The 72,089-nt window shown below is 38.8% G+C and overlaps 1 long non-coding RNA gene across 2 annotated transcripts; it reads right to left on the bottom strand.

The window, feature by feature from the left end:
• Window positions 1-11,766: 11,766 nt before the first annotated feature.
• Window positions 11,767-71,187, bottom strand: LOC132402497 (uncharacterized). 2 transcript variants are annotated; one of them, XR_009514930.1, is made up of 3 exons: window positions 71,104-71,187; window positions 19,307-19,378; window positions 11,767-11,866 (listed from the first exon to the last, which is right to left on the bottom strand). It is a non-coding gene; the product is annotated as an uncharacterized LOC132402497 (long non-coding RNA). The 2 variants fall into 2 exon arrangements; XR_009514931.1 differs by lacking the exon at window positions 71,104-71,187 and adding an exon at window positions 33,547-33,673.
• Window positions 71,188-72,089: the final 902 nt, after the last annotated feature.

Genomic DNA, 72,089 nt, shown 5'->3' with positions numbered 1-72,089 from the left:
AGTTAGAATGAGTTGGGGAATATTTATTTATAGAAAATTACCAACCATATTGAAGTATCTGTCAACAGAGTTAGAGTTACCTTATTTGCTTTTCAAGCCAGTACCTGTCATTAAGATAGCTCACACTAATGGGTTAAAGAGAGACTTTCAAGCTCTTTTTTCTTGGAGAGAACAGGGTTATAAATGAGCTGGCTGACAATTGACTAAACCTGTCCTGTTTGCGGCAGACAGGTACGAGTGCTGGTCTCTGCAGGAATCGTGTTCAGGTTTAGCTGTGCAGACTAACTGCAGGCAAGCTGTGTGGCTCCATGCCAAGACTTTCTACAGATGTAACTGGCATACTACAAATATGAATATTGTCAGGTTTACAAAGGTATTTGCTAGTGAGGTACCCTGATGTGCTGGGGTTGCAATGACCTGAGGTTTTCTGATCTTTTGAATTTCTACTTAATGGCAAAGAAATTATTTCTGATTTTTTTTCTTCATGTTTAGAAGGGCCTTACCCATGAAAGAATGCCTTTTTAGATAGTTCAGTACTGCTGAATAGGGAAGTAGAACATCCTTCAACAAATCCAATACCAAACCTAAGACTGAGCAGAAATGCATGCTGAGAAATACATCTTTCAACCTCTATCAGCAAGCAAACCATACTTTTTGGCGATACAGCACGGTAACAGGCTCCTGCAGCCCAAAGAGCCCAAGGTGCCCAATTGCTCCCACATGATCAATTACCTTACTGACCCGTAGGTCTTCTGCAATGTGGGAAGAAACATGCCCTTGGAAAAAATCTTGCTCTCAGGCAAAAGTTGCAATACATATTGTATTATAACAAAGGAAATATCTTGAGTTATCACTTGACCAAGTCAGCAGATACAAAACCTCTTCTGAAAATTTCTCTACTTCCCTTCAAGAATCTAATCCAAGGCAGTACAAAGACAATACATTCATAAATTTATGGATCAAAGGCAGGTGGAAACTTGGATCCTCGTACTTTCAGCGATAGTTTGTCACTTGCTATTTCAATAAGACCTGAATTTCTATAACATAGCAGATATTCCAAGCCATTTCGCAGGAACATTATCAAGAAAAAAGATAACCCCAATTCTCCAGCCATATGAGATGATTTTAGGATGATAACTGAATCGGGTATGTTTTGTTAAGAGGGACATGGAAGGAGGAAGCACAAAGGAGATGAAAAGGTCTAGATAGAAAATTCTGGAGAGATTTGGCATTGACCAATAAGAGCATGGTTATTAATGGCACAATTGCATTTTGGAATGATTACAAGGCCAGCATTGGAGATCTTTTGAAGGATTAAAGAATAAACTCTTCTCTGGATTCCAGCCGAGTACAGGTATCGATATTAATCGACGTTTCAATGACAAACTGCCATCATCATCAGGAATGACGCCTGGCCTTGCCCAGTCTGGTGGGATATATACTCTTGCCATACGTCCCTCCTGATTGGTTAGTCCTCATCCAATCAGGTTTCCGCTATCCTAACTTGTTTACAATCGAATTCCAGTTCTTAATTAGAGTGAGACCTAGGTCTTTGTTAATATTCTTTTCCTCTAGTTTTATGTCAAGAGGGCTGGTGTTCACAGGATTCCCTGTGAAAGTGGAGCAGCATACATCAACCAGATGGGACACATGGTGTAAACCTGCATCAAGAAGCACAGAAGGTGTATCCGTTTGGGTTACCAGGTGAAATTTGTGGTAGCAGAAAACTGCATTCACAATGGCCATAGGATTGACTTTGACAGCACAAAAATACTGTGCTGTGCCAATGGCTTTTGGGATCACCTGGAAGAGAAACCATTGAAAAAGAACTAGAGGAAAAGAATTTTTTTTTTATCAAGGATAAAGGTCACACTCTAAGAACTGGAATTCGATTGGAAAAAAGATGGGACAATGGGATCCTGATTGGATGAGGACTTACCAATCAGGAGGGATGGACGATGTTGGTATGTATACCACTGCACTAGACATACTCAGGCATTATCCCTGATGCAAATAGCAGCGTTGTCTTTGAAATGTTGGTTAAAATCGACACCTGTACCCTGCCGGAAGCCCGAGAAGAGTTTATTCATCATATTCACTGGGAAAGTACTAGATCCTTTTGAGGGTAACAGTATAAAATGTGAAATTACACAACTTGAGCAAAGAGAACTTTTAGGAGTATCAGCCAACAAGGGAATTAGGAAGGGAGACTGCATGGTTAACAGTTTGGGATAGATTCAGGAGTGCTGTTCAGGTGTTCAAAAGTCCAATGAGTTAGGAGGGTACTTGAAGGAAGATTTGAGAAATTGGAGAAGATATGGAATTGGGATTTGGATTTGGGTTTATTTGAGATATTTAACTATTGTAGGAAAGGAAGGAAGCAGCAGAGAAGAAGTCTTTTTTTTTAATCATAGACATGGCTAAAGGTTGGGCAGGACTGGCAAATCAATATCCCTGGATATAGAACTTTCAAGCAAGACAGAGGAGAATAAATTGGGAGGACGTATTTCAATGTTAGTCAAGAATCTATTACTTTTGTAATGAGGGAGGATACTGTAGAAGGACCCTTAAATGAGGGGCCATATGGATAGAGATTAGAAAGACAGAGGGTGTGGTTACTTTGCTGGGAGAGTATTACAGGCCTGCCACCAGTTGACAGGAGAAGATATGTAAGCAGATGTCAAAGAGATGCAATAAAAATAGGATTTTAATTTCCCAAATATTCACTGGCATTGAGTTCATGTTTAAAGCTCAGGCAGGGTAGAATTTTTGAGCTGTATCTGGGAGAGCTTGTTGATGCACTATATAGATAAGGCAAAAAGGGAAGAAGCATAACCAGAACCTACCTTGGAATGTACCTTGTGAAATGGAGGGAGGGTCACTGGAGGAATATTTAGGAGCTAGTGACCATAACTCTATATTTATTTAGGCTGTTATGGAAAAGAATAGAGATGCCCAAGTGATAAAGATCTTAAATAAGTGTAAGGCCAATTCCGTTAAGTTAAGGAACCAGATAAAGTTAGATTGCAGCATCTATTTGCAGATAAGCCTACATTTGATTTGTGCCATGGTTCCTAACATTTTCTTCTGCTAGGAGTCTTACCATTAACCGAGGGGTCCGTGGACCCTAGATTGGGAACCTCTAGTGTAGTGTGAAGTACTCAAAGGAGAAGAGTTCAAAGTCATTATTTTTCTGTAAGAATGAAAAGTGATGGTCAAGGATTATTTTTGGAAATAGAGACCTCTGATTAGTGGTGTCCCACGGTGCTGGGATCCTTCTTTGTAACTTGGATGTTGGAGGCAAGATCAGTCCTTTGATGGACGGCATGAAGACTGGTGGAGTTGTTGAGTCTTGGACTGCAGAGAGATCTCAATCTGAAGAGATTCTGCCGATGCTGGAAATCTAGAGCAACACACAGATGACGTTTCATGTCAACTGTGTATTCATCTCAATAGGTGCTTCCTGATCAGCTGAGTTCTTACAGCATTTTGTGTATGATGCAAAGATCTCGGTGTTTTGGTGAAAGGAGTTGAAAAATGACAGATGGAGTTTAATTATCTATTCAGAGATACCGTAAGGAACAGGCCCTTCCAGCTCAATAAGCCACACTGCACTACAACCCATCTACTAGCCTAATCACTAGTCAAAGCATAGAATACAGAAGTAGAGAGGTTACGCTCCCAATTTATGAAATCTTGATCAAGCTCATGTATGTAGCTCTGCTCACCAAGATATGGGAAGGATGTGCTAGCAGTGGAGAGGATGCAGTGCAGTTATGACGAGAAGCCATGACTTTGCTCCCTGAAGCAGAAGAGGTTAAGGGGAAATCTGAGATATATAAACTAGAGGTCATAGGTTTGGGGTAAAGGGGAAGAGATTCAGAGGGGAAGTGGTGGGTACCTTCTTTACCCAAAGAGTGACAAGCACCTGCTTGAGGTGTTAATTTAATCTGGGTAGATGACAACACTTAGAAAGTCTAGATTCTAGAGCAGAGGTTCCCAGCCTTCTTTTTATGGCATAGACCCCTACCATTAACTGAGGGGTCCATGGGGACCCCTGTTTGAGAGGGACACTTGAACTACTTAGGCATAGAAGCCTAAGAACCAAGTGCTGGCTGATGGGTTAACATGGAAGAATGCATGGACAAGCTGGTCAGATGCCCTTATCAAAACTATATGATTCTATGATCTTGTGATTATATAAAATTAGTCAGAAAGGCAGAATCTCATCTTTTTTGTTGAATGGGAGGAAAATGAAGGGAGTTTAAGAAGATACTTAGCATTAAAATGAATAAGCAGGGGAGTATATATGCGATCTAACAATAACTGTCTGTGTATTTGATTTGTTATTTTAATATTTACCAGTAATACTCTGTTTCATCACATAGTCATATTGAGATATACATATGATTATGTTGAAAGATCTTTTTATTGTTGTAAATTACTTGAAAAATGTACAGGGCAATAAGCTCCAGGTGACCAATGAATTCTGAAGTGCTTATGAATAGGTGATCACTGAGTTAAACCAGATCTGGGACAAAAATTAGACCTTAATTTACTTAGTCACAAGGAATGATTAACTGATATTTTAAAAAATGTTCTTAGTCATCCTTTTAGTTTGCCATTCATTTTAAAGAAAGAATACATTATCTTGTGCGTACGTTCACAGCCACATCCCAACATGATGGTTTTGTTACGTTAGCACAAATTCCAAGGCTGAAAATATGCAAGGATTAAATAACAATTATAACAATTGGCTGATTTTAGTTATAACACACAAACAATATCAAAGTACATCTATGTCACCATATACTACCTTGAAATTCATTTTCTTGCAGACACTCACAGCTGAACAAAGAAATACTATAGAATCAATGAAAAACTGCACATGAGAGCTAACAAACATCCAATGTGCAAAAGAAGACAAACTGTGCAAATATAAAAACAAATAAATAAATAACTAAATAACACTGCGAACACGAGTTGTAGAGATCTTGAAAGTGAATCCATAGGTTGTGAAATCAGTTCAGTGTTGAGGTGAGTGAAGTTATTCACACTGCTTCAGGAGCCTGTTGGCAAAAGGCAATAACCATTGCACAGAGTAGCAATGAAGTCACATATGCTGATAACAATGTCTGTGTTTATAAAAAAATGAAGACAACCGGAAATGTCCACTATTAATTATATATCTCTTACCATGTCATATTTTGTTAACATACTGGAATACTAGTGGCTATCAAAGGGGAGTGTAGAATCCCATGCAGGGAAGAGTTCAGTTATAATTGATTAAAGGCAGTCACAACTAATATTAAAAATAAAATCATTGGCACAGTGCACTGAAAATGTTCTGACTGTCACGGCTGTACAAATGAAGAGAGCTGGAGTGATGTAACAGAGGTGATTGCTGCAGCCCAAGCTTGGTGCCGACTGAGCTGCTCCTTGGCGAAGAGCCCTTAAGTCATGGATTTGATCTTTGCAAAGGCTAGCATCTGTCTGCTGCCGCTTTAGTTAGATTGATGGCAACCAGGGATGGGATGAAGGGGATTGTGCTCAAAGCAGCCCCAGTGGCAGCAGTCAGGCAGGCTGGGTCAGTCACATTGGCTCACTGGTTGTCTCAGCGATGGCAGGAAGCAGCCCTTGCACCATGTTGGCAGTAATTGCATTGGCTACAACTGCTGTAGACAATTGTGTTGTTTGTGTATCTGTGAATGGATCTCTAAGATGAAAATCATACACCATGCTTTGTACACTGACCTAAGTTCTTCTCATTCTGGTTCATAGTAGGAGAATCTTGTGCTTTCTTTTCTCATTGCTGCTTCATTGCCTCCCCTATTCTCTAGGACTCTTGGCAACATCATCTTAAAGTACAGTGTCAGTTTCCAGCCATATTCATGACGGATAGCTTCATCTCATCACCATATCTCTTTGAATGCCTCCATTACCTGGTACTAACTGGACAAATACTTCTTACAAATAACATTCGGCAGTTCAAAGCTGGGAAACCCTTCTCTTGTCACTGACTTCTTCCCCATTTGACCTAGTCTCTTGCAATCTTGGTACCATATTTGACTCTACAGTGAGATTCTGTTCACGAATGCATGCTAAATTACTAAGATAAGCTGTTATCACCTCTGTGACTCCACCCCACATCTCAGTTGGTCTGCTACTGAAACCCTCAAACATACCTTTGTCATCTCTGAGCTGGAAAGCAGCTATTGTTTTATTTCTCATAAATATGGGTCATCCAAATATCTTTTGCCCATCTACTCACCCTGCACAGTGTCCATTCTCCCAGCATCCCTGTGTTTGCTAGTCTGAATGGGTTCTTGATTTAGCGACATTCTGATTTTAACAATACCTTTCAAATAACCAGCTCTGGAACCTCTTCTAGTCCCTCAGCCTTAGATGTATTGGCATTCTACCTATTTTGGTATTTTCTACAATGCTTATTTTATTTGCTTCTGCCCTTAGGGGATACAAGTGCAATTGCTAGTGTTATTTTTCGTGTTCTTTTTATTAAAGCACATGACAAAACTAAGTAATCGATGTGTTCTGATGAAGGGGCTTTGACCTGAAAAATTAACACTGTTCCTCCTTCCAAAGGTGTGACTCGATTGGCTGAGTGGTCTGTTTTTATTTCAGATTTCTAGTATCTGCAGTTTAATTAACACAACCTTCCTGTACGTCTTCGCTTGTATGAAGAACAGCCAAATTTTTGGCATAAATATTTCTCTTCATCATGGAACCACTTGTAATTTAAAGAATATGTTTCCATTATTTTACTTCTGTTTCTGTTCTATATTTAAATTGATGCCAATTTAAAGGCACTGCATTTGCTGTGAACGATACTTATATACTAGAAATGAGACCTTATCAAATATCAGGAAGGATTTTGAAACAGTCAACATAGTAAAGCTGTTTCCACTTGTGGATGAGTTTAATCTGGTGCTCATGTATACTGTAGAATAATTACTAATAAATGCATATTATTCTACAGCACAGAAATATGCCTTGCAGTCTACTTCATCTATGCCAACTATGATGCCTATCCACATGGATCCCATTTACCCGTGTTTGCCTATATCCCTCTAATCCTTTCCTATCCAAGTACCGGTTCAAATGCTTTTTAAGCATTATAATAGTAGATGTGTGTACTTCCTCTGACAGTTTGTCCCAAATGTTCACTGTCTCCTGTATTCTGAATTCCACTACCCTGGGAAAAAGATTCTGACCACTTATCCTCTGTGTGCTCCTAAAAGTGCTACCATATCTTTCCAATGCTGTGGCAACTGGAAGGATAGATGTTGTACATACTATTTATTACTAATTACAATAAATTGCACATAAATTCAATTAAAAAATACTCTTAAATGTGGTGTTTTGCACAGCTGCCTCATGACGTCCCACCTCCTGTAATGTCTCATTCCAATGAAGGCAAGCATACCAAATACTAATTTCACAAACCTATCCATCTTTCAGGGAGTTTACACTCTATAGTCCCTCTGAAAATCAATGCTCCTAAGGCCCCTACCATTTACTTTATATATCCTAACAGACTTTGACCTCCTGAAATACTTTACCTTACACTTGTCTGGATTAAATTTCATCTGCCACTGTTGCCCCCAACTTTGCAGCTGATCTATGTCCCACTGCATCTTTAAATGCTTTCCTTGCTATCTACAACTCAAATAATTTTATGTTGACAGGGAATTCAGAATAAACTTCATTACTCAAAGGGTTAAGAGAATCTGGAATCTGCTGTCACAAAGAATGGCGGAGGTGAAAAGGATAGGCAGTTAAAGGAGAAGGCAGATAATTATCTGGGACAGAAAAAAAACTTAAACACTATATGCAAATACTCAGATGAAATAGAAACCTTATGTGGGGAATAAACATGCAGGCTGATTGGACCAAATTGCCAGTACTACAGATTTTATTTAATATTCTTTATTGCCTCATGGTCTGTAAATTAAGAGCTGAGATCTTTTTCTTTTAATTCAAACAAATTTAAACAACTCCATATTTCATGCTATATTAAAAGCAGAGTGCTGTAAACAAACCGTATGATAATGCATAGTGATGGTCTGTAAGTGAACAGACTTTGACAGAATAGACTGAGATCCTTGCTTTAGTAAATTCAAGATGAAGGCAGCACATGGATAATATTACATCATCAATGGCAAGATGAGGTTTTGCCTGATACTTCATTCCTTTCGGAACTTGATTCTGGATGCTTCTCTTTTCACAAAAAAAAATAGGTTCCATTATTTTACAAATCCTATCATTCAATTGAATCCTACAATAGCGGCAGTCTTTTTGATAATTTCCTTGAAAAGCTGCATACAATCTCTTGTTCCATCACAATAACACTGACATCCCTTGACATTATTAGACTATTAGGGGAATTATTAGGTGAATACTTATAACACACGTTTAATGATGGTACTCAAGGAAAATACATATTCTTGTTATCTAAGCAATAAACAGAAAGAATAAGATTCATTTTTCTCAAACTATCACAGGTTAAAAAATTTAGAAAAGTATTTTATTTGTTAACCCTACAAATCCTGCAGTAGTAACTATGCACCTGGACACTTTATTCTATATTTTCTGAAAATGTATGTATGTATTTATTTAATTATATTTTTCAAAAACAAGTTTATATAATGTCGGTATGGAATACATACAGGAATTCATTTTGAAGATGCCATCTGACTAAAAATGTATTTTGTGCCCTACAAAAGTAATTTACTACTCAGAAGGTTAATTTTTCTTTGGGGCATGTTATATTACTTCCCATTTACAAATATGAATTATATTTTCCTTTATATTTTATGGTAGATTGTTGCTCATTTTTGTTCATTAAAATTCATGTATTTCAAAACAGTATGAATTGGTTTTCACCTCACTGTTATTTTCCCCCATACAAACAATAAATTGTTAGATAATGTCCAAGGGAAATGTGAAGAATTTACTTTCCCAGTTTAAATGAACAAACAGCATTGTGATTCAACGATATTCATGTATGAATATATATACATGGAAATTCTTCTCTATAAAAATACACAGATTTAAATATTTACTGTATATAATTTAAATCTTTGAGCATATGTTTATATATGTATAGATTGTGAGTCAATTGATTTTTCTTCTTACCTATTGTACTAATTATATTATATAAAATATAGTACATATTATACAAAAGATATTTTTGGGGATCCGTACATTTTAGATAGATATATGTCATTTTCATAAGATTGAAAGTATTTGTAGGTGTATGAATTGTACATGATCAGTATTCTCTGATTGTATATATCAATTCATTCTACTGCATTGAGTATAGATAATATATTTTTTTGCAAATGGAATATGGTAAAATTTCTATTTCAGTTTACAACAGTGGTATTTCACCTGTTTGAAGAAAAAGCCAATGTTCAATTTAGAAGTTCAATTTTCATACAAGAGTAGTGTGAAAGTGATTTTTCATTCCTAACATTAAGCAGCTCAAAATAAATTTCAAATAAAATAATTAGATCTGAACTCTTTAATAAATATTTCTCCCTTGTTTACAACCCATTATGGATTTTCTGACTACCTACAAAAATTTGTTCCATACTGATTTGCTATTGGTCTGGCATCTAACAACTTGAAAATGTAAGTTTTCTTACATATCTCAACATCAGGAAAGATTTTAATGATTAGGAGCCTGGGATAATATATTTGGCATCTTTAACGAAACTGCCAGTTTTATTGCAGTATAGAGAATAATTGGATATAAAATACCAGGAGCAAAATCCAAAATGTCTTGCTCAACGACATTTAAAACTCCATGAAAAAATTAATGATTCCAGGTGCACTGATTTGTAGAAATCACATAAGTGGCAGGTATCCATTCTTTCAGCGTTGTCATTTTCAGAGGGGTGGAGGGTCATATTTTATAACTACTTAAACCAGTGCAATTGGAGGCTGCCCATGTCTTTTCCAGACATTAGTGTCAGCACTATCTTATGAATCTAGGTCATAGCAGCTTCAGCAAGATGAAAAAGAAAACTTAGCTCTGCAGTCATTCATCAACATAACAACTAGAAAATAAAGATAAAAATCTGCCACTTACCTGCAGGTACTTGCAGAATTTAATCATAAATATTTTAGCAACATATCTGAAATATTTTACTCCTTGGCTACACTTTTAACTTCAATCTAATGGGCATAAGAAGAGTTAGCTTTTTTGGGGTTTTGTATGCAAAATGGGTAAGAGAACACAGGTACTAATGAGAAGCCGGGGATAGGGGGAGGGGAGACACAATACAGTTTACATGCTGCCTCTTTTTAATTTAGATTGGCTCTATAGGCATGAATCATGAATAGATTTGCTTCTGTTGTTCAGAGTAACGGCGAGCCACAGCAGCCATCAGAAAGTTTACAAAGAACAGAGACTAGATCACAATGGGCCCTGCAGATTTGGCAGCATTCATCTTTTAACAAAGTCAAGCATATGCTGCCTTGAGTGCAGCATCTTTGCATGCTCAATGACGTGTTTAATGTCACCTTTCCCATTGTAAATCATCCCAGAGTAAAACCGCAAGGGACAAGTACACTCAGAATAAAGTAAGTAGAGGACTAAAATTCATCAACAAAACTGCTTTATTTTCCATGAGGCTAGGTAATTATTCTTTCCTTCCTCTCTCTCTGAAAAAGAATAAAGATTTATACTGAGATACCGGCATCTAATTGTTTTAATTCCACGTAATAAGAGAGTAAGCATTACATTGTAAAAAATATTGCACATCATTAATGACATGCAGAAACATCTGATTAATTCACACAGACAATCTGTTTTCTGGGCTGCTAGTGGAACTGCTGGTGTGAAGAGAGCTTCTGGAGGCATGTCAGTTAACATCAAACAGCTCAGCGTTGCCAGCTGTGATTAATCGAAGACTTTACAAGATTGTTTGTTATCAGCAACGTTTTAAATGGAATGTCCATGCAGTATATAATAAACAGGGAAGATCTCTCCATCACCTGAGGTAATGTATGTTCTCACTTTCAGGAAGGAGGACAAAACAAAGCAGAGCTGTCAGCTTCGAGCTGCAGAAGAGCAGGGTCTGGATTTAGATGATGAAGTAAAGGAGTTATTCGTTTAATTTGGGGCTGTTACAATGCAAATGTATGGAATAAACAGTTCTCTGCACAATATATTATTTTCTCTTTGTTGACATCATTAGAAACAAGAAGAAATATTGTAACAGCTACCATAAAGTCATTAAAATCTTGATTGAACGATTACCTGTAATCATCACAGACACTGTTGCAATACTTGTTAAAAAATACACTTCAAATCTTTCAAAATCATAAAAGTTTTGAATTTTGTGTTTTTTATGCATATTAATTGAATTTATTTTACTCTTTTTTCTGGTTCATGTTTACAACAGTACTTTGAACAAGTCAAATTTAATGCTTTGTCAGCAAACAAATTGTTGGAAATCTGAATCTTCTCCCTGCAAAATGAAAAAAAAAGGGATGATAGGAAGCTTAAATCAAATTTTGTCCTTTAAAGTAAGCCGCGGTTTGTTGTTTGGTTTGTGTTTGTGACTTTTTAAAGCATTTATAAAAATCGTAACTTCAGAATGGGCAAGGTATTTGGCAGTCTGTGCCAGTATTAACATATTGTCAAGCTGGACACAAGGGAATGCAGAAGGTTTGGTTCAGTAATGATTGTGGTAATGCTACCTGCTTGTTGGACACTAGCCTTTGCTCTGCATGGGGAGGGAAGTAGTTGAATCAGGGTCATTCAGCATTCGTCCTATGCATTGGCTCCTTGTTTTCTATCCTCTCCACTTTAATATTGCCCTTTTGTGTAACCGATCTGTAAATACACAAAGAAAAAAATACATTTTGTAAATAATGCCAATATTTAAATTGGTGGTGTCTGTGTTGAATTCATCAGAAATCAGATAGGCAAAAATTAAAATGAATTTTAAACATGTCGTGCATCCCTAGCATTCAGATTTCAATTACTGACATTCCCAGCATGGTCATCAATACAGAGTAAGGGCTTAGTTTCCTATACTACATTGTTATTAGGCTGAATTTAAAGGAGTGGATAATACAAGATTTGGGGATTGCCTTTTCTTTTGCCTCACAATGCAAGTACAAAGCGTTGACATTGCATTCAAACTGGCGACTGCACCAGCATCATTAAATTGGAAAATACAGCCCATAGGGATATTCAAATGTTATGGAATGATATATCATGACATGCTAAACCCACAGCACTGTCTATTTTTCCTTTATCATAATGATAAACTATGAATCATATTACAACTCTGGGCAAGCAACAGAAATGAGATTCACGGAAAAAGAAACTTCTATCATTTTTGAATATGGGGAGCTACAAAATCAATGATATTCTGCAATATTGTCTGACGGTTGTAAAGATGTAACAAAGCCTTCTGCAGTGGCTTTTGAAGAAATCTGCACATATTCTGAAAAATGTAGCAGAACTTCAGCCCACAAAGGGTAAAGCACCTCTCAGGTTTCCTAAAACAACAACACCTCCAGAGCTGAGATATTAATGTCTCTTTAGGAAAAGGGGCTCTGAAAGAATTCCTTGGTATTCTTCTCTTTATTAACAGTGTTTTGATCCTGAAGAGCCCTTTAAAAATGAGAACAAAGGTGATGACTTTTATTAGGTTAAGATTTATTGAAACAGTCTGTTTCCACGACGACTGAGGTCCCTTCTTCAGGTGTAAAAGTAATGTAAAGATGTAAAATCCATGATCCATTTTATTTAATCAAACAAATCATCATCTCAGTAAAACTGGCCACAACATCAAACGTTGCTACATGAAAACAATCTGCTAAACAGAGGCTCTTTTTAAATGATTGAAAGAAGCTTCCTGTCAATAGAATCATGGCTGTTGATACGTGTCACACACCCAGGGACGTGTATGAATTCCTTGCACTCCCCCCTCACCAACATTCAATTAAAAAAAGAACTTTTTATAAATGTCACTTTGAAACTTCGAACTTTAAATTGTGCTATTATAAAAAATTCATGCCCAGAATGATCTGATAATTCACTGTTCTGATACCAGCAGATGTTTTGTCTAACATGTTCCCCGAAGCAGTACTTTGCCTTCCTATCTTTCATTTCCAGTTGCTATCTGCAGACTGTGGGATGTCATGTACATACCCTATAGCAATACGCAGCTATTCGCATCTAACACCATGGCGGGTAATGAGCTTCACAAGATGCTTGTCGCAATAACTTTGCACTTCCCTAACCATATGGAACACAACACTCTGAAGCCCACAGACACTTTTTTTTATTATTACAGTTCAGCTCCTTAAAACATAATCTGTGTGATGTCTACTGATGGTATGCCAGGAGCCGCTGAAAACAAAGTTAACACTTGTACACATCATCTGTTACAAACATCTAATTTGGGAAGATAAAATTCCATAGAATCAAGGCTTTTGCTGACTCGTAGCTTTATCTCTTTTTTTTTGTAGCCCCGTCTTTTTTATGAACTATGCATATGTATTGAAAAGGATTTGTTTTCCCTGGATACCAATTTGCATAAAGTGCAAGCCATCATTGGTTAGAGAGAAGCAAATTACTTCTCCAGCAAGATCTCACAATTTTTTTTCTACAAACCGCAGACCGAGGTTGTTAATAGCACTTAGCTAGATATGCAAAGTATCACTTTTCTCAAACCAGCTTGATCAATGAGAGAAAAGAAAGAAATTATTGAATTAAGTGCTAGGCCAATCATTTAACAATTCCCTCAGCTGCCTTTGCAAGAACCCTTCTCTTAAGTCTCTGGTCTAAGAATTTAGAGTAATCATGTAAAAATGATACCCTGGTGCTCTATGATCTGCTGAATCTCTCTAATGCCTGATCCCAGAAGAGAGCTTATTAATGGAAAGATGCAGTGCTTCTTTCTGCTCCTGTTTCACCAGAATATCTCTCATGGATTCACCAATAAACCCACTGCTGATAAAGTAACTATAATGAACTTCTCTTTTATAACAGCACAATCCCTGCGTAGAGCTGCTGTATTATTTACCCGCTATGTTATGCTGCATAATGGCTGGCTGAGTGCATTGACTGGCCTGCGATAGGCTTCTGTGGATATTAAGAGGATATAAATAAGAAAGGGAAAGTGTGTGGGTCTTAGGTTATATTAGCTACATCTGTTTATTGGGTAATTTTGTTCCTTCTTCAGATAACTCTCCAAGGGAAAAAAAGCTTTAATAGACCAATCAAGCAACAATCCTGGTTTTACAGCTGACTACCTGTGCAAAAATGATGGGTGTAAATTAGGGTCCAAAATCCAGGTATTTTTCACATTTAGTAGGTACTTCAAATCTGCACAAAAATCAGACTTACTGGGTTCATTACTGGACTTTACTTTCAATTCCTCTAGCAAACATTGAAATGTTCGCTGTTCCATGGAACTGAAGGGGGCAATACTGTTTCAGATTTAGCTCCCTCAGTGGAAAGTAGTTTCCCCAAATTTAGCGTTGGTTGGATGAATTCTTTGGTAGGTGTTTGTGACACTAGTACTGAATTAAATTACAAATAAAGATAAGTTATTGTTTGTGTTTCAGGACTATTAAATGCATTAGCTTGAAGAAGATGGACATAGTCTGGAATGATCTTTTGACCAACATGGAGACAATACATTCTACCAATTTACAATTCGTTCTCATGCGTCTTATGCTTTATTATTCAATGGACTGGTCTGTTTAGAAAATGTTGTCCTCATCAAGTTAGAGGTGACAGCACTGTGACAGCACATATTTCATTTCTTTGTACTATTTCAGCAGTAAAGAATTCAGCTGGGAGACAACATTTAGGGTGGAGTTTTGGGCCAATTTCATTCCAGATGTTAAATCACATTTTTCAGTGCAAATTCTTTTACAAGTTATGTTTCACTTGTAATTTCTGCTTTTGACTCAAAGTAAAATTGATTTTCAAGCAAGTGCCTGATTACCAGAGATGAATTGTTTATCAGCTCCACTTGCACAGGAACTTGGAATCTCACTTTGTCCTGAACTTATGCAAAATTGTTCTCTCACTTGATTTTTGACTCACAACACACACATCACTTGTTCTCATGAATAGCTCCTGATTTTTCTTCCCATGATCTGTTAACATCATGCCACAGTTGAGGAATCTTTCATTCAGGTGGAGTATATTCAGCCCATCAAACATCTTCTGGGAAAAACATTGTTTCTCTTTTTCATAGCTGAGATCATGTGGTTATTGAAATCTCCAAACTGCCACTGTCAGGAACACTTGACAATTGATCTGCTGTTTTGCAGCAGTCAGGAAGAAGACATTTACCATACACCCTGGATGCATCTTCATAAAATTCTGCCCCAGTGAGACTCTGAATAAAGAATTGGGTCCACAGGCCTTTGTTACAATTCATGTTTTATTGGATAGAAATTTCATGAAGTATCAAGGTAGTAAGACCTTTACACAGACTGCTTTTACAAGGCTGTTAACCCACAGTTGTAAAGACTGTAAGGTGAGAATAATGTTATAAATTGATATAATTATGTATTGTAAGATATTGCAAAATGGGTTATAAAGAAAAATTTGCAATTATATATGGATTTTCACTGCTCGTAATGCAATTGGTTTTACTGTATTAGTAACAGCAATTAGCACACAATAAAATCCTGCAAATAACAATGACAATCTGCTTTTTGGTAATATTACTAAGGTAGGCATGTTCTCTTTCAAGTGGTCAACCTGAAATCATATTGAAACATTTTCAGCATTTGTAACATTTCTAACTGAATTAAACACCATTTTATCAAAGTTTACTCAAAAATTTGTTGTAGGGTTCAATGTGACTTCCTAGTGTTTCCTGCTGTCTACTTGTAGCATTGATTTAATGAATGTTTTATATCAAGGTTGGTCAATCCTGAACATAGAAATTTATTTTATGAATATAATAAATAAATGAGTGAATTTACCACTCCAGAATTTACCACTCTTCCCCTCTATCATCCAATTCTTAAATGGACATTGAACCCATGAACACTACGTCACTTATTTATAAATTTCTGTTTTTGCACTATTTTTAATTTAACTATTTAGTATATATTTATGTACTTACTGTAATTGATTTATTTATTTATTCTTTTTTTCTATATTTAATGTATTGCATTGTCCTGATGCCAGAGATATTAAACTTGATTCTAATTCAGTAGAGAAGTAGAAATCCTTCAGCACTAATAAGGACATTGACTCAAAATTTATTAGAGCTAAACATATTGGTCATGTACTGCATAGGGAATTCAAGAAGGGTTTTATTTCTTCAGATATTTATTTCTGCTCTTTTTAAGATTTTAAATTCCTTTAATGTGTCCCATTTGCTATGAGCATATTGCTTACTCCATTAAACAGGGTATCACATGATAATAGTGAGAATATTATCTTCATTACTGAGTTTATTTTGTTTACTTCATGTTCACACATATCTAATCTTTCTTATGAAAGCTGTGAAGCTTGAAGTGAATTATTATTTCGCCAATAGATACTTGTAAACTTAGACGCGAGTTATTACACTAATATATTTTTTCCTCTTCTTGCCTCTCATTCCCTGAGAGTTTGTTGAGGACATTATCTTTGTGGGTACTGCCAGTCCTCACCTTTCTCATCCAGGTGATTACTTCTCCTTGCTTTTGAAGATTCAGGAATGATGAACATTGTAAATGAGCTCAGCTAATTTTGAATCTCTATATTCCATAACTGTCCAATGGTGGATAGAGTTATAGAGACAAAAACAGGCTCTTCAGCCCTCCACATCCTTGCTGATCTTTTTCTCCATCTGTACTCATCCCAGTTGCCCTCATTAGGCCTATTTCCATTCAAGCCTTACCTCTTTAAGGTCTTATCTAAATGCCTCTTAAAGGTAATGAACCAGATAACAACCACTCTCTGTGTGAATAGTTGCCCCCTTTAAAACATCTTCTCATCTTAAAACAATGCCTGCTTGATTTTGTTATTCCTACTCTGGGAAAGATATTCTGATGATCTATCCTGTCTATGCTTCAAATGCTGAAGCTCTCGGTCTGTGATATTACTGAAGGCATTAGTGTGTTCACAGTAATGTGAACATGTTAATTCTTTTTTAAAATACCTGATAAAAGAACTTAGTGTAAGTGGATTAAGCATAATGCCATTTCAAGACATTGGAGTAGATTTTGAATTAGTTGCCTATTAACTGTGGTGGATCAGCTCTTTAATAAGGTACAAGTGACCATATTTCTGCTTCCTTTTTTTGAAAATATTGTATCATCTGTTGAATGACTGACACATCCTCCACTTACCTTTCTCTGAAATGCATTTTTGTCCTTAATCATTTCAAGTTTATTTCTCCAGTTAAAGCAAACATCATTCCACTGAGACTTGCATGTTAGCTCGGTAATTTAAATGTCAATGGAGTCTAAATTCTGGTGTATGGTTTAAAAAGATACACATTCACAGATTCAATTGCAGTAAGATCATGGGCTAGAACTTGTATTTGTCTTGTGCAGATAGTAAACTAATTTTGTCTCTGTTCCTCGTGCAAGGGCATGCATGCCAGTCTTGATCATTTCCTATTAGTGCATTACTTCTCCCTGGAGAGTGGGTTAACAGACTCAAGTCCCACCTCAATAGTGTGGTGAGTATCAGCAGAAAAAGCAACAAATCCCATCCTTCAACTAATACTTTATTATGCCCTTAAATTCACAGTCTGTTCAGCATTCATACACACACATCTCACAGTTTACACACATTTCCAGCTACAAAGGCTTATCATGTAACCGCACACTGCACCACACTCACAAACAGTCTTCTAGTTCTCTTACAGGACAAGGCTGGTCCCAGCAGGGAGGGGTCTTATGTGTATAGTTCCATCATTTGAAAGGGATGATGATTTGTGATCATGGGATTGCCCATACCACAGTCAGTCATTCAAAGTCATTTGAAGAAGACAGTCTGACATTTCTAATCCTTTTGTTCCCCTCCTACTGACTCCTCGGATAACAACCTCTGCTGCCTTCTGACAACTAGCAGATTCAAAGATGCCCCTTACTCCTGTCTCTCCAATCACTATGATCTAACCCTTGTGCCTTTCTCATTTCAGACGCGCAAGACAGACATATTGCTTGTCCAGACCCCAGCCATGGAGGTACACTACTAGAAGACATATATATCAGGTAGAACTGGGAGACTGATACATTATGTGTCATAAGCTCTCAGGTGCACAAAAGTCAAAGTTGATCACACAGGCAGTTATTTCCAAGTGAAGTTATGCCCATCATGAACTTGGACTAGTTGCTTCCAAATGATATTCAAGTCATTGCACCTTAAGTTTTTGTGACATCAGTTGTGGTTTAATGGCATCACTGTTTGGGTGACACCTTTTCCCACTCTGCTCCTCTCCAGCACCTAGATCATTCCATCCAACTTACTCAATGCTACATACTCACACTGCATGAATCTGAAAGTTCTCACCCTCTCTCCTGCAGTCTCCATGGCAAATACTGTCTTTGTTGCTGATGTTGAGGTGTCCTTAAGGTCTGGTGTCCTTCTGTCTTTGTTGCACAACAAAATATTGGTAACTAAAATGAACGTGGTCCTATCAAGAATTTCACAAATGTCAGAACTGACTTGACACCGGTGGAAAATGCAAAGATGTTTTAACCCACCAGAAGAGGTAATACACATTTCCTAGGTGCCCAACAAATGGACATTATACAAGCAGAAAATAAAGTACGGTTTTTTAAAAAATTTAAATTACTATAGTTCAAATGAAGATATATAGACATCATTACAGACATTTTTTTATTAAACTTTATCAGTACTTTAATACCATAAATTTGACTGTCAGGCAGGGTATGATAATGAGATGCTGCTGTAATAAAGAAATGATCACTGTGCTTGACATTATTGTTATTCTTCACCACATTATTCAGCTAAATCTGTTAAATATATCATGCAGTAGGAAACATATTTGACTGCTGCCAGCTTCAAATTTTATTTAGTAGTTAGGGAGTTAAAAATGCAGAATAATGATTTTATTTCATTACATGTAACTGGAAGAACGAGAGGTTCTGTCAGTTAAATACTTTCAGCAAGCGTCTGACCTATTATGAACAGAACAAAACTGTACAAGAACTGAAACATGCAAAAACTTGAGTTAATTGTGTTTCCTGACAATAGACTGCCTCAGTGCAGAAAATTCCCATTTACAGAGCTGAATGTGTCAAAAATGTATTCATAAATTGTAATTACCTGCCCTTTCAACCTTTGACAGGCGTAACTAAGAAATGCAATTGGTCTTTCAGAATGCAGATGTCAGATTTTCTGAAGAGAAAAAAGATTTAATGTTAGTTTTGGGTCCTTGAACATCTATGCTTGTTCTTCTGAAATTTGTCTTATTTTAATTTCATTTAAGTGTCTGCTTTTGTTGGAATATTTGATTATATGTTGAAGCATGTAGTATATTTGAAATTTGTTTGAAGTTAAACTGCACTCTAGATTTGGACAAATATATTTAAGATGTGTTTCAAGAGAATATTCTTGTTGATTCCAATTTGGAGAATTTTTATACATTTGCATTACCTTTGTCATTTAATTTTATTCACATTTTTGAAGAATGCTTCATTTAAACAGCTGTCAAATCTCATGATAACTGATAAAATTACATAAATCTCATGTACAATGAGAACTACGTTAAAATCAAGTAAGAGAGCAAAAGTCATTTTCAAAGTATTTTCCTTTTAGGACTTTTCAAAAGTTGCCTTGGCCCTTTTTTTCCTTTGGAAGAAGCAAATTTTTTTTTTAAGCACACTTCCATGTACAGAGTATAATTTTGCCAACCTGTTTTTCTGAAATATGTTCAAATGTAACTCAAGTAATAAAGAGAGAGAAAAAGAAGTTGCTGACCATGGATTTTGAATTGATTAACTTGACCTGAAGTTGACCACCACCTTGTCAAAAGAGCAAGGAAGACTGTTTTAATCAAGCAGACAATTACAGAACTGGGGTGAAACAGTGACTGAGAGATCACAGCTTCCTTTTTTGATTCACTTGTTGAAAACACAAATGCAAATAAGGAAACAATTTCCAAGGTGTATTTATAATACCTATGAAGGAGAATGATCTTAACAAATTATTATGAAAAGCCACAATGTAGCGATTACCCTTTCCCAGGACATTGCTTCATCGTTACTCGCTTGGGTCTCAAAGTCAAAGGGCTCTGCTTAGATTAAAATCTTGCCCCTTACTTAGCTCAATTATGCCAGTGCTTATGGATATACTTCTACAACAGCAGTCATCATTTCTGAAACATTAGTGACACTTTTTCAGAATTACCACTCACTTCCTAACATTCTGCTGTAATCTTTTTATAGATTGTCAAGTAACACAAACACATTGAATGCCTGTAGATTACACAAGCTAGTACCATGATTTCTACACAGCACAGCTCCTTAAGCATCTGTGCTAGTTTTTTTCTAAAACTTGTTTTATTTTCATTTGAGTCGAAGGGTTGGTTTTGTCGTTGAAGTAATAAATTAGATTTTTTTAAATTACACTGCATCCAAGGTCTCTAGTTTCATATCAAAATGCTTCTGGTTCACTACCTTACTAATTTTTCCCTCTTCCTTTCCTTTCTATGGACTTGACTCCTTGCTGGGATGAAGCTAACCAGCAATAGGTAGCCTTTGGTATCACAGCCAATGGCTAATAAACCTCATTTACAATTGGCAGTAGGTTTTATTGGCTTATAGAAGCCTTAGCCATATTAGCCTTCTGAAGATCTTTCTTTAATAATAATTAGGAAACGAGGTCTTTGACGTTTTATCTCTCTGTAACCAGGACTTTTAGAAAGAGCTAACTCTGGGATTCAGCTCTGGGATGATTTTGGACTGCGTAACTGAGCTGCTCACCAAATAAGCTTGATGAGCCAGCCATAATTCAGGAAGGTTGAGACCTGCAGTTTTCTTCTGCAAGCAGCTTTAAGCTCGAATATAAGAAAGGACTGGAAGCAAGCAACGCCACTTGCCCATTCCATACAAGGTGGTAATGTGTAAATGAGAAAGGTAAGAGTTCCGGAGCAGAGACACAGCAGATGTCTGGAATGTGGAACAAAAACAGGAAGGTTCTAATCAAGAGTCTAACCTGAAACGTTAAATTCTGTTTCTTTGCCTTACCTGCTAAGTATGCTGAACATTTTCTTTATTTGTTCCAGCATTTGTACAGTCTGGTTTTTGTTGGGTAAAACTTCCAGCAGGATGAAGAAGTTCATCATTAGTAGCTCAGGAGGACTGAGAGAAAAGTTTTAAAAGTGCACAAGATAAAAAAAAAGATGCTGGGCATCTGAAGTAAAAATTAAGAAGGAACACAGATGTACCTCACCTGCTGAATGTTTCTGCCATTTTCTGATGGAAGAAAAACTCTCTGGATCAACAATATTAACTTTGATTATCAATTCAATTACTAATGAAGTGTGCCTTCAGTAAGGCACCTATTTGTGATTCTTACTTACCTACTGCCCGTTACACCACTGGCGCTTAGGGCAGCAATGAAGGTCCTCCATCTTCATTGGTATTCCCGTAACATTTTTGTTACCAGTCAGGGTTGTTAGCCCTGAGCTGAACACTTAAACTTGGAGGACTGGTGGACCACTCTTAGTCTGGCCTCTAACCTTTGTCCTGTGTGGCATGAGTGACCCTAGCAAGAGTCAAAGCACTAGGCCCTGACTCCAGTCAACATAGCTCTCCGAGTCATTGAGGAACCCAAGCCTCCAAGTTCTATGACAAGGTTGTGTCCTCTTGGAGGATTTGTGGTTTTGATCACCAGATAATCTAAGAAAATAATTTCAATGGACCTTAGTGAAAATCACTGGAGGTATTAATAATGGAAACTGTGAAGCAGCTTCAGTGTTCTGGTGGTTAAAATACTAAGATGCTTTAACTGAGTGGATTGTAAAAAATGGTGTGCAATGGTCGGATTTGACAAAAAAAATAACGGTGTTGTTTCTAAAAATTTTAAATCAAAGCTAAAAGCAGAAAAATTGTAAAGGACTCAGAAGGTCAAAGAACACCTGTGGAGAGTCAGTTGATACATCCCTAGAAGGTATTTCATTGTGACCATACTGAGAACACTGTGTCAACAATGAAACTTATTACTGACAGCAAATGAATTACTAACGGCATTGTAATAGAACCTTTGCCAATACAGTACAATTATTTTTGACTATCTTTAAAACATGTATTAGATGTCAAATAACCTTTTTAATGTGGATGAGGTAGTGGCTAACTTCTCAGCTGCACATTTTCTAACAGAAAGTCTCTCTCAACAGATCCCTGTACACAGATCTGAGAGATGGCTCCAATTTGCCTGATTTGCAGCACTCATTATTTTCCGGTTGTTAAGGTTAATCATTGGAAAATTGGGACACACTGACCCCTGCACCTAAATCTCCAATCGGTATTCCCATTGGCTATGCACGTGTGAGTGTGTGTGTGTGTGTGTGTGTGTGTGTGTGTGTGTGTGTGTGTGTGTGTGTGTGTGTGTGTGTGTGTGTGTGTGTGTGTGTGTGTGTGTGAGAGAGAGAGATAGAGAGATAGAGACTGGGGAGATACTGACAGCTATCCAAAGATTAGATTCATGGGTATGACAGCATGGAAATTTATTTTAAAAGTTAAAAGTGTTCCATTTGTTACTGCAGATCTCCCTCAAGTCAGGATCTAAGAAAATTATGTTGGTATCATGCAGATTAGAGGTATGATTGTCATTGGGACTAATTTTAGTTATAGTCATTCAAACATCAGAGTGGGTAATAAAAATAAAATTAACATTTCAGAAAGGTGGGATCTACAGAAATATATCCTAATGATATCATGATTGTGGCTGATGTTCCACCTGTGTTTACCAGCACAGTTCTGGCTGATCTTTTTATTATTTACCAAAAACTATTATTGCTATCCTGTAGCAATTTTGTTGGTAAATTTTCATCACCAATCCTTGGCGGTATTCTGGCATGAAGTATTAGTATCCATTATATAGACAGAATGATTTTTGTCCCTTGATTCTAAAGGGATGTAACTGGGGTAGATTCCACAATGAGAATCAATCTACTCAGCCCCGTTGTAGTATGTCCACTGCTGGAAGTTTCAAAATTTCAAACAGATTCTGTTTAAATAACAAATGGAGAAAAATCCTTTGTCAATGAGACTCAAAATCTTTCTCCTTTTCTGTCTGGCGCTCTTAGCAATAAGATTTTTTATTGCAAAATATTCATGTATTTTTCTTTTATATAAATTTGTGGTACTGAGACATTGAACTCTATCAAACACTTTTCACTCTGTATCCAGGTTTACAAATTGGCCAAAATAACTAGTAGATCCCAGGTAAGTCGCAAAGTCTGGCATGTTGCTAACAAATCTGGCCTGAATTTGTTCATACTGCTAGCCTTATGTTTGCTTCCTGTCCAACAAAATTGGAGCTCTTTACATATTCAACAATGTCTGAAAATGTGCTGCAATCTGCTTTGGCAGAAATACCATTGCCCTGTCAGTTTTCTCCAGCACAAGGAAGATTGAAACCTTTGTTTAAAATGTTCCCAGATCCACAAGAGCACATGGGAGTTTTTTTTTACATCCACTCTTGATCAGATGCCTGCATATGGTTCTAACTACTGGCCCAAGATTTGAATCAGATAATTCAGCACTCAAATCACAATTTACAACTTCTGTTGATGCGAAGCCTGAATTTCTTTGAATTATTACAAACTGAGCAGGGTAGTGAGAGAATCAGGTGATCCACAAGCAATAAATACCTCATTGTGATTGGGATGTGAGCATTTTTTTGAATCATTGTTGATAAATTTGACTGCAATCATTGGTGAGTGATGTTTGAATTCCCACTCAGTGCATTGCAATTATCAAACAGAGCAATGTTTATGGCATGTTGACTCCTAGCTTTGCCTCTCCAGCCGTGTTGTGCTGCTTTCATCTTACAGAGAAACTTTATTCAGCCCTAATGGCTCTCAATGCAATTAGCTGAATTTCACATGTACTCAAGAAGGTGGCTGCTGATAAAATTAATTTCTGCTATCAAAAGATGGTAAGATTGTATAAGGTAAATGAAATAAAGATCATCAAGGTTTGCTACTTCAGTTGAACATTTACACAACTTATTTTATTTTTTATCTGGAGATGCAGGTCCTTCTGGCCCTTTAAGCTGTGCTGCCAGGCAACCAACCTAGTCTAATTATGGGACAATTTACAATGACCAATCAATCTACTAACTGGTGTATCTTTGGACTGTGGGAAGAAATCCACTCGCACTCGGGAAGGAAAGTACAAACTTGTTTACAGAGGACACCAGAATGGAACTCCAAATTCCAACGATGAGCTGTAAAAGCTGTAATGTAATGTTTACTGTCATCATGCAAGCAAGTGCACTTCAGAGCACAACACTTCTAGACTTTCCCTTTATTAGGGAGGCAAGAGTTGACCCAGTATTAAGTTTCACTTTATATTGTTTGATCCATATATACTCGCTTATCTCTCAGATGGTGCAGTGGTTTACATTGATCCATTTACTGCGTAAAAAACCTGTCATATATATGAGAGCTACAGAGATGCCTTAAAATACACTTTCAACTCACTTCCCTTCATGTTTGACAGTTCTTTTAAGAACCAATGATCCTACAATTTTAAATCCAGAAGATACAACCGTTCTTTTTTAAATTAATACACCTTTCCTCAAGGAATTTCCATTTTTTTCTTTCTCGCAAAATTCCAGTTGAAAAATGCAAGTGTCTTTTGTGGGGCTGAAAATAAAGATTTCAATAGATTTCTTCAACAATCCCGTGATCTTAACTTTGTTTAGAATATTCAGACAGAGGGGGATAAAAATAAAAGAAGAAGATGTATGTTATTCAAATCTGCTCCACACAAAGACGTTTCTCTTCCTTTCTGGGGCCGAATACGTGTGAAAGTGAATTCTCTGTGCTTGAGCGGGCTTCCATCTGTCGTCTAGCTGCTAATGGAATCTTATCCCAATGCTTCTTCCGCTTACAAGAGCTGAACAGTGATGCCCATCAGTATTTTTTAGAAATAATTTTAATGGTGCTGCTTCAGTTCAAACTAGAAATCAATTCGGACAATTGTATTTTTGATTTTATTTGTTGGTACAATTGTTTAAAGCATACTGAAAAAAAAGGCTCAAATCACTTCAGTTTTATTTGCCTTATAAGAAGAACCACCTCGATAATTTGCTCCTATTATTTTTCTTGGTGCCTTGCATATTTTTTGCAACCATTGTAGCGGAGGCTGAATGGATAGATGAGAGTAGGGAGGTGCTGATGCGTATACACATTTGTGTACAGTTTTAAGTTATTTTTAAACAGGGCACCGAGATCTTATGTGCTACTTCCTATATGCTTAAAAGAACTTAGAGTCAGAATCACTGCAGAGTTTATCATCTGCCTGAATAGAGAAAGGAAGTCGGAACACTAAGCTGTAATGTTGCCTGTGCAAAACTAGGAGTCACTTGTATGCTTATGTAGTCTGTGAAGTGAATTGAAAATATTAGTTAAGGCAAATATATAAAGATGGTGCACATCATTTTGTAATATTTAGCTATGTTTTCAATCACCTTTCCCCTGCAGAAAACTGTGCTCTTAGGGAACGCAGGATTAGAACTAGATCCACGGAGTTATCTCTGCTAGGAACACAGGAAGTCTATTACCATTGTTAAAGACAGCACTGAGGGATGGTGACCAGGGCAGAGTTCAGAAAAGATCTGGAACAATGTAATTGGGGTGAGGAGTAGCAGACAGCTTATAATATGTAAAAATGCGTGGTTTTATATATTGGCTGAAGAAACATCTGTACAATGAATACGCATTCACTGGCAAAGGGGATGGGAATTTTGAAAAAATGTAATTTATATTCTAATTATCCTTCTATCATGTTTTAAAGAGATTGAAATATTATGAAAAATTTAGTTCCAATATTTAAGGGGAAGGAAGGAGGTAGCAGATTGTAATGGGGAGGGGCGCAAGGGGGCAAGGGGGTAGTTTGCTTTGGTCTCAAAAATTTAGGAGGGCAGAGTCAGTTTCCCAGAAGTTTTGCCGATACTAGTTTCCTTTTCAACTTTCCACATACCAATTGACCTGACTAATGAGTTGGGTGGAACAGCAGAAGACTGGTGCTGAGGAAGAGGGAGCTGTTTGCGGTGCGGAGATTAAGCTCAGGAGGTGAGTGTTGCAAGTTGTATTGGATGGGCGGTGCATGGTTGGTAGGGAGAGTGGATAAGCAAGGAAGTTTACCGAGTATCAAGGCAGAGATTGAAAGGGCGGATGGTGATTAGGGAACTGTATGCTAATAAGATACGCACACAAAATGCTGGAGGTGCTCCGCAGGCACGCAGAATCAATGGAAAAGTGTAAACAGTGAAGTTTCCGACTGAGACCCTTCATCAAGACTGTTGCTAATGAGGTTGTTTGGAGTAAGTTGTTGGGGGATGGGTGGAAAACATTCCTGTCCCTGCTGTCCTGCAAAGCTACTTGATAAATATCTTTATTGTGGAGATTTGGCCCTTCTCACCTGAACTTTAGTCATGACTCAGTAGGCTCCAACCTGAGTCAGCCTAAGTACTGCTCCAGAAACGGGAACGTCTAAGCTGAGACTTCTGTTGCATTGAGGATGGCCAATTTTGTTTGGTTTTTGTGACCAGCTTATCTGCTGGTTTGGGTTTAGCACTAGTCAGGCACACACCAAAGGATAAGGGTACAGGTACCTGATGACTCCAAACTTGAAAGTGGCGTGGAATGGATTTGAAGACTCACCGAGTTTCTGCATGATACATCATGACCCGCAAACTTGGCAACACAGCTCTTGTACTATTTCATTTGAGGCTGCTTAACCTCAAAACACCTTGACCTTGGGGCCCTGGCCCTTTCTCAGTTCTGCAAATGCAGACTGAACACAACTACACACATGTCATACATATTGGCAGCACACTTTCCCAAGGTTCTTCAATGGAAATTTACATTCAAAGGCAGATTTGGGAACAGAAGAGGACATTTGTGATGTAGAAGGTCATAGAGTGTGAGCTCTATTTGAAGGTGACTTTTTATAACTGCATTCTGACATTACTGCTCTTATTTGTCACTATGAATTAGGAAGACTGGGCTGAGCACTGACAGCAGGCCAGGACATAGCCCCAATATGTAGTACAACAGATAATGCTAATATTATAATTATTTAAACAAAAATCTTGCTCATGCTAAATTAAAGGAACGCAGTCCAACCTAAATGACTAATGGAAGGTCTCACACTTAGTTTATTAAGTGAAAAGGCAGAAAAGGATACCCCACTTCACTCAACCCATAGGATAAGTTTTTTCTCGCGCTATGGACTTCCAGCCACACTATTATCAAAAGTGTGAGAGAGGCAAATGACAGCTGACTGCAAATTTCACATAATAATCTGAATATCAGAATAGCTCTGGTCAGTCGGATTCCTTACCTGGAGCTTCTGTGGTCTCATGGGGAATGGATATTTATTCTTTTACTCCTGCTCTGACTAAATTCTGGAAGTGATGGTTAGAGATTAAACATATGAAGTTTGCCATTGTTTCAGTGCCATAAAGAAATCTAAACAAAATATTATCTAGGTCTTTAAAACATTGAAATGGATGGAGGCCAAATCCATTTATTATAATGTACAATATAAAGCACAAACAGGAAGGGGTTAAGAGATCTTTAGGTTATTCATATTCAGAGTCTGTATACTGTCACTGTGTGAGGGAGCTCATAGCATTTCACAATGGTTCAATGGAAAGAGTTATCTCATTCAAATGAATGATCTGTTATTATGTATGTTTTCCTATGGTGGTTTATTTTCATCCAATAACAGAATATAAATACATTTTTGATTTTTCTATCAAAATGTCACACAGTACAAAAAATGCACTTTAGCAATCCTGTAATTGCTGACTGATTATAAAATGCAACATAGTAAAAATTGAGTGAGTCCTGAAGAGGTGTCTCAGCCAAAAACGTCAACTGTTTATTCATTTCCATAGATGCTGCCTGACCTACTGAGTTCCTCCAGCATTTTGAGTCTGTTGCATAGTATAAATACTCGCTTTTCATGGCTAAATTCACTACAACTTACAGGTGCTTGTAACATAGTGAAACTTTATAGATGCGCATTACACAAATTTTGACATAAACCACACAAGGTGACAGTTGACCAAAGCATAGACTATCGGGAAATTGGAACAAAGTGCTTTAGATTTATTCAATGGTCAATGTAAACTATTAAGGATCACATCTCAAATAATTTATCACTCCAAATGAGTCTACAGCAGAAAATTGCAACAATTATGAGTCTGAGAGAGATAAAAATCAATACCACAGGCAAATTCACTAGTGCGGTGGGGTCAAAGAGGGGGAAGGGCCTGCTCCTCAAATCAAGATTCATTGTCATTGCAATGTAAGCAGAGGAATAAAAAAAGGAAAAAAAAAATGCTTCCAATCTTGTTAACATTCAGTGCAATGAATATAAAAAAAGTATGTACTTGCCCTTGAGTTCAAAGTTCAAAGTAGATTTATTATCAAAGTACATATATGTCAGCATATACAACCCTTTTCTTGCAGACAATCACAAGAAATACAATAGAATCAAAGAAAGACCACACCCAACAGAACAGAAAACAAGCATTGTGCAAAAACAAACACTACAAACAGCAAACTCAAGAACAAAGAGAAATATATAATAAGCAATAAACATGAGAGCATGAGATGAAGAGTACTTGAAAGTGAGTCCAGTTCATGATGGGGTGAGGCGATTCCCTCTGGTACAAGCGCATGTTGGTTGAGGGGCAATAACTGTTCCTGAACCTGGTGGTGTGAGTCCTGAGGCTCCCGTACCTTCTTCCTGATGGCAGCAGTGAGAAGAGAGCAAGGCCTTGGATGGTGGGTGTCCTTGATGATGGATGCAGCAGCACTCCATGTAGATGGGGAGGGCTTTACTCATGATGGACTGGGCTGCATTCACTACTTTTTGTAGTCTTTTCTGTACAACAGCATTGGTGTTTCCAAACCAGGCCATGATACAACCAGTCAATATACTGTTCACCATACATATATAGAAGTTTGTCAAAGTTTCAGATGACATTCCAAATCTACATATGGCATGGGAAGAGGAATGGACTTTCATTCTTGGAGATACACTGGGATTGTTGAAAGAAGACAACAATCCTGAATCAAAATGTAAGGTGGATAGAATTTGGCCCCAAATCTTAAGGTTGTCACCTAGGAGTTTTTAAAAGCAGCACAAACATTTCAGTTCTCTTCACAGCTACCAAGAAGTAAGTGTTTAGTAGCTACAATGCTTCATTTTAAATTAAACTATGGGTGACAATAGTTCATAGATTATATGATCATCCCCCAGAAGAAGTTCTTTATGCTTGGCAAACAACGTTTGGAAATTTCAGGAGGTCAATGTTGGAAGTATGTTCTTCTGGGCATGTATATGTATCTGGAGCTCTTGATCATCTTCTTGCCAGTCCCATCCCCTCAGAGCCATGGTAGGCACCTCGTAGAGTGGCTGTGCATGGTCCCAGCTGGAACCCTCATCCATCACTTACTGATCAACCTTTGACCCACCTGGTGAATGAAGGGCAGGAACGCAAAGAGAAGGGCAGCAGCTCAGAGAGGTGGAAAGAGAAGAAAAGGACCACAGGAAGAATAGGCTGGAATTTGGAGGGACAGGTTCTCAGGGTAGAGAAAGAGAATCAAAATGGTTAGAAGTTAGGAAGTCAGTAAAGGGAGGGGTCTGAGACCTGTGAGGGGGAAGAACAGAAGATGCAAATTCAACATGGCCACCCAAATTCAACAATCTGTGCTGCTATCATCCATTAAATATTAAAGATCTTAAATATTAGCTGTATTTGTCAGATGTACGTTGAAACATATGGATAACTGCATAGATTGTGTCAATGACTAACATAGCTCAAAAATGTGCGGGGTGCAACCTGCAAGCATTGCTGTGCTTCCAGCACCAATACACTAACCCATGTGTCTTTTGGAACATGGGAAGAAACTGGACCAGCAGGTGGAAACCCACATGGTCACAAGGAGAACCTACAGACTCATAACTGTCGGTGGCAGGAATCGAACCCTGATATCTGATTGCTGGTGCTGTAACGCATTGCTCTGACCACAATGCTACTGTTCCGCCACGTATGCAGACTCCACTTGGTCCTCTTTTCACGGGCCTCATTGAAAGTTAGTAGTGAATCTCAACAGCACTATCACATTATTTATAAATTTCATGTGAATGTTCTTCAGCAGTGTTACTTCACATTTGTATTTATCTGCAAATTAGTTTTGCAATTGTAAGTGCACTTGCAGTCGATAAAATACAGGCTGCTAAAATAGTTACACTGTCCAACTTACATTTTCTATCCTGTTATCCAGCGTGTCTATGAATTTAATTTACAGAATACGTTCCTCCTGTTCTGAAATAGCATTTTGACGATGATACAATTGCTTTGGGTCTTCTGGGGTTGTAGGCAGAGTTTTAGGATTGTTAATTAAAATATTTCTGCCATGCTTTATTAGGGGCTGGAAGGTATCCTGCAATGAAACATAACTACAGCAGGAAATGAATCTAGAGCCAGAGTTATGACTGAAGTGATCTGAAGAAGGACTGTCTGTCTTCTCGGCACTAGTGATAGAATGAAAGAAAGTGTCCCTAGTGGGCACAGGTTGGCAGTTCAGAGTCAGTGGAGAAAACTAGGCATTTGGCTAATTAAAAGCTAATGCCCATTTTAATGATGGAACATGTCATCATAATCTCTGACAGGACTGACTGCCCTTTAGCACTGATGACCATATCTGGATGCTGCTGAATGTTTCAATTTTTGAAATATTCTTTAATTTTTAATACTAGAATTTGTCTATACTTGTATTGTGAGCAATGCATTTAATCACTGTAATTCCCTTATTCTTTTTGCCTTTATTCACAATTCTTTACTTCCTATATATGTTAAATATAGAAAATTTAGTGTACCACATACATGAAAAACATGCTTAATCTAACATTTTTCATCATGCTTAAGCTGTAAGTCATTAACAATTTTACAGTAACAGAGATGGATGTTTCTTTATGCCATGATTGATATCTGGAAGCCAAAACCTTGCATAATACTTTAACTGCTATATTGATTCCTCTGTAGTTTGCTACGAAGGAAAACCAGGGCTATGTAGAATCTTAACATGCACAGCTCTCACGTATCTTGTCTACTCACTAAAAAGAGGAGATTACAAAGGGGCAATACACCCCAGAGGGGTCCCCTTCGTCAGAACCTTGCCTGTCAGCCTGGCTTCTCATTTTCCCAGCCCTCATCTGATTATTATTGTACTGACTGAATAAAAATAACCTTGTATCTGTACATGAATCATGAATAAAACCCTTTTATTTCATCAAAGGTTCTGGCAGGTTTATAGTCTTTTGCAATGCATGCAGGATGCGAATGACATACCTTTAATTTTGCTGACAAGCTTGTCGGGGTTCTAATGAAAGAAAAGGGAGTATAGGAGTTCTCACAAGGTTTAGCATTTGCTTTGTGTGAAGATATTTTTCACCTTGCCATTGTGATCTGGCAGCCACTGATCTTGGTAATGAACTCTTCAATTATGTCCAGATTCTAACTCGGCAATGCCAGTAATTATTATCCCTACAGCTAATGAGTCAATATCATTTTACCTGCAGACGTACTTTTAGCAAACTGAAGAAATGACACAAAGGACAGAAAAATTGAGAGGAGGGAGAGAAACAATGAAATAACCATGTTAAACTATGAGAAGAAAGAAAATGATATTAACCTTTTAAAGACTCCAGAGTAACAATGTGCAAACTGAGGCTCCGGTTATCTGATTTAGGATGAACTGATAAATGCTTCTAAATTCATGTTTTAATGTTAGTTAAAATTACAGAAATAAAAACACTGGTATATGCATTTACTGCATGTTTTCTGGTTGTCTTATCCTTTAAATCACACCTTATAGAGCACAGTTCCTCAGGCTTCATCAGCATGTGAGTGTGTGAAATATTTTTTTGAAACGTTATTACACACGTCGATGTGAGAAGAAGCTCACGGAACTTACAGGTAAGTTCAGAACATTTCATGAGATTCACAGCTTCTTTAATGATGGAAGTAGAAGATGTTGAGAATGTTGCAAATTTTATGGGCTATGAGTCATATTTTCACATATGTAATCTTGTTTTTCTCTTTGATACTGAATATCACTGCTAAAATTCTGAAACAATCATTAGTGTGATGATGGAACAAATAAACGATATGGGACTTAAAATTAAGGTAAATTATGTTGATTATATTGGCAGATTAATCTCTCATGCTGGCTGTTATCCTCTTGGACTGGTTCTTGTGCAGGTCAGTCAAAGTGCCTGCCAGCTTCCCTAAATGTCAGTAACTTGCAAATCAGCATTCTATAATATGTGATGACCAACTAATTATTTATCGATATACCTATAACTAGAACATCCCACAGTAACTTTTCTACTTAATAGGAGAACTATTAAACAAAATTTTCCTGAACCTTATGAGGCAAACTAAGAGCAAATGAAGAATATCTTAAAGGGGAAAAGTGAGTTAGAGAGGATTAGGCATTTAGAAAGGGAATAGGCATTCAGAGTTTAGGTACTTGGCATTTGAAGGTACTGTCAACAATGGTGCAAACATTAAATGTGAGAATAATCAAGAGATAAGAATTTTAAAAGAAGGTGTCTCAGTGTGTTGCATGGGAAAATATAGAGAACAGAAAAGGGAAAGGGCAAGGTGCAATTTGACCCAGATGAACATTTTAAAATTGACTTTTTGTTCAGCTGGATCCAAAGTAGGTCAATGAGTACAGAAGATGCGGGTAAACAAGACCATGTAAATGAGAATGTGGGCAGCAGGACTGTGATGGCCTCAAGTTTATGGAATATTGGAAATGAGAGAGAAGCCAAGGGTGTTTTGGGAACATCGTGGCTTAAGTAAACAAAAGGAAGGGTAAGAATTTCAGGAGACAGGTGTGGTAGAGGTTCTTAATGACACTGTGAAAGTTGAATGAGGGTTTACCCTGGGTTTGTATTATTCAGTAAGACTGCAAACTGTGTGACCTAGTATAGGTGAATTCCGAAGGAAATAAGAGGAACAGGAAGCTGCAGAACAGAGTTCATGTTGAAAACTATGACAGCTGCTAAAATGGAGTTGGAAGAAATTTGGCACCATTGGATGTTAGTTAAACAGTGAAGGGGTTGATTGACATGTTGGTGGCAAGGATATATGACTATAATTATATTGAGGCTCTAAAGGGTAGAGTTTACAGAACAGTCTACCAAATGTTAAACTGCCTTCTAGTAAAGCCTAAAAGAACAAGTTGATTAAAAAAACTTTATGTCTATCTGCAACTGCCTTGATATTGTTTTGCTTACCAGACTGGTCAGCTCTATCTCTTGGATGAGACATCCTATCTCAATAGGGTACCCACCAACTGGTCGAAGGTTATATGCAGGATGGAATTGAAATAGGCTTGTGTTTCAAGGTGACCTGCTGCTTTCCACTTTGGCATCTGTGGTGAAAATCATCTTTTTAGTTTATATATTTTGCTATTTTTTCAGTTATTCAGTGAAAATATTGAAAATAAAAATATTTTATTACATGAACCTAGATATTATCAAAGTGTCACTGAAGTATCCAAGTGGCCAGAAATATGATGAACCAATCGGTAACTGAATGTGTTCATAGTATCACATAGTGCAATCAACTACAGACCATAAGCTTCTCAGATAGATCAACAACAACAACAAAAATCATTGTTTTCAAGTTATATTTTTCTGGTCATTTTACTTAATAACAGAAGTTGAATTCATAAATAAAAATTAATATCTCACTAATAGCAAGGCTCTGCCGTCTCCTGTCATTATTGAAAAAAAATCCTATGATTTCCTAACTACTGAAGTTATCACAAAGACCTGAATGAAATTAACCCGTGGACGTTGGCTGCAGATTGAAATGACATATTTGTGATGCCTTTAGTACTGGAATGGTCTACCAGAAGTCACTTTATGTTCGCAGACCTGTGAAATCACCTCTTAAAGAAGCACAGGCAGCAAGAATCCTTAGAGCTAATTACCCCAGCAAACGGCAATACTGTAAGAGTATCAGAGGGAATATTAGACTGTCAGAATCACTGATACTCTACTCTTGGTGTGTACCTATACCTATTATACCAAAGGGGGCTGCAATCATACTGTGTGATATGAATAACAAGCACATTAATGCAATGGCATAAAATTTCTTCATCCATTATTTTACAGAGCTGCTGGTCCATTTATTTTAAATGGATGATTGATTTCATTAAAATTGTGGGCCAAGGAATTTCATATGTATGTTATTATCATCACATAGTACAATTTAAATCAGTATTTTAAGCGAGGAAGCTCATTTTTAGCATTTATTTCTCTTTTTTTCTTAAAAAAAATACTGCTTGAATGGAGTATACATTAAAGAGCAGCTACTTCTTCCAGTATTGTTCGTGACGTGGGATTGAGGGGTTGTGAGCATCTGCACCAGGCCTTTCTGTTCAAAGGATTCAATTAAAAAATAATTACCAAAAGATTTATGTTGTAGAACATGACTGAGCAAAATGAATTGATGTTTCCTTTTCATCTGTGATAACAATGGACTGCTTTCTTAATTAAAAAGAAAACAGAAGTTTGCTTCTGTGTACATGACTAAGAACTATATTTGCAGTGGGACTGTGCCGATAACTAAGCCCTTCTGAAGAACCCGGTTGCTTTCTTAAGCCCTCTTTACCAGCTTTCAGTTTGTAAGTGATAAGGAGAGTCATTAAAGCACATTAAAACATTCAACCAACCTGCAGCATACCAAGCTGCTGGGTATGGTCATACAGTAAGTTAGGGAAGTAGCATCCGGAGTTCTGGACCACTGATCTGGGAACATAACTTTGAATCTCACCACGGGAGCTGGGAATTTAAACTCAAGTAATTAAAAAATACTAGTCTCACTAACAGTAACCATGAAACTACTGGATCGTTGTAAAAACCCATCTGGTTCACTAATTTTCTTCAGGGGAGAAAAATTTGCCGTGCTTATCCAGTCTGATGTACATATGACTCAAAATCTGAGCTTGACCCTCAGCACAGGGCAATTAGGAATGGTCAATAAATGCTGGAATTGCCATCCTGAGAAGGAATAGATGAAAAAAAATGTTCATAGTAATAGAGTCTCTCCTGTCCCATTTACTGATTTGATAAACTGCAGAGTTAAACTGGAAAGTATGAGAAAATGTCATTGGAAGTATTAACTCTGCAGTTTATCAATTGAAACATTATTGCAAAAAAAAACACAAAAGCTCATAATTGAAATTTCCAGATGGTTGTATCAGTACTAGTGCCAGTGAGGAATGTAAAAGACAGTGGTATTCATAGGAAATGAATCAGATACTATTTTATGAAAGAGACAGAAGCTTAAGGATGTGGGCACACAGCAGGTCAAGTATGTGAGGGAATAGACAGTTGACACTTGGAGCAAGATCACTCATCATGACTGAAGAAGGAGGAGGAAGAAGCCTGTAATGTATATATCTATTTTATTTAGCACAATGACACCCCCCCCCCCCTTAGTACTACATATTGATCTGTTGTTTTCACGTGTGCTGTTGTCTATGCATGCACATTGTTCTCTCTCTCTCTTTCATGCTGCAAGGTGAAGACACCAGTTAAGGCCATGCCCAATGTGTGTTCTTTTATTTAATCAATATATAGTTGTGCACAGACACAACAAATTGGTGACGAGTATGAACCTAAGTGTCAGAAAATATCATAAACTGCACCGACAGTTATGGGACGAAACAGCATGAGAAGGCACTATGTCTTTTACTAGTACATAGTAAAAGACACATTGAATTTAAAGTGAAAATAACACGGTGATGGCTTCAGTTGGGAAAGTTGATGAATTTTAAATATTTTTTATTCTTTTTTACAAACAAAAAAAAACCCCAGCATATCCACAAAAACCACGACCTTAACAAAATCAAATTAAATATTGAGCAGCAAAAGGGAGAAAAATATAAAGGCAAAAGTAAACATACACAGCAGAGGTTCACCGCACCAAAAAACCTCAGTCCTCACCCTATAAGAAAGTCCAATACAGGGCCCCATATCCTTTCAAAGATGTCCCCTCTGTCCTCATTACATAGTCTCAGTCTCTCCAAATATAAAGTATTTGCCAGTTCTCTCAGCCACAGATCGTATGTAGGCACAGAGTCCATTTTCCACATTTGCAGGATTAACTTCTTAGCAATCACCATTCCAAACAATACAGCCATTTTTTCATACTTATTGGCTGAAGATAGGGAGCTTGTTGCTCCAAGGATGGCTATGAGCGGGTCTGGTTCCCAAAGCTTCTCATAAGCCTCAGAGAAACAGTGAAAAATACTTTACCAGTATGCATAAAGCTTACAACATGACCAGAGTGAATGTGACAAGTTACTGTTCTCAGATTTACATCTATTACAAACTGGTGAAACATCAGGGTAGAAGCTGTGCAACTTTTCTTTGGAATAATGGAGTCTATGTATTGTTTTAAACTGTATAAGTCTGTGTCTGACTTTGACCGGACAATCGTGTATACTCTTTAAACACTCATCCCAGACCTCCTCTGTCAGTTCTATACCCAGTTCATCCACCCATGCCTGTTTAAGACCTGCAGTATTCACCCGAGCTCCATTATGTAGGATCTGATAAAAATAGGATATGGCACTACGAGTAACTGGATCAAATTTATTTATTGCCTCCAGGGACTCATGTTTGTCTAAAACTTCGAAATTAGGTATATATTTCCTAACATAATCTCGAATTCATAAATATCTAAAAAAACTAGATGCAGGGATATTGTAAACTTCTTGTAACTGCGCAAATGAGGCAAAGTTGATGAATTTGATAGTGCTAATGACAGCTGGGAGTCATAATTCAAGAGGGTGGAACTGTATTGTAACACAAACAATGTGGAGGAGCAAAAGTGCACCCTATAATTCTTAGCTTAATGGGTGCAAAAATGTAGAGTCTCTTATGCAACTTAGTAACCCCGGCAAAACCAGTAAGCAAGACATTCGATGAAATTGTTACCATTTTACAAATTCACGAGCCCTAAACCAGTAATAGGTGAAAGATTTAGACTTTACAAAAGGAACCAGTCAAAAGGTGAAAGCATTTCTGAATATAATGCAGAACTGTCCAAACTTTCCCAGTACTGTAACTTTAGAGGTGGACTTTCTGATGCATTAAGGGACAGGTTTGTATGTGGAATGCATAGACAAAGCACTCAAAGGAGGTTACTGTCAGAAAGAGATCAAACCTTAGAATGGGCATTGACCATTGCAATATAGTTAGAAGCTGCAGCAAAGGATGCAGTAGAACTACAGAAAAAGTGGTTAGAATGTTAAATGCACAAAATGTCCCTGAATGGTGCAAAAAGCCATAGATGTGTCAAATTCTCCCATGATGCAAATGACTGTTGGTTCAAAGAAAAACTGCCAAAAGTGTCACAGACAAGGTCACATAGAGAGTGTGCGAGGCAGACAAACAGCACAACCGAGTGAAAAGTCTCAAACACAAAACTAAGCAAGCGCATAAAGTTACCAAATGTAAAACTGAATCAGACAATGTAGAGTCTGACAAAGGTGAACTGTCATGCCTAGAACTGCATATTATTACTGAAGCAGATCACAATATAATATGGATCACAATAGATGTGTCTGGTGCAAAGCTGAAAATGGTTAGCTGTGTCTATAATTTCAGAGTGTGACTACAACAGACTAAGATACCATCAGGAAAGACTTCAGTGATGTCCAAAGACGAACTGAAAGTGAAGGTGACATATGGAGGCCAAAAACAGCACTTAGAGCTTTATGTATTGAAAATTCAGGGCTAGCATTTATCGGATGTGAATGGTTGAGTAAAATCCAGACTGGTACTCGATCAAAGCTCTCAGTGTGACATCAACAGGCAACTTCAGCTCAAATGGACAACAGTTACATATCACCAGTCCTTGTGTCCATTTTCAATCCGGAAAGGGAATTCCAGTGATGACTGCTACCCAGTTACAAAGTTGGGCATTTTTCCTAGGAGCCCACTCTTATGACATAGAGTTCAAGGGAACCAAACAACACAGCAATGCTGATGGCTTGTCATGTCTCCCCCTATTGGCAACTGTGACCCAGCAGAGGTGTTCCATACTGCATTGGAAGACCAGTTGCTGGTAAAAAAGTCTGAAATGCAAAGAGAAACAAGGAATGACTTGACATTGTCAAAAGTCTATGACGTCACCATGCAAGGATGGTCAGATCATGGTAACCCTATGTTTCCAGAGCTCTCTGTGAGATGAGACCAATTGTCAGTATGTCAAAGAATGTGGATGTGAGGACCTTGTGTTGTGGTTCTATCTAAACTGCCCACCAGAGTGATAGAGAATCTGATGAAGGACACCTGGGTACAGTCAAGATGAAGTGCCTCGCATAGAGCTATGTGTGGTGGCCAGGAAAAGATAAACAATGAAGACTTGACTAAAGTTGTTCAAGATGCCAAAATGTTCAAAAGGCACCCCCACAGGCATCGTTACCTTCATAGGCAGGTCTGTCATCACCCTAGCAAAGAGTACATTTTGACTTTGTTGGGCCATTCATGGGCTCTGTGTTTCTGATTGAAGTGGTTGCTCATTCAAAGTGGCTGGAGGTTTTACCAATGAAGTCAACCACCTCAGCAAAACTGTCTTCACTCTGAGGACTATCTTCACCAGAAATGGCTTACCAGAACAAATTGTGAGTGGCAACAGACCCACAATGCATGTCAGAAGAATTCTGACTGTTCATGACAAAAAATGGCATCAGACATTTCAAGTCAGCCCCTCTCCACCCATTGACAAATGGGTTAACTGAAAGGTTTATCCAAATCTTCAAGAAGTCCATTAAAGTTATGGACAAAGAGGACATTTCTCTACAGCACAAGGTGCACAATTTCCTTTTTGTGTATCAGAACTCTGTTCATGCGATGACAAATCAAACACCTGCAAAGCTATACATGAGCAGGAATATGAGATGTCACATAGACATCCTAAAACCAGATCTTTGGATAGAAGTGCAGAATAAATAGTTCGGTGAATTGCCAAGTGACAGACACATTCAACAAGATGGACACATTACAGTCACTGGACTTATCTCTCAGTGATAATGCCACTGATGGCAACCGAACACCAGAAACTGAAAATGTTGTCTTAGATAAGGCACCTAACAAACCTAATGCCGCTCCGCAGGTCCAGAGGCACCATCCTGAAAGAAACAGAGCACCACCCTAAAGACTGAATCTTTAGAATTGTGAAGTTAGGTATGGACTGTTAACATGAAAGCATGTTTACTTGGAATATGGGTTTATGAAAGGAAAATTGAATGTTTTGTACATATACGGTTTTGTGTTGCATTCATCTAAAGGGGGAGGAAGTGTAACGTATGGATCTATTTCCTTTAGCACTGTGCATTGATCTGTTGTCTGTGCATGTACTTTTTTTACGCATGCACGAGGCTCTCTCACGCACTTGCTGCAATGTGAATACATCAGTTAAAGCCATCTCCCGTGTGCATGCTTTTACATAGAACATAGAATAGTACAGCTCATTACAGGCTATTCAGGCCCCAATGTTGTGCTGACCCTGAAACCCTGCCTCCCATATAACCCCCCACCTTAAATTACTCCATATACCTGTCTAGTAGTCTCTTAAACTTCACTAGTGTATCTGCCTCAACCACTGACTCAGGCAGTGCATTCCACACACCAACCACTCTCTGAGTAAAAAACCTTCCTCTAATATCCCCCTTGAACTTCCCTCCCCTTACCTTAAAGCCATGTCCTCTTGTATTGAGCAGTGGTGTCCTGGGGAAGAGGCGCTGGCTGTCCACTCTGTCTATTCCTCTTAATATCTTGTACACCTCTATCATGTCTCCTCTCATCCTCCTTCTCTCCAAAGAGTAAAGCCCTAGCTCCCTTATTCTCTGATCATAGATCATATTCTCTAAACCAGGCAGCATCCTGGTAAATCTCCTCTGTACCCTTTCCAATGCTTCCACATCCTTCCTATAGTGAGGCGACCAGAACTGGACACAGTACTCCAAGTGTGGCCTAACCAGAGTTTCATAGAGCTGCATCATTACATTGCGACTCATAAACTCTATCCCTCGACTTATGAAAGCTAACACCCCATAAGCTTTCTTAACTACCCTATCAACCTGCGAGGCAACTTTCAGGGATCTGTGGACATGTACCCCCAGATCCCTCTGCTCCTCCACACTACCAAGTATCCTGCCGTTCACTTTGTACTCTGCCTTGGAGTTGGTCCTTCCAAAGTGTACCACCTCACACTTCTCTGGGTTGAAGTCCATCTGCCACTTATCAGCCCACTTCTACATCCTACCAATGTTCAATGTGCAATATTCGACAATGCTCAACAATATCTAAAACACCACCAACCTTTGTGTTATCTGCAAACTTGCCAACCCATCCTATCCCCCCCACATCCAGGTCATTAATAAAAATCACAAAAAGCAGAGGTCCCAGAACAGATCCTTGGGGGACACCAGTAGTCACAAGCCTTCAATCTGAATCTACTCCCTCCACCATGACCCTCTGCTTTCTGCAGGCAAGCCAATTCTGAATCCACCTGGCCAAACTTCCCTGGATCCCATGCCTTCTGACTTTCTGAATAAGCCTACAGTGTGGAACCTTGTCAAATGCCTTACTAAAATCCATGTAGAACACATCCACTGCACTACCCTCATCTATATGCCTGGTCACCTCCTCAAAGAACTCTATCAGGCTTGTTAGATTTTATTTAATCAATAAGCAGTTCCGCACTGACACAAAAAAGGCAGAATAAGAAGGTAGGGGCTAGAGGCAGGAAAATGATAGGTGAAATCTGCTGAGGGAGGAGAGATGATGTAAAGAGCTGGAAGAGATAAAGGAATGAGAAAAGAGGGTATCTGATAGGAGATTACAGTGGACTATGGGAGAAAGGGAAGGAGCAGGGGCACCAGAGGGAAGTGAGGGCAGGATGATGAAAAGGGTAAGAAGGGAGCCAGAGTGGTGAATGGAAAAGGGGGAGAAATTACTGTAAGTTTGAGAAATTGATGTTTATCCCATCATTTAAGGGACTGTCTGATGGAATATGAGCTGTTGCTCATTAACATGAATGTGGCCTAATCGTGACAGTAGAGTTGGCCATGGACCTCCATGTTGGAATTAGAATGGGAAGTCAAATTGAAATGGGTGGTGACTAAGAAATCCCGTCTTTTGTGCAGAAACAGTACTCCAGCCTGCTTTTCTCTTGCCCTCTCCTCATCATCTGGCATCACCACCCTCTGAGCCCTTTCTCCTTCCCTTTTTCTCATGTCCACTCTCTCCTAAAAAGGTTCCTTCTTCTTTAGCACTTTTCCTCTTTTGCCTATCACCTCTCAGTTTCTCACATCATCTCCCCTCTCCCACCCACCCACATTCCCCCTCACCTGCCCAGAACATTGACTGTTTATTCCTTTCTGTAGATGCTGCCTGACCTACTGTGTTCCTCCAGTACTTTGTGTGTGTTCCAGCATCCGCAGGGTCTCTTCTGTTCCAGTGTGTGGTCGTGGTTGCCAGGAGACTGGCTCTCCTTTCCCAGCTCTGCAGTTAAATGCTGTATCCAAATCTGGGTCTGATGTTGAGTTTAGAATATCATCAAACATAAGAATAAGTTATGGCTGAACTGAAGAAATTTTACATTCACTTCAAATCAAAATGTTACAAATCCTGTTTACTTATAATACTTAATAGATGATCATTCAATTCTCATTAATTATTATAGTTTTGGAAAATTCGGATAGGTAGGAAAGAGTTAATAGGCTGCAATGGCAATTAACTTTACAGTGTGATATTCAGTAAGGAAAAAGTAAGACAAAATAGATGGTGATGGACTTCAGGAAAACTAAGCCTGCACTGCTCCCTATTGCTATTGACAATGAGGACATGTATGTGTTGAGGACAAGAGCCTGGGAGTGTACCTGGACAACAGACTTGAGTGGAGCACCAACACAGAGGCTGTGTATAAGAAAGGCCAGAGTAGCTTGTGCTTCCTGAGGAGACTGACTCCTTTGGAGTGTGCACACGTTCTACCAGTCTGTTGTCACCAGTACAATCTTCTATGGGGTGGTGTGCTGGGGCAATGGCATCAACAAGGGTGATGCCAACAGGCTCAATAAACTGATTAGAAGGGCTGGCTCTGTTATAGGAGTCAAACTGGATACCCTGGAGATTGTGGTAGAACAAAGGACCCTACAGAAAATCCCTGCAATACTGGACAATGTTTCTCACCCTCTGCAAGCCACCTTGGCTGAACAGAGGAGCACTTTTCATAATAGACTAAGACAACTGTACGGCTCCAAAGAGCGCTATATGAGGTCATTCTTACCCTCGGCCATTAGGCTCTATAATGAGTCAACCTACAGCCAGGAATGTGATGACCCTCTCCTTGTGTTAGACTGCTTGTAGTAACTTATTTTTTGTTCTTTCCTACTTCTCTTCTAATATTTGTATATTTGTATACCTGTACACTTGTAATGCTACTGTGACACTGTACTTTCCTTTGGGATCAATAAAGTATCTATCTATCTATCTGTCTATCTATCTACAGCACACACCCAGTAGATTTTAACTTGTAGTGATATTTTACATTGACTGCAACATTTCGAAGAAGTCATTTTTAAATCAAAATGCAGATTTTAATAGATGGCATTTAGGATTGTCCTAAATGTCCAGAACTTGATAAAACTAATTCAGTCAGGCATGATGTACACATGAAATAGTTTAACAACTCTTATAGTTGCGTTACTTTGTTTCCCTCTTTTTATTTTTCTAAAAGATTCCCTAAGACTTCAGTAAACAACAGTAGGAACTGAAAACAAATACTGTGGTTCTTTGAAATACTAACTGAACAGTCCAGAGTTCATTTTTTGTTAAGAAATGAATTTGGTTAATTGTATTATGAAGAGCTGACAAATTGTTTTGATCCCTGAGCAAGGAAGGGAATCAGGGTGTTGCCAGGCTAGTAATTCTATCAATTGATCCTCTGGATTGATAAAAGGATAGCACAATTGCTTTACAGTGCCGTGATCACTATTTAGGGTTTGATTCCTGCAGCTGGCTGTAAGGAGTTTGACACCTCGTGACTATCTGGGCTTCCTCCAGGTGCTCTGGCTTCTTCACACATTCCAAAGACTCTGTACAGTTGGGGATAGTAATTTGAGGGCATGCCATGTTACTACTGGAGGTGTGGCAAAACTCACGGGCTGCCCCCAGCACAATCCCTGCTGAACTAATTTGAAGCAAACGACACATTTCACTGTATGTTTTGATGTTTCATGTGTGTATGACAAACAAAGCTAACCTTTCATCTTTAGAAGGAATCAGAGCTAGTTTTAAATGCAATGCCTGCAAGACTGCATAATCACACAACCAGGAGATGTACAGAAGAAAAGTTTGAATGTTTATATACATGTTACCATTCATAAGAGTAAAGCAATATTGATTACGTACAAACTAATTAGCCAGCCTTATAGAATATTCACAATCTGTCAAGCAAAACGTGGCTTGGGTTTTGTGCTAACAATAGCACACAGATATTTCATCAACAACCAGTGGTTTGAGCGGTGCACTACTAATGGAACATGGATAATCCCATCAGCAACAATAAGCCACTGGAAACCATGGAGGAACTTGACTTCTGGCCCTTTTGCCAAGTGACCACTTCAAAATACAGAAATCATACAATTAGAAGCTTATCACTTGAAGTACAATTTAGGACTGCATTTAATACTAAAAACATTACAAAAACAGGCTGGTTTGCATCTATTTTTTGCTATTATCAGTTAATTCAGATCTGAACCACATGAATTGGTGTCTGTACATCAGACACATGACAAATGTTTGCTGAATCACTGCAGTTTTCCCAGAAACATCAATGCGCGCTCGTGAGTTACTCATGTATATAGATGTAATCTGCAACTGACGAGACCAATGGGTTTTATTTTCAGTAAGTATGAAAAGTAAATGATGAAAATATAAATAAATTACTTCAACTTATCTAGCATTTTCATAATATTCCGTCTTTCTCCCCAATCTAAGTGCGGACAGTAAAGGGAGATTATCATAGAGAAATTCAAGAACACAAGAAATGCTGCAGATACTGAGAATCTTGAGCAACACCCACAGGATGCTGGAGGAACTCAGCAGATCAGGCGTTAACTATGGAGAGGATTATTATTCCACTCCATTGATGCTGCCCGACCTGCTGAGTTCCCGAGCATGCTGTGAGTATTGCTTACAAAGAAATTTCTGGGTTATGGCTATTACCAGTTCTTAACTGGGGAATGGTTTGTTGGAAGTTGAATGTTCCAACAGAGTGACACACTTGTGACAATTTGGTAGGTGTATCATATTTTAGCAATTTCTACATGGTAACAACTTAACTCATCAAATCTGATCAAGGTGGGAAGACTCCAAATTCATATTTCACATAGAGCTGCTGGTGTGTATGGCTATACCAGTGAATAAACTGTCTGCTATGTGTCTTGTAATCTTAGAATATTTGTACAAAATATAATGCAGACCAGCATAGACTAAAACTATTTTTATCATATCTACTTTAAAAGTATGATTTGAATGATAGCGTGCCAGGTTTAGTCAGCTCCCATCCTTCTCTATCTAGTTACATGCTACTGAAGTTTGCCGCAGACCCCTACTTTGACTAGAACAAAGGAGAAAGATCAGTATGTTAAAATGATAGCAAAATTAAATGAAAGATGTATTCACCAGTTTGAGACAGACTAAAACTGTGATCAAGCTCGTAATAAGAGTGACCTTACCAGAATTAAACTTAAAATAATTTTTCAGAAGTATCCTGTGGAACGGAATAAGCAAATATTTCATGGCAAATCAAAAGCTCTGCTTGATGCAACACATTGCTTTATCCAGGGAGGGGGTGGGGGTGGGTGGGAAGAACAGTATGCAAAGTTTCAATAAACAGCTGTAGTGAGCTAAAGGAAGGATATTAATTAACAGAAGGATTTGGTCTGATTCCGTCTTGTACATAAGACAAAAGGTTAAGTAAATGCCAGGGTAGGTATGCTTAATCAAACAATGGATATTAGTTTTAGATTCATTAATGCTAGGTGAGAAAACAGAGGAAAATTGGAATCTTGATTGCTAGAAAATCAAGAGGACAGAGCTGTTTCTGTTCAATCTATATCTAAATTAGCCTCATAAGAGGGCTAAGAGTACCCAATTAACAGTATTAGGTGGGGCATCTGGGAATGTCATCTTCCTTAGATTGAGATCATGATCCTGTTCAAACTGGAGCCTTTAAACAATTAACAGCAATAAGTACAAATTTAATATTAGAAAAAGGCCCCTAATTATAACCCAAATAGTCTTAACCAATATACAACTACAGTCTCTTGACACATTAAATGTAGTTCACTGTGATAATAAATATAGTACAAATCCAAAGGCACTCATATTACAGTGCTTCAAACTGAAACAGAGAAGTTGATCATTATTAACATGAATGATTAATGGAGAACCATCATTGTCACAATCAATCACCTCCTTTAAAAATTGCACTGCACACAATGATGCAAAGTGTTGTTGATACCTGCTTTTTATTTACATAACCCTTTTTCCAACTGCTCTGTCTCCATTTGGTTAGTGCTGCTGAACTTCATATCGAAGGTTTCCTTTGAGTCCAAATGCTGACTATCTCCTGTATTAGGATTAAATTCTGACACAATATTAAACATAATTGTTTCAGCTATCTTAATGAAATTCATCTGAAAGTTGGATGCTTGGAAACAAGTCACTGAATTCTATGGGTACACACTGTCGTTGTTGAGTCTGAAGAATAAAAATCCAAAGGCCTTGATTAAAAATGCTGATAACATAAATCCCACTTGGTATTTAAAGAAGATGAACTGGAATAAAAACATGGACAAGGCATCTTACATTTTAAAAAGATTTTTGAGACTTCAAAAATGGCTTACTGTTATGTATTAGAGTTATCAGTATTTGGTCTGTCAGATTCTGCCTATGTATGAAGTCAGACAAATACATTTGATCATCAATGACCTCAAAGTTGGCCGATTGGATTCTACACTGTTTTGGGGATGTCCATCCTCAATATGCTCTCAGGAGAACTAGCGAAGAACAGCAAATGCCACAATCTTGAAAATGAATTTAAAAAACAACAAGCAGGGCGAAGAGAGATTTCTGACAGAGTAATCATCAATGACAAATCTATAAGAAGCACATAGATTAGTGGAGGTAATACATAGTGTGTCTAAATTTTCAAAAGGTGTTTGATAATATTTCAGGCTAGAGGTTGCTGTGAGTAATAACTTAACATGGATTAGGGGGAACAGACAGAAAATAATAAGCAGGCCATTTTGAAGATGACTGGATGAAGTTATTTATGCACCACAAAGGTAAGTACTTGAGTCTCAGCTACTTAGGATCTAGATCAATGAGGAGACTAGTTCCAATGAGTCTGATTTACAAATAATACTAAGGGAATACAGGTGGTGAGGAGAATGCATAGTACCAGACCAATTAAAAATTGATCAGGAAGGTGGCTGATAATGTGAAGAAATGTGAAATTATCTTGCTAGTTGGAAGAAGAGTGTATTTTAAAAGGCAAGGTGTTTAGTCCATTCTGGTATTTGGAGGGATTTGGATGTAAATCAGTATTTCACAGTTAATAGACAATAGACAATAGGTGCTGGAGTAGGCAATTCGGCCCTTTGAGCCAACACCACCATTCAATGGCTGATCATCCATAATCAGTAACCCGTTCCTGCCTTTTCCCCGTATCCCTTGACTCCGCTATCTTTAAGAGCTCTGTCTAACTCTTTCTTGAAACCATCCAGAGAATTGGCCTCCACTGCCTTCTGAAGGAGAGCATTCCATAGATCCACAACTCTCTTGATGTAAAAGTTTTTCCTCAACTCCGTTCTAAATGGCCTACCCCTTATTCTTAAGCTGTGGCCTCTGGTTCTGGATTCCACAACATCGGGAACATGTTTCCTGTCTCTAGCATGTCCAATCCTTTAATAATCTTATATGTTCCAATCAGATCCCCTCTTATCCTTCTAAATTCCAGTGTATACAAGCCCAGTCGCTCCAATCTTTCAACATATGATAGTCACGCCATCCTGGGAATCAACCTTGTGAACCTACGCCACACTCCCTCAATAGCACGAATGTCCTTCCTCAGATTTGGAGCCAAAACTGAACACAATACTCCAGGTGTGGTCTCACCAGGACCATGTACAACTGCAGAAGGACCTCTTTGCTCCTATACTCAACTCCCCTTGTAATGAAGGCCAACATGCCATTAGCTTTTTTCACTGCCCCATGTACCTGCATGCTTACTTTCAGTGACTGATGAACAAGGACACCTAGATCTCGTTGTACTTCCCTTTTTCCTAACTTGACACCATTCAGATAGTTGAACACAGAACTCGAGTGAGCAACTAGAAAAGTAAGTAGGATATTATCTTCATTGGAAAAAAAGCTATGAGTATTAGAGTTAGAAATTCTAACAGCATTATAGAAATTGGAGAACAGTATATGTTTGGTACAATGTAAGACAAATAAATTTAAACGCAACAAATATTCACTAGATTGAATTGTGTGATTAGTGGGATCTTCTGTGGGAAAACATACAGTAGAATGGCAATCACATTGAAATGTTTAAAATTCTTAAAAAGCATTGACAGACTAGGTGTTGTGAAATCATTCCCCTGGCTGATGTGATTGGAAGTAACAATCATGGTCTTGGGATCGGAGAGTGGGCCATTTAGGATGGAGATGAGTGAAAGATCTTCACAAAGAGGATTGTGAATGTCTGACAGCCCTAATGGACCTGGATGCCTAATGTATTGAAAATTAAGAGCAAGTGTTCATAAGGCAACAATGCTGTTGCTTGGCAAATCAAAGGTGGTGGCGAATCAACATACAGTAGGGAGATTGAAAACCTAGGGGAATGGTACCACAATAACAACCTCTCATTCACCTTCAGCAAATCCAAAGAGCTGATTATTAACTACAGGAGGAAGAAGCCAGAGGTCCAGGAGTCCGTCATCATTAGGGAATCAGAGGCGAAGAGGGTCAGTAACTTTAAATTCCTTGTCATTAACATATCAAAGGATCTGTCCTGCAACCACATGTAAGTGCCATCACAAATAAGGCAAAATAGTGCCTCTTATTTCTTAGAAGTTTGTCATTTCAAAGTTTGACAAACTTCTATGAATGCAGTGGAGAGTATCCTTACTGGTACAATTGCAGTCTGTTAAGGAATCACAAATATCCAAGAACAGAAAAGTTAACAAAAAGTGATGGATACGGCCCAGTCCATCACAGGTAAAGCCTTACTCATCAATTTACAAGGAATGTCGCCACAGGAAAGCAGCATCTATCATCAAGGACACCCATCATCCAAGCCATGCTCTCTTCTTGCTACAGCTGTTAGGTAGGAGGTACAGGAGCTTCTGGTCCATCATCACCAGGTTCAGGAACAGTTATCACCCCACAACCATCAGAGTGGATAATTTCACTCACCTCAACACTGACCTGACTCCACAACCTATGGATTCATTTTGAAGGACTTTACAACTCATGTTCTGAGTATTAATAATTTCGTACATTATTATTTGTACAAAGTGTTTTCTTTTGCACATTGGTTGGTTTTTAGTATTTGTTATTTAGAATTTTTCATACTTTCTATTGTATTTTTTTTTATTTTCCTGTAATTAACTGCAAAGAAATGAACCTCATGGTTGTATATGGTGATATTTTTGTACTTTGATCATTTACTTTGAATATTGACTATATTTGGGGTGCAGAAATATGACATTATATATAAAATCAGTTATGAAAGGTGGAGAAGACCTAGTTGACCTATTCCTACTCGTGTTTTGTATGCTTTTAATTCATATCAGGCATTGCAGCATGACTATGATTGTTAAAATGCTCGTCCATTGGGTCATTGGTATGCAATGCTGTGATCAGCTATTGTACAATCTGACTGTGTCAATGCATGTTCATTGCACTTTATCATTATTAATAGCCAGACTATTAGAGAAAAGTTATTGATGTCTGGAAGCTTCTGCTGATTGTTAAAACAATCTTAATTTTGAAAAAAAAGCTCACGTGCGCAATGGATAGTTGAATAAACTCTTCACGTTATGTGCAGTCTTTGTGTTGCTGTGATAGCTAAGCAAAAGAAAAACTTGACCATTTTCTTCAGCAGATGGCCAGTAGTAGTGCAAGAGTCTATCTATGCCACACAGTCATGTATATAACACATAGTCTATTATCAATGAGCAACAATAATGACATAATGACATTGTTGGCTCAGCAAGCAATCAGGTTATGCTATGAGCTATCAGTAGATCAGCTTGTTTATCATTTGAGGGAGAGCCTATGATTTATTAACCTTGTCCATGTGGAGGTTATTGTATCTGATATCCACTTGTCTATCATAACCTACATTTTACATCTTTTTGGCTCAGATCTGACAAATTCAATTGTAAAAATCATTTTTTTAAAAACAGATGGAGCAGCTGCAGTAAGCATTGCATACTACTTTTTTACCACTGGTTGTTAAGAAGGAAGTCACTAATTTATTCTGTAGGAGGACTTAACAATAATACTAACTTCAAATGTCAAAAGTGCCCGAATACGGACGTTGTCAGGTGTCACAGAGATTTCTGTATTTTCTCTCCAGATCACCTTGAACAGAACTCTGATTGAGAAAGCCTGAGTGAAATGCTAATGCTTACTGTGGCATAATAAGCTCATCATAATTGCTTTGGAGATGGGGGTGACAGGACAATTTTTTTTCATTGCATGTCATTGAAAAATTGAAAGTTGTTTGAATGTTCCAAGGCTAGGTGAGCAGAAATGGAGCAATTGTATATATAAATATTGGAGTGCATCATCTGCCCCCTCCACTGGCATTAATGCCAGGACTTCCTAGCTTTCACTGCCGAAGTCCTGCTTTTAAATGTTGGAAGATTGCCACCTGGCACAATTACAGCATTCTTCATGCAAATAAATGGGAGACTTAAGCTGCCAGGAGAAAGGCAATAGAATTTTTTTTTACTATTTATTTATACTCGAGATGAAGTTTTTTTAAAACCTTCTGTTCAATGTCTGCTGCTTTTAGCATTTAAATTTCAGAAAAAATACTTTTAACAATAATTCTATGGTCTCAAATGTGACTGAGTGTTCGAATGCCATTTGATGATCTGGATAACAGTGACATTTTTGACAGCTGGCTGTTAAACCCATTGTGTGGGTGTAGCTGCCTGTCAGCCCCTCATTTGTACGGCAATGCTGGGAACCTGACTCCAAGCAGAAAAATACACATTGGATCACACTGCATGTCCTGGCACAGGTGTACAGCGATTGTAAGTAATTGTAAGGCTTTCCTCATTTTGTGCAGACTTCTTTCAGCAACTAAAAATTGGAATTATTTCCTTCACCACTGAATAGATCAGAGCTAGTTCTTGATTTTAAGTTTGGTGTTCTAGTTTGTGAGAAGATCCTGTACATTTTCATCACATTGGCATCAAAAGTTATGAAATACTCAATTGTTCAGTGCTTGTGTCCACCATTTAAATGCGCAATGTAGTGCAATATAAGGTATTACTTAAAGTTTGAGTCTGATGAGGGGAGGATGGTTTTGAAGAGTCAGGTAGATATGACTGATTTTTCCTTAGGGGGATTTATGAGATAGTGAAGCACTTGCTGTGTGGAAGGACAGACACTCACTTAGTGATGATATCTATGGAAGAATTGGGAGTTCCCACACTGGTCACATCAGACTCTCACAAGCCACAAAGCCAAAGTGGTAACAAGCCAGCTTCAGTCACGGGGTACTGCCTAAGAAGGATAACACCTGTTTATTTAAACCATCCTTGAGAATCCTGGAACTCACATTGCATCGTAATCTTGATGCACCTTGACCAAACAAACAAGTATATTCATCCCTCGGTTTTATTAACTGCAGGGGAAGATTTAATGTCATTCATAAGTACTTGTGTTTTAAAACTATCCACACTCCCCGTCAGTTAGTTAAGTACCGTGTTTTATGCAAAAACACAACTGGTGTCACAATGTCATTTTGCAGGGACAGCAATAAATTAGCAAGAGCTGAACACACCATTGTTGATGATCTCTAACAAGAGGGAAGGTTTTAAAAAATACAGAAGTCAAAAGTTCTTTGAAAAACTCTGTTGAACTTCAAATTATTTTGGTGAAATATTGTAGAAAATAACAGATCTGAAAATGCATCCATTAGAAAACAGTACACATTAAGAGTACAGTGGATAGGGTTATTTTTTATTTATTTGAAGAATATAGTCTATTCATAAAATACCTAAAGGAAATAGCAAAAAAATGATGCATGTTTCTTTATACATTCATTGTGTCATCAAATCAATACTTTCTATTTACAATGCATCAACGCCACTTAAATGTCCTCCTTAAATAATACAGCCATTAAGTGTTTGGTCACATATGACACTGGGACAAAACACAGCCGTAAGTCTCAACGTGAACCGAAGAAATTTCATTATGAAAGATACAACAAAACAGCTGGAATAACAACCACACATACTTGTTGGAACCCTAAGAGCATATCATATCTATTTTTAAACATAAAAAAGAAAAGTGGCAATGAAAATTCAGATAGAAAGAATTTATACTAGTGTGTTTGTGAACTCAGGATTTTTCTGAGGTGCAATCATGTATTAGTCAACCAGCCCACAATGGATAATACAAACAGCAAACAAATGTTTGCTACACACACAAAATGCTGAAGGAACTTAGCAGATCAGGTAGCATTAATGGAAATAAACAGTCGATATTTTGGGCTGAGACTTTTCTTCAGGCCTGGAAAGAAAGGAGGAAGACGCCAGAATAAAAATGTGGGAGGAGGGGAAGGAGGATAGCTAAAAGGTGATAGGTGAAGCCAGGTGGGTGGGAAAGGTAAAGGCCTGGAAATGAAGGAATCTGCTAGGAGAAGAGAGTGGGTCAGAGGAGAAAGGGAAGGAGGAGGGACATTGGGGAGGTGATAGGCACGCGAGAGAATGTAAGAGGCCAGAGTGGCAAATAGAAGAAGAATGGAGGGGGAGGGAATTTTTTTACCAGAAGGAGAAATTGATATTTATGCCATCAATTTGGAGGCTAACGAGACAGAATATAAAATGGTGCTCCTCCACCCTAAGGTTGGCCTCATCATAGCACAAGAGGAGGCCCTGGACTGACATGTCGGAAAGTGAATGGGAATCAGAAATAAAACGTTTGGCCACCAGGAAGTTCTGCTTCTGGTGGATGGAGTGGAGATACTCCATTCGTCAAAAGTTTGAAAGGGCAACTTTAATTGTTGAAAAGATATTGTCTGGGATGCCTAAATCGATCTTTGCTTTATTGGGATATTCTACATCCACCGATTAATTCCAGATCTCTGATGTATTTATCATGTACTCTCTCAGAGGCACACAGTTGTAGCTTACTAAGTTCTATGGAAACCTTAAGCCCATATCCCTCTGGTGGAGAGGTGAGAAACTGAGTCAAACTGATACTGACAGTTGAAATTTCAATTAACTATTGAACCTGGCCCAGAAAGAGCCAACTCTTTAGACTATCATGTAGCTACCTTATATTTGGTGACTCTTTCCTATCGGATACCTCATCATGTGTAGTTAAAGATGTTAAATGTCATTTAAAGGTCAACTTAAACGAAACACATTCATTGCCTTTCTCACTTTATCATTTGCCCCTACAGTGACAAATATGCCCCCTTATCTTGCCTCTCTTTTCTCCCTTCATCTTCTATACTCTTCTCAACATTTGGCTTCCTCCACATTCACTGTCGTCAAATTACCACTTCCTTTACTTTTTGCTCCTTAGACTAAGTTCTCAAGAAACCAAGGAAGTCATGCCAACAGTAAATGTCTTTGGGAGTCAGTTTCAAATCCCAAGAGTGTTGATCCTCAATCTGCAGCTCAAGCACAGATGGCATCTCTAATTGTTTCTGCAAATTTTAATTATTGCTGGCAGTAAAGACTGTGACACATGTATGCAAAGTTAACCATGACAATGATTGTTTACCTGGAAGAAAATTGTATTCTATGGTTCCCTACACTGGACCAAATAATGGAGACTTAATAATTGGCTTACTTCTCTGCCAGACATCTAGCCAATCCCTATGGTTCATGGTTAGAAAGGCAAAACATAGTGTACATAGCTTCATCATCACCTGTCTTCATATGGATTTCTCAACATTCAAATAGAAATCCCTGACTTCAGTGAAGTAGGTTCATTAAGGATCCTTGCAAGAGAGCTGAGCTTAAAGTCTTCAGACCTGTAAAGTTGACAGCAGAAATACGTTTGCCAGCAGTGCATCAGCCAAGCTTGGACTGCTGTGATAGTGACTATCAGCAATGTATCCATAGACTCTGAACCTAGGCAGCCAGACAATATAAACTACTTGCAGGGTGCAGCATTGAGTCCAGAGCAAGCTCTTTGTACAGACCACTGACCTTGGGAAAATTAAGATGATATTACAAAAGCTATAGTTGCTGATCTTATTAATGCATTCATCTCTTAGCTGAGAAATGAATTATAGTGATTTTACTACAATAGTTCCTCCAGCTTGTGAAAGAGCAGGGTCCTTGGCAACTGACATACATTGAAGTAAATTGCCTTCCCATTCATTTCTGCTTTATTTCACATGTATTTTAATTTCTTCATTCAGGCTAGCATTTATCACACATCCCTAATTGTGCAGATGAAGGGGCTGGTGATCTACCTTGCACTCCATTTGGTCAAGATGCTCCCTCAGTGCTGTTGCCAGACCCAGTGACAATGGAGGCCTTGTGATATATTTTCAAGTTTTCAAATGGTGTTCAATCAGAGGGAGCCTGCAGCTGATGGTACACCCATGGGCCAACTACTTGCATCCTCCATGGTGATAACAGCTACAGTTTTGTGATTTAGGTGCTACCAGAGCACTGTTTGTAGATGGTACTGACTGCTACGACTGAGCAGCAGTGATAGGAGAAACAAATGTTTAGGATGTCGAATGGGCTGCCAAACAAGTGAGCTTCTTTGCTCTAGATGCTGATTTGTTTTCTGAGAGTTGCTGGAACTTCAGTCTTCCATGCAAGTAGAGATTGTTACGACAGACTTCTGTCTTGTGCCTTGTCGATGAAGGAAAGGTTCAAGAATATCAGGAGATGAATCACTCCTCTGAACTGTCCTTGAGTGACTACTTATATGATTGGAACAGCTGGATTCTAGTTAGTGATTATCAAAGTGCAAAAGGAATTTAATTCTTACTGATACAGATAGATCTCTATCATTGCTGATTGATCCATTTGTACTAATTGCACTGTCCACTTACTCATCAAGGTGGAAAGTTGAAGACTGAGGCACACCCTTATAGAAATATATATAATAGTGAGAGGCAGAGACATGATAGGTAGAGCCTTTCTTCCAGGATGGCGAATATTAGAGGGCATAGCTTTAAGATGAAAGGGAGAAAGTTTAAAGGAGATTTATGAGGTAGATACCTGGAATGCACAACCAGGGAAGGGATGGAAGCAGGTCTGATAGCAACAGTTGTGAGGCATTTAGACAGGCATATCAACAGGCAGGGAATCAAGGGATATGGACCACATGAAGGCAGCTTGAATAGGTTTAGATGAGCTCCATGAATAGGTTAGATGAGCTCCAAAAACCATGGCCTGAAAGACCCATTCTTGTTCAGTAACGTTCTATGTTCTCGGTTCCTTGGTACACTGGCCCATGTCCTCACCATCATGGCAGTGCCATTGAATGTGAAGACTCTCTCTTGTTGGTGATGGTCATTGACTGGCACTTTGGTGGTGTGAATGTTGCAGGCCAGTTATCACCCCATGCCAGAAGGTAGTCAAGGGCCATGTGCCTGGAGGCTTGAGTTGCTGAATTTGCTGAGGAGTGGTGAATAGGACTGAATATTGTAAAATCATTTTAGATGTTTCCAACTCTGACCTTATGAGGGATGAATCAGCTGAAGGTGACTAGGTGGAAGATACTGCCCTGAGGAACTCCAGCAATGATGTATTGAGGCTGGGATAATTGACCTCTGACATTCAAAAAACTGAAATCCAGCAATTCATGCCTGTGTGCACAGAGACTAGACAAAGGTCTGATCTAGTGATCTAGATTAAACAGCCTTGTGGCAGGTGAAGGTGTGGCTTGAAAAGTAATGATGGGAGGAGACGTATTAATAGCCTGAGGGATGACAACATTTGCACAGTCCACCAGAGCAGTGGCATTCCCCAGGAAGAACATAGGCTGTGACCCTGACCGCTACCCACCTCTGCATAACACCAGTCTGGTCCCTGATGACTATGGTGAGTTGCCACTGGACAGCGAACTGTTAATTTTTTATTCAAGAACTCTTTATCTAGATTTCCAAGAGAATTCAATAGGCCCTGCTACATGATAGATTAATGTTGAATACATGGGGTCAAGAAATAGAGATTTAAGTTAATAGGTAGAAGGATTAATTGAGACTTTGCAATAATTTTAGTCTGTTTAGGGATAGTCAACAAGGCTGCGTCAAGGGCAGGTCATGCCTTATGAACCTGATTGAATTCTTTGAGGATGTAACAAAACACATTGATGAAGATGGAGCAGTGGATGTAGTGTATATGGATTTCAGTAAGGCATTTAATAAGGTTCCCCATGCAAGGCTCATTCAGAAAGTAAGGAGGCGTGGGATCAAAGGAGAACTTGCTTTGTGGATCCAGAATTGGCTTGACAACAGAAGGCAAAGGGTGGCTATGGATGGTTCATATTCTACATGGAGGTCAGTGACCAGTGGTGTTCCACTGGGATCTGTTCTGTGACTCCTCCTCTTTTATTTGTTTATAAATGACCTGAATGAAGAAGTAGCCGGGTGGGTTAGTAAGTTTGCTGATGATACAAAAGTCGGGGATGTTGTGGATAGTCTAGAGGATTGTCAGAGGTTACACACAACATCAATAGGATGCAGAACTGGGCTGAGAAGTGGCTGATGGAGTTCAACCCAGATAAGTGTGAAATGGTTCTTTTGAAAGCAGAATATATTAATGGTAAGACTTCTGGCAGTGTGGAAGATCAGCAAGATGTGGTGTATTGGCTTTCATCAACTGTGGGATTGAGTTCAAGAGCTGTGAGGTAATGTTACAGCTACATAAGACCTCAGTTAGACCTCACTTGGAGTACTGTGTTCAGTTCAGGACACCTCATTACAGGAAGGATGTGGATACTATAGAGAGAGGGCAGAGGAGATTTACAAGGATTGGAGGGTGTACCTTATGAGAATAGGTTGAGTGAACTTGGCCTATTCTCCATGGAGCACTGGACCTGATAGGTGGTCTGATAGAGATGTATAAGATGATGAGAGGTATTGACGGTGTGGATAGCCAGAGCCTTTTTCCCAGGGCTGAAATGGCTAACATGAGGGCACATAGCTTTAAGGTGCTTGGAAATAGGTACAAGGGGGATGTCAGAAGTAAGTTCTTCATACAGAGAGTGGTGAGTGCGTGGAATGCCAGCAATGGTGGTGGAAGTAGATACAATACGGTCATTTAAGAGACTCTTAGATAGGTATATGGAGCTTAGAAAAACAGAAGGCTATGCAGTAGGGAAATTCTAGACAACCTCTAGAGTAAGTTACATGGTCGGCACAACCTGGTGGACTGAAGGGCCTGTACTGTGCTGTAGATTTTCTATGTTCCATGTTCTATTAATATACAAAGTAGAACATGGCCAGAGTGAATGCTTACCATTGTTGGATGGAGTGCTCCCTATGTGCAGATATACCTAAATCAAGGGACATATGGTAAATTTTCAGTAGACACCTACATTCAATAGGTGCTTGTTTTCAGAAGGTGCTTCTCTTTAGTTCAACTGCAGAAAATTGTGTTAGTGTGCATTTCCATTTGTGTGTGTGTCAATGTCATCAGGATCATCTGTACAAGGCTAGTACAGAGCTTGAAACAGAATGAAAATTTTAAAAATGTAGATATTAGAAATCTAAACAACAGAAAATGAAGGAGACTCTCAGCAGATCAGGATGCAACATGGGAAGAGAAATAGGGTTCCAATTTGAATACTGGTAAGGACTCAAAAGAGTTGTGCTAAGCTGCAAGGAGGGTGAGGGGCACAATGACGCTGGGGGTGGGGAATGTCTCTCATTGGTTAACATTTGTAAGATGTAGGCTTTCCTGGAATAGCCAGCATTTGTTGTCAACTTGTGTCTTGTACTGAATATCTTTGTTGATTATTTCAGGGAGGAGTTGAGTAAGACACAGTGTTGTGCGTGTGGAGTCACATGACAACCAGACCATTGAAGGGTGGCAGGTTTTCATCTCTGCAGTCTTTAATGATTCCAACAACTTTTTACAGCATTTGATTGATTTAATAGTTCAAATTATATCCTACTGATAGGTGCAATCTATTTTCCATTTGTCATCATGCTATATTTAATAAGTCATGTTACTTCAATTTCCCCCTTTCCTTCTCTTGCTTTTCCATCCATTTTATGTTCCACAATGTTTAATCAGCAGAGCAGTGGCCACGTTTCAATAATCCTGATAAAGTCTGGTTCTACGTGATATATTATTGCTTCTGCTTCCCTGTTCTGACACCAATATTGAGGACTTTTCTTTTACTTTTAACCTTCTCCTTTAATGCAGTGTTTTACCTGGTTGCTTATAATTTTTATTAGTGTGTCTGCCCTTTCTTCTGTTTTATTATTAAGCAAATATTTAAACTTTGTTTCATTCTCTCCTTTTGTTGAAAACTATCACCACTTCTCTGCTTACCCTGGTCCCGTTTTGGTTCAGGCAGATGTCAATAAATTCGGCAATGACCTGACCCAGCACCTAACCATTTTCATACACATTCTTTTAATTTCTCAAGATCATTTCTGCCAACTAGTTCCTACTTTTCTTTTACCCTCAAATGTGATTGCTATGTATTATCTTCCTTACTCTGATTCTCCCTTTAATTGTAGTTTGCTTTCAGTATTACCTCTCATTAAATCTTTTTTTCTTCCTTCCTTTATTAATTGGATTTGCACCATTTCTGACAATGCCTTGGAATAACTATCCGGCGCATCATAATGCCTGATTAATAGTATGTGTGCAAGGCAACACTACCTAATGTATGCCAGAGCATATATAACATGTGAACTCTTAGACAGAACTTTAGACTAGCCTCTAGCTACTTAGTTCAGGCTTTGTCAGTGTTCCAGGCTCAACTAAATAATCTATCAGCCTCACTAGTCCTCAAGCTGGGATATTGGTTTGTACTAATCCACTGGTGGGAACAGCAAACATTGAAAGTTAATGCCAGATTTGATTGCATTTAAAAGGAGAACATAAGTTAACTTTTTGGATGTAAACTTTGATGAAGGTTCCCCAGTTTTAATGATGCTGCATATATAAAGAGCATCTTTCAGCAGTGCTCCATGAGCTTGGGCTGTGCCAGCCCTGGTTGCCTTGCTGGCAAACCAGCTGTACACTGAGGTACAAAAATACTTTTCTGCTTAGACAGTTTGCAATGACTTCATGGCAAGCATGTAATGTAGTATACATGCAGTTAATGGCTTCTTGTTCATAGGTGAAACTTCTGCCCCTCTGGCAAATGGGAAGGAGATACATTTAATATAGACAGAGTAGTGTACTGAGAATTGGAAGCTGTTCTCAACATCTCCTCTCACAGCCAAAAAATGATCCTTTTACACACTGCTTAAAGCAGTAGTTTACCTTGATAGCCTTAGGCAGTGCTGTGTGTGCCCTGATTTGAGGGTACATTCAGGGTTACAGCAAGTAACTTATCACCATGACAACCTCCTTGGGAAATTTGCCTGAAGCTGAAAATGGTGAAATGATCTTGGAAAGCAGGACATGGCCTATGATGTGTACTATTCAACCTCTTCCTCTTCCCAGCTCTTCCACCTGTCCTTCCTCATCCTCTTGCCCTGCGGTGAGATGCAGTCCTACTAGGCCACTCAAATTGGAAAACAGTTAATTTCTGTATCTGATAGCTTCAGGATTACAAGAGCAGCCTGAACATTTCCTCTATACATTTGTGAAGCTCATAACTGCCCGTGAATAGAAATAGAATTACTATGAAGTTAAATCAGCAAAGAACAATATGTCAACCTGTAGCTCCTGAAAGATTTATTTAAATACTGCAGCAGAGAATGTGGTGAGAGGGAAGAGATGTTCCAGTAAGCAAGTTTAGTGCATTATTTCCAAAGTGGCAACAGAGGTTTAAATTCCATTTCGAGCATCACTTTGTATAATGACTCTCTTGCACATGTCGCCAAAGGGCAAGAGAAAATAGACAGCCTTTACCAAGATGGTTCCTCATGCACTTCCTATTGGAAGGGCATATGTGCATGTCAATCATTCACTTCTGGTTTGTAGGTGGTCTACAGCTGCCAATTGGTGATTGACTTCCCAGGTTATTCACAACGGATAAACCACGTCCATACAGCAAGACAATCACATGGAAGCTGAGACTTCAGAGTAGGTGTAATAGGATGCTCCCCATTTCTAGAAATAAAAATAGCATTCAAAACATTCATTCCAAGAATTCTGTAGACCATGTAGATATAGAGAGAGCACTGTACAGTTCTTAAACTTTTATTAAACAGATTTTTACAGAATTTCTTTACATTTGGGTTGCTTCTGATGGTGCTAAAGATCAAGGTAAAGTATGTTATTTAACAATTGCACTCATGTTGTATTCAGTCTTTCTTATTTTCTCTGAAGTTTGGTCTTGTTTCTTCACAGCTCATTGACTGCCTTTCTACAGCTAGGTTTCTTTACTAATGACTGGCGTGTTTGCTGAATTCCAAACTTGATCCATAGGATCTGTGGGGGAGGCTTTAATCTGAAGCGGTTTGTGGGTGAAACATTAAAGTGACCAAAATTCTATTCTGACTGGAAATCAGTCTTAATGTGTCCACATCCATCTATAATTGACACATTAAATGTAATCAACTCTAGGAAAGCAGATTGCTAAGTTAAACACGATATGTTGTCTTTGCAACAACATTTCAACCTACTTTCAAATATAATGACCTGCCTTCAAGCCCGTCACTGCGAATAACTCATAGCATTCTTTAAGGCTAATACAATAGCAATAAATGCTAGGTAGTCACAGTTGGTTTCTCACTTAGCATGTGGAGAAAGGTTGGTCCAACAGAAGAAACAGGTGGAAACTTCTACGTTCATTTATAGTTCAAAAGCAAACAAATGAAAACCAGTTAAGAGACTGGTCAAATATACTATGGTGAAGCAAAGTAACTGAACAATGCAAACTAATTGAATCAGGAGAGAAAAAAATAAAATATTTGGGTGAAGCTTAGAGCAAAAATCTGAATTAAGGTGACTGACCCATTGCATGGGATGGCGAATTCAGGCAACTAGAAGTCTAGGGTTGGCCTTGTGGACTGAACGATCACCGAAAGTGTATCTGGATTTCCCACATACTGAGCACCAACTAGGGCACACTAAACTGAAAAACTTGGAGTCTTGTGCTCAAACCTTTGCAAAGGGTATACTAAGCTGAGAAAATGTAGTGACTGGAAATTTTACAAAGTCATGCTAATGTGGTCCTGCACAGCATTCGTGAGGAAAGTACTAAATATATTTGCAATCCTTGTGCATCTTTGACTCATGCAATATGGCTTTCGATACTTTGTGCATCTGTAAAGCCATGTTCTTCCTTTCCAGTCACAAACAAGAGAAAATTTGCAGATGCTGGAAATCCAAGCAACACACACAAAATGCTGGAGGAACTCAGCAAGCCAGACAGCATCTATGGAAAAGAGTACAGTCGATATTTCAGGCCGAAACCCTTTGAAGGACTGTACTATTTTCCATAGATGCTGCCTGGTCTGCTGAGTTCCTCCAGTATTTTGTGTGCATTGTTTCTTCCTTTCCAATTGTTTCTAATCCCTTATTATTCCAACACAGCTGCTCAGAACATTGTGATACTCTTGTGTAATATTGTCCAGTATTAAAAGTCTGCAAAGGCTGTTCAAAGTGGTCTTTGGAAAAGAAAATAGTATAAGGGGTGCACATGGAAAAGTAGGGTAAAGTCAACGATTACCTACTGTTGCACTTTGAATGGCATCCCCACTTCCATGTCCCACTTTATCATTATCCCTCAGATAGGCAGTTCACATTTCACTATTACTTTCTGCTGCAGAAAACCATGATGTAGATCAGTCAGGTGCTCTGCATCTAAACCATCCATATGTATCCTATTGCCAAGTCCTGTACAGTCATGGTCAATGTCTCTGCCAACTCATTTCATTGCTGAAGCTGATGTTCTAAAGAAACAGCTCTTCAAACTGTTGAAGAAGATTCCACCTTGCCCTGTCACGTCAAGCTTTTCATCCATTCAGTGGTAGACAGGTAGAAAAAATGGCAGGTGGCAGGGAGCTGGACGAGATCAAAAACAAGAATTCAAAAGCAGAAATGTATGGAATAGTACAAATGCCAGTGTCATTTGAAAGAGGCAGCTTTAAATCCTAGGGACTAGCTCTTCAAGTTAGATTAAAAACTGAATCAAAGAGAGAAAGCAAAGCTGAAAGATTAAGTGATGGGGGTTTGTATCCAGTTCTAGTCTTTGTATTTTTTCTCTATACACATAAATGAATATGGATTTAAGCTTAAAGTTCAAGTTCAAGTTTACTAATCATTCAACTAGACATGAATACCAATGAAAACAGCCAAACAAAACAGTGTTACTCCGGGGCCAAGGTGCAAAACACAGTACCAACAGTCATCCATAGCACAAAGCTGCAGATGCTTTGAGATGGCACTACTAAATGCATGCAACAGCTAACCGGTAGTTCAACAGGCTAGAAGTTCAACTAAAACATTACTAATAACAATTTTCTGAAGTAAATTGTGGTAAACTATCACCACAATGGAGGAGCAAGTGGAGGTGTAGCTGATTTGAGGAGTTGATGAGGAAGAGGTTCAATGCCTGTCACCTAACCTGGCTGCGAGGTAGTATCTCTCCAAGCGCGGGGTGATTTGGTGAGATCAAGAACAGTTTTGGGCTGTGCAACTGAAGCTTGTCGCTGTGCTGGGATCTGGGTCTTAAAGCGAGGCACTACTCGGTGCTTGGACAATTTAAATGCCAGTCCAGACAGACTGGAAAGCCCGAATGTCTGGACCGGAGTTGAGGGTTGGGCTGATTTTGCTCGCTCTCTGTCAATGTTCATTTTTCTCTCTCTGTAGCACCAAAGATGCCAACTGCTCTGGTGGCTGTTGTCTCTGTGAGTTTCAGGGCTTTTTTACTACGCTAATATGATGAACTGACATCGAGGCTTGGGCCTACACTGGCTGATCCGAGCAGCAGATCTAAGGACTCAGTCTGGTTGGGAATGAGGTTGTTTGCTCCATGACATGTGTGTGTGTTTTTCCCTCTTTCTCAGCACAGTGGTTATTGTCTTTCTTTTTCTAAAATTGGGTTCTTCAGGTTTCTTGCTTTGTGGCTACCCATAAGCAAACAAATTTCAAGGTGTATAATTTATACATTCTTTGATAATAAATGCACTTTGTGTCTTTGAAGGCACATACAGCACTTATAAGATATCAGTAAAATTCAGTCACACAAAAAATATAGTCCAGGACTGTATTCTAACACAAAACAACTTGACTTCTGCCAAGCGAAAACTGGGGGCAGCACTGACCCCAACCTGGAAGCCATGCCACACCACCTCTAGCGGAGAGCACCGATTCCTGCCCCTCTCTTCTGCATACTGGTGACACCAAAGCTTGAGGCTGAGTCCTCTGTGACCTAGGCCACACAGTTCTCCCATGTTCCCATCCGCCCCTGCTGTTCGCTAATGAAGCAGTGAATCAGTCTTGTAGGATTCCACATTAACAATGTCCAACAGGGACTTGCAATCACAAGAAAAGCAACTAAGATGATCACAATTACTTTGATTGTCAGTTGCCTGATGGTTAGTAAGAATGTTCTCAGCTACAGAATGGTATCAATGGTTCAGTTATATTGGCATAAAGTAGAGAATGGAATTCAATCTAAAGGTGTATGAGATCACGTAGGGAAAACAGTTATTCAAAAAATATGTTATAAATAGTCATGTATGAAGATATGTAGAAGAGGAATTTTGGAATATATATCTGCAAATCCATGAAGGAAGCAAACTAAGTAGTTAAGATGTCACACAAGGTATTTACCCGAATTAGACAGCAGATCTGGGAGGTCACATTAGAAATGCATGAAACATCTGACAGACTGTGGTCAAAGCGTTTGTACGGACTGATTACTCCAGCAAAGGAAGGGTGTGATAGAAGTAGAGAAGGTCCTGTGGAAACTGAGAGGGATAGGGTTAGTGTTGGAGAGTTATAGACTTGTGGAGTGTCCAACTACCCTAGGATTTGTTAATTTAGAGAAAAGAAAACTGAGGGAAGATTAAATTGAGGGATAAAGAATTATTAGAGGTCTCAATATGACAAACAGAAAAGCCCTGCCTTTCATAGCTGACAGGTAAGATTAGGGCCAGCTGAAGAATAATCACTAAAGCAACATGGGACAGAAAGGCTGGTGGATGTTGAAATTCACTCCACCTTTAAAGTGTAGGCTATAGACATCCAGGAAGTAGGATTAACCTAAAGTCCCTTTTGACTACCATGACACAATGGGCTGAATGGCTTCCTTGCATGCTGTAAAATTTCATAATCTAAGGACATTCACTTGTACTGCCTTTTATCATCTATAAAGCACTATGGTGGATGCATATTTCTCCACTCTTCGGCCCTGCTCTACAACTTCAGTCTTATTTTCAGCCTCCAGCTTGTGAGTACATTGAGTGTTGCCATACTGGACATCTGGCAGAAAGTAAACTTTCACACCTCTGAGTCACAAAGAGTTAATACGCTTCTCATCATATGGGGGAGTGGAGAGTCTTGTGCCAGAAACTGTAGGTTTCACCCCCTGGTTAGTTTTGAATCTCAGCTGGAAGCAAAGAGGGAGGGAACCTATCGTCACCACATGACTCTATACCAACCAGTCAGAGGCAACTATTCATATGATCTGGAAGTGTACTTGGCCAATTGCCTACCTGGGTGATTAGAAACAGACATATAGCGTGGATTAACAGCAGAGGAAAAGAATAAAAATGGAGAAATGCACAAATAGTTCAGAAAATCAAATCTATGCATTTATATAAGAAATGTTTTCCTTATTTAAATACATAGATGAAATCCACATAATGTAATTCAAATTTCCTGATGTTCCAACCTGTAATAATATATCACTGTGAATATAAAACCCCCGTGCGTCGAGTTCTGTTCAGCATTGAATGGATTGCTTCATTGCAAGCCTGAAAAATGTTAAAGTCCTCGGATGCTCTGCGCTGTGAGTAATCTCCTGGAGTCCTGTCCAAAAATAATCTGGTAAAAATGTGGACAGAGAACTGTAGACCTCTGCTCTCCCTGAACATATGCAGCTCTGATCAGTCTGGTATTTCAAGAAAACAAGGTCCTGAACCCTAATCCTCAGACACAAAACAAAGCACACTTCACAGCTGTGATGCACAGCAACTATCAGCTACGAGGCCTGAGTGTGTCCCACGACAATGCCTCCTTTATCATCCTGAGGACAAATAACTAGACAGCAATATTTTCTGCTTGAATGAACCAAGCTTCTCTCACAACTCATGACTGAAGGAAAAACTGGACTGAGAGAGAATGTTTGTTAAGTGATTATTCTAATTTACTAGCTGATGTAAATTTAAATGAACTGACGCGAATGCAGACATGAACAGAGCCACCGTCAGAGGAAAACAGCAAGCTAAACACACCAATATTGTTTGAGAAGCCACTTGGCAAGGATTGGGAATGTCAAGGGCTCCATATGCACAAAGCATAACCAGTACACAAATACTTACAGTGAGAAAATATTTTCTTATGTTCTGAACTGAATGGGATGTGTCTTGCTTATGTATTCTGATTGTATTATTTTAATATACAACAATAGATAAACTACTTAACATAGCTAATACATCATAATATTGATTCCACAATATTTGTTCTACTTATATACTTGAATCTCTTAAGAAGGCAATTATTAGTTGCAAGTTTTTTTGAATTTATATTTAGCCATTGTTTGCTATAAATAGGGCATGGTTTTCCTCCTCCTTCCACATTAGTCAGAGAATGGTAAGGGTGTTGGCCACACTTGTCTGTTGCCATCTTCACAAGGCATATACCATTATCAAATTCACACCTTATTATCATATTTATGGTGAGCTGCAAGTGAATTATTTTTGTCACCTCATCCTTGAAAGAACGAGAAAGAGCAAAACTGTAACTTCAAAAACACATGCACTCTCAGTGTAAGTTCACTTCTCCATTGCTGGTCCCTGTGAAGAGAACCCTTAATAATGTATTTTGTCTTCCCCTTCATTTCTTCATTTTTGAAGTGCTGTGTCATCAGGTAGCATGTGGAATTACTTATGAGCTGATAAGTACTGCATTGAATTACTTTAAGAAGTATTGGGGGCTTCAGTGGTGCTAACTTTTTATTGAAGACTTACAATGAATCTCTGTGCTGACATCATATGGAAGGTTATGGGTCAAACACTGGCAAATGGAACTAGCTGAGATGGTTAGCAAGAACTTGTTGGGCTGAATGGCCTGTTGCCTTGCTGTATGACTGAATATGACTTGTCAAAATACTCAGTTCATCTACATATTTGCATACAAATACTCCACACTGTTTTCAAACTTTGAAAGTACATTTCACATTAACGATGGGTTTTATCAGAAATGTTATTTTCCTATATATGTTTGTGTCTCTGGTGTAGATGTTATTTCTTGACTTGGTGAATGCCTGATATCCTGACATAATTTACTGCTGATTTATCTCTCCTCTTCGGTGGTAGGTTCTCTATGCACCTTTGGAATAAATTTTTCATCATACATTTCCTCAGTACATTCCATTATATACCCTGCTGCAATTAGTTGGTTAATACGGACGTGTTTTACTTTTCTTTCAATTCAGACAAGATATCAGTTAGTACTGGAGAATTGTACCATCACATCCATATTCCACTTTGCATATTGTACTTTTTTTTGTCAGGCTTAATTAGCTTATTTTCTTAAATGGCTTGAGTTTTATTTTGTCTCTATGGAAATTGTGATTGTTCTTCATTTCATCTACTTTCTCCCTGCTTTCTCTTCCAGCTAGGGTGTAGAGAACCCAAGTTTGTTTAGGAATCTCCAAACAATCAACAGATATACTGAAGTAAATCCTGTGATGAGAATGACATAGTGTAGGAAACATGAATATTAAATTAGCTAAACAACAATTCAAGGTTAATCTGAACTGCCTCAGAAACATCTCTTCAAAGCTTCCTTCAATTTGCATGCAGAACTCTCAGTTGCACCATGAGGGGCTGGATTGTAAAAGGGAATTAGTAAACCTTTGATACCAAAACTGTGTTGAAGCAAATACAGCGTAAATGAGTTCTATTACCTGACATCAGTTCATGACATATGGGAGTTGTGAAAATCTCAACCCCTCAATTGTATGTTCTGGTGTGCTGAATGATATCACGTCAAAATTTGATCAACTTGGAATGAGAGATGATCATCTTCTTTATCTTTATCTTTCTGGCAAAATCTGGCAAATTTCTGTATCTCTTTCTAGCAGCCACTTTCACTTTTGAAGGTTGATCTTCAGAAGACGTGTGAGGGAAAAGCTGGCCAAAGTCCGTTGGAAGGGGACCCTTGCTGGGATGGCAGGACGGCAGCAATGGCTGGAGTCTCTGGGAGTAATTTTGAAAATGCAAGATCATTTAATCCCAAAGAAGAAGCAGGAAGCAACTGAGGAAGATAAAGCAACTGTGGCTGACAAGAAAAGTCACAGACAATATAAAAACAAAAGAGAGGGCATACAATATAGCAAAAACTAGCAGGGGGCTAGAGGATTACTTTTAAAGACCATAAGAAGTTGTTAAAAACCAACCGAAGGCAACTAAAAAAGCAGTAAGGGAAGAAATTATGAAATATTAAGGTAAAAAAGGAAGCCAAAAATTTTCTCAAATATATAAAGGATAAAAGAGAGGCAAGAGTGGACATCAGGACACTAGAAAATGATGCTGGGGAGGTTGTAATGGGGAACAAAGAAATATCAAATGAACTGAGTGTGGTGAACTACATATACCTGTCTGGACACGCCCCTTGCTGACTGCTCCTGTGGCTCCTCCCACAGACCCCAGGTATAAAGGCGATTGAGGCCTGAGCCCGGCTTTCAGTCTCCAGGATGTAGTATGGTGGTCAACTACTGCTTGTTCTTTCTTCCAGTCAAAAAAAGCTGATATCTCGCCTTCACGTCTCAGAGAGAGTTATTGATGGTGCATCACTGAGTAAATATTTTGCATCAACATTCACTGTGGAAGACACCAACAAAATGACGAAAAGTGTGTCAGGGAGCAGAAATGAGTGTAGTTGCTATTACTAAAGAGAAGATGTGTGGGAAGCTGAAACATCTTCTGGACCAGATGGTCTACACTCCACTGTTCTGAAAGAGGTAGCTGAAGAGAATGTGGAGGCATTACTAATGATTTTTCAAGAATCACTAGATTCTGGAATAGTTCTGGAGGACTGGAATATTGTAAATATCACTCTATTCTTTAAAAAGGGAGTGAGACAAAAAACAAGAAATTATAAGCAATTTAGGCTGATTTCAGTAAGATCTTAGAGTCCATTATTAACATTGAGGTTTCAGGGTGCTCGAAAGTACCTGATAAAATAGCCCAAAGTCAGCATGATTTCCTTAAGGGGAGAGCTTGCCTGCCAAATCTGTTGCAACAGGCAGGATACACAAAGGAGAGTCAGTGGATGTTGTTTTCTTGAGTTTTCAGAAGGCCTTTGATAAGATTCTGTACATAAGGCTGCGAAACAAGATAGGAGCCCATGGTTTTATAGGAAAGATACATGCATGGTTAAAAGATTAGCTGACTAGCAGAAGGCAAAGTGTGGGATTATACGGTGTCTTTTCTGGCGGGCTGGTGATTTGCAGGCATCAGTGTTGGGTCTGCTACTTTTCCCGGTATATGCCAATGATCTGGATAACAGAATTGATGGTTTTGTGGCCAAGTTCGCAGATGATACAATGATAGGTGGAGGAGCAGGTACTATTAAGGAAGCAGGGAGTCTGCAGAAAGACTTGGACAGGTTGGGGGAATGGGTGAAGAAGTAGCAGATGGAATACATTGTAGGGAAGTGTATAGTCATGCACTTTGGTAGAAGGAGTAAGACATAGATTATTTTCTAAATTTGGAGAGAATTCAGAAAGAACTTGAGAGTCCTAGTGTAGGAATCCTTAAAGTTTAACATGCAAGTTGAGTACATAATGAGGAGGACAAATGCAATGCTAAGTAGTTGATCACAGAGTGAGTTGGAGACAGTCCCTTGTTTAAAAACATAGTGGAGCCTGTTGAGACTTATCTGCTGAATGGTGATTGTTAGGGTGATTAGTAACTTAACAAGGGCCAATAAAAAGAAGGGAGGTGTAATTGGGACAACCATTATTGGAGTGGGCCAGGGTTAGGGGCTTTAGCTCAACAGGTTTTGATGAGAACTAAGGCTACTGAGTTGTTTGGAATCATTTATTTGATTTTAGAACCTGAGCTTAAGTAGATGGAGCTCAAGGTAGAGTATAAAAACTGAAGGCAGGATAGTAGTTAAGGCAATGGAAGATGTGGGATTGGAGTGTACCTAACAGTTTGTGTGATGATGACATCTGCAGGAAGTGCACCCAACTTTGGCTCCTGACTGACAAAGTCAAGAAATAGAGCTGGAGCTGGATGTGCTCAGGACTCAGGATGTTCCAGGAAACAGGAAACATTATTGATGAAACTTTTACTGAGGTGGATTGCCCAGAGTGTGGGCTTCATATAGTAGATGGGTGACCACTGGGATAATTAAGTAGTGTAAGCAGTTAGTGCAGGGTTTTCCTGGGGCCATTCCCCTTAGCAACAAGTACACCCTTTTGGTGACATTTCAGGGCATAGCAGCAGCCATCAGGTCAGTAGCATTGTGGCTGGCTTTGAGGCTCAGCAGAGAAGGGTAAAGTCAGGTAGAGTGATATTGATAGGATATAATTAGGTGTATGGACAGGAGGCTTTGTAGCTGCAAAACAAACAGCAGGATGGTGTTGACTCCCAGGTGCTAGGGTCAAGGATGTCTCAGAATATTGTCACGAGGGAAGGTAAGCAGCCAGTGGTCATGGTGCACATTGGCACCCATGACATGTGTAGAAAAGGGAAGCATAGTATAGAGAGTTAGGAAAGAGGCTGAAGAACAGTATCTTCAAAGTAGTACTCTCTGGTACGAAACAGCACATTCTGATGCCTTCCCCATCATTTTGGGATATTTTAGTGATAAAGTCACTAAACAATTGTTATCAACAAATCACCTGTGGTACCAGAGGAAATAACACATTTGATATTAGTGCAATAGTAATCCAGAGTGCTTACTGTGCCACATTTTGGCAAGTCTGATCATTTGGCTGTACTTCTACTCCCTGCGTAAAGGCAGTGACTGCAGCATCAGTAGCGAGGACCAAGAAGGTATGGACCTTACGGGACTGCTTTGAATCAGTGGAGTAAACTGTATTCTGGGAGTCTGGATGAGTTTGTCACAGTTGTCACTGACTTCATTAAAACCTGTGAGGATGAGTGTGAGCCTACGACAATTTCCTGCACATACCCAAACCAAATGACGTGGATAAACCAGGAGGTTTGTAGTCTGTTGAGGGCTAGATCTGTGACATTTAAGTCTGGCAACTCATGTCTTTATAAGAAAACTAGGTATGACTTGTATAGGGCTATTTCAAGAGCCAAGAAACAATTCCGAGAGAGGTTGGAGGTGATATTGGATGCACATCAACTCTGGCAGGAGTTGCAGGCCATTACTTCCTACAAAGCAAAACCCAACATCATGAAGGCAGCGATGCTTCACTCCCAGATGAGCTCAATGCCTTTCATGATTGCTTTGAAAGGGGGAATAAAACTACAGCTATGATCATACCCCCAGCATCTAGTGACCCTGTGGTCTCTGTCTTGGAGGTCGACAACAGGCTACCTTAATGACTATCGTCCAATTGCACTCACATGAGATGCTTTGAGAGGTTGGTCATGGCTAGAATTACCACGTCTCAAGAAGGACCTGTACTCACAGCAATTTGCCTATTGCCACAATAGGTCTACAGCAGATGGAATCTCAATGGTTCTCCCTGCGGCCCTGGATAACCTGGACAATTCAAATGCCTATGTCAGGATGCTGCTTGTAGACTATAGCTCAGAATTTAACACTGTTGTTCCTACAGACCTGATCAAAAAGCTATAGAACCTAAGCTGCTGTACCTCCCTCGGCAACTGGATCATCGGCTTCCTAACTGGAATGCCATAATCTGTGCGGATTGGAAGTAAAATCTCCTCCTCACTGACAATTGACACTGGTGCACCTCAGGGGTGTGTGCTTAGCCCACTGCTCTACTCTCTCTACATCAATGACTGTGTGACTAGGCATAGCTCAAATTCCATCTATAAATTTGATTATGATGATATGACCATTGTTGGTAGAATCTCAGATGGTGTCAAAAGGGTGTAAAAGAGCAAGATATACCAGTTAGTTGAGTGGAGTCGCAGCAACAACCTTGCATTGAACATCTGTAAGACCAAAGAACTGATTATGGACTTCAGAAAGGGTAAGATGAGGCAATACAAACCAATACTCATTGAGGGTTCAGAAGTGGTGAGAGTGAGCCTGGATGTTCCTGGATGTCAATATGAGGACCTCATCTGGATGCAACATATTGATACGGCTAGAAAGAAGGCAAAGATTGTGGCTATATTTCATTAGGAGTTTGAGGAGATTTCATTTGTCAACTAAAACATGCCAAAACTTCTACAAATGCACCACGGAGAGCTTTCTGACAGACTGCATCACCGTTTACTATGGGTGTGGGGGGGGGGGGAGGAGCTACTGCACAAAATTGAAATAAATTGCAGAAACCTGTAAAATTAGTCGGCTCCATCATGGGTAGCAACCTCCATAGGATCCAAGACATCTTCAAGGAGCAGTGCCAAACAGTGGAGTGGTCTCAGCAGCAACCTTGCACTCAACATTAGTAAGACGAAAGAGCTGATTGTGGGCTTCAGTAAGGGTAAGACAAGGGGACATAAGCCAATCCTCATAGAGGGATCAGCAATTTCAAGTTCCTGGGTATTTAGATCTCTAACGACCTAAACTGGTTCCAAAATATTGATGCAGCTATAAAGAAGGTAAGACAGCATTGAATGGCATTGAACTGTTGCTGCTAAGTTAGCGAATTTCACAACATGTGTTGGTGATAATAAACCTGATTCTGATTCTGAAATTTCATGATAAACGCCTTTGATATTAAACTTGATTCTGGATTACTCCCAGTGCCACTTGTTCGTCAGGACAGGAATAGGGTCATGGTACTGATGAATGGGTGTCTGAGAAACTGGTGCAGAGGGTAGAGTTTTAGGTTATTGGATAACTGGAACCCTTACTGGCGTAGGGGTGACATTTATAAGAGGGATGGGTTGCGCCTAAACTGGAGGGGAACCAACCTCTTGCCGGGATAGTAGTTTGTGTTACTCGGATGGGCTTAAGCTAGTTTGGCACGGAAATGGGAACCAGAGCACCAGGTCAGAGAGTAGAGAGTTGGTAAGGAAAATAGATGTC

Source organism: Hypanus sabinus, chromosome 12 (assembly GCF_030144855.1).
Source record: "Hypanus sabinus isolate sHypSab1 chromosome 12, sHypSab1.hap1, whole genome shotgun sequence".
Classification (NCBI taxonomy): domain Eukaryota; kingdom Metazoa; phylum Chordata; class Chondrichthyes; order Myliobatiformes; family Dasyatidae; genus Hypanus; species Hypanus sabinus.
Note: the sequence above shows the minus strand (reverse complement) of the source record. Positions and strands in the feature narration are given on the sequence as shown.